The sequence below is a fragment of the Malus domestica genome, chromosome 10, assembly GCF_042453785.1.
Source record: "Malus domestica chromosome 10, GDT2T_hap1".
Taxonomy (NCBI): Eukaryota; Viridiplantae; Streptophyta; class Magnoliopsida; order Rosales; family Rosaceae; genus Malus; species Malus domestica.
In genome coordinates, this window is record NC_091670.1 from 6,229,296 (window position 1) to 6,285,871 (window position 56,576).

The 56,576-nt window shown below is 38.6% G+C and overlaps 2 protein-coding genes across 2 annotated transcripts; both read right to left on the reverse strand.

Annotated features, from left to right (window-relative positions):
- Positions 1 to 7,429: 7,429 nt before the first annotated feature.
- LOC139188516 (uncharacterized) lies at positions 7,430 to 8,083 on the reverse strand. The gene is made up of 2 exons (XM_070806101.1): positions 7,844 to 8,083; positions 7,430 to 7,582 (listed from the first exon to the last, which is right to left on the reverse strand). The coding sequence occupies exons 1-2, from the start codon at positions 8,081 to 8,083 to the stop codon at positions 7,430 to 7,432; spliced, it is 393 nt and encodes a 130-aa protein (XP_070662202.1).
- Positions 8,084 to 38,720: 30,637 nt separating this feature from the next.
- Positions 38,721 to 47,065, reverse strand: LOC103444859 (ABC transporter G family member 25-like). Its single transcript, XM_008383804.4, has 3 exons — positions 46,841 to 47,065; positions 45,846 to 46,662; positions 38,721 to 40,036 (listed from the first exon to the last, which is right to left on the reverse strand). The coding sequence occupies exons 1-3, from the start codon at positions 46,952 to 46,954 to the stop codon at positions 39,003 to 39,005; spliced, it is 1,965 nt and encodes a 654-aa protein (XP_008382026.2). The 5' UTR covers positions 46,955 to 47,065; the 3' UTR covers positions 38,721 to 39,002.
- Between the last annotated feature and the right edge of the window lie 9,511 nt (positions 47,066 to 56,576).

The following is a 56,576-nucleotide window of genomic DNA, read 5'->3' on the forward strand; positions in this document are numbered from 1 at the left end:
AGAGTAAATTTTTTGGTAGAATGATAGTATTAGTGAGTTCGATAATTAGTTGTTAGTAGGTGCGTGACAAAATACTCATTGCTAATTACGGTGATCAACAAAGTATAAAACTGTCTATAGTAGTTTACATGGAGAGATATTCTTTGAATAGTGATGACTCTATAATTTAAATTATGCCCAAGATGTTATAAATAGATAAAAGTTAGAGAGATAACCTTTATTATTGACAGGAGCAGCATGTGTAAAATATCTCAATGTAACTATAACACAATGGGATGACAAATAAAAGAGGGAGGGATAGATAATGATGTTATTGATCTTTCTTTGTTCTTTTTGTATATCTTGATGGTAGTTGGAGCGCTCTATTTATAGAGCAACTCCAAACAAACATATGATTACATTTTAAAATTTACAGCACACACCTTTTGAAAATACGATCTCCTTCATTTCCAAAGTCCACATTATTGTGTGGGTATTGAAAATATGTGTGGGCATTCATTAATCTACCAAATATGTTTTCAACACTCCCCCTTGGATGCCCACATATCAACATCAGTTGTCTCGTTAAAACCTTGCTTGGAAAAACCCAGTGGGAAAAAAACCATAGCGAAGGAAAAAGAGCACAACTTTACCTGGATTGTTGATATAGTGTTAAGTATGCTTATGTTGTCTCGTTAAAACCTTGATAGGAAAAATTCAGTGGGAAAAATCCTAATCGAAGGAAAAAGAGTACAACATGCATGTATCATGGATGCTCCCCCTGATATATATCTCCCCCTGATTCCCAATTCTCCAAATTTATCTGATTGGTAAGTCGACGTAATCCGATACTTTGCACTATCTTCTGAAACGTGCATTTTGGTAGAGATTTGGTGAACAAGTTTGCCAAATTTTCATTGAAACGGATTTGTTTAACTTTGTTTGTACCATACTTGACCAATCCTGAAACTACTGAGCACCGGTCAACGTTATACTGTCAAGGACCCAGAAGAGTTTCCCTCCAACCAGGAGGCCAATTACAGACGACACGTGTCGACATCAGAAGTCAATCATAGCGCAACACGTGTCAACATCAGAAGCCAATCACAACACGACACGTGTCAATGTCAGAATGAAACTAGAAACTCTCTTCTATAAATAGAGATCATTCTCTCATAATATTTCTTAATGTCATTTGTACTAAATCATTCACTAGTACTCACTAAAGAAGAGCTTGAACCTATGTACTTGTGTAAACCTTTCACAATTAATGAGAACTCCTCGACTCCGTGGACGTAGCCAATTTGAGTGAACCACGTACATCTTGTGTTTGCTTCTCTGTCCTTATCCATTTACATACTTATCCACACTAGTGACCGGAGCAATCTAGCGAAAGTCACAAATTTAACACTTTCTGTTGTACCAAAGTCCTCACTGATTTTGTGCATCAACAGACTTCAATAACTTTAGCCTTCTGAAGCTCATATGCACTGAAAAACTTTAGAGATATGTGTTTAGTCTTATCGCCCTTGATGAATCATTCTTTCATTTGGGCAATATAGGCTGCATTATCTTCATAGATGATAGTTGGAGTGTCTGTCTTTGAAGGTAGACCACATGAATTCCGAATATGATGGATCATTGATCTTAACCAAGAACATTCATGACTTGCTTCATGTAAAGCAAGTATTTCTGAATGATTTGAAGATGTAGCAACTAATGTTTACTTTGTTGAGCTCCAAGAGATTGTTGTATCTCCATTCTTGAACACATATCCATTTTGTGAGTGAGCTTTATGCGGATCAGAGAGAAAACCAGCATTTGCATATCCAACAAAAACCTGGTCATTTGTGGATTTCTTTGAGTAGAAGAGACTTATGTCTGTTGTCCCACGAAGGTATTGCAATACATTTTTGACTCCCTTCCAATGATGAATTGTTGCAGTAGAGATATACCTTGCTAACAAGTTTATTGAAAAAGCTATATTTGGTCTAGTACATTGTGCTAAATACAATAAAGCACATATTTCACTCAAATATGGTACTTCTGGACCAAGGACCAATTCATTATCTTCTTTTGGATGGAATGGATCTTTTTTAACATCCAAAGAATGAACGACCATTGATGTGCTTAGTGGATAAGCCTTTTCTATGCCAAATCGCTTCTGGATTTTTTCAATGTAAACTGATTGGTGGACCAAAATTCCACTAGCACAATGCTCGATCTGCAGGTTAAGACAATATTTTGTTTTTCCAAGGTCTTTCATTTCAAATTTGCTTTTCAGATATTCAGTAGTTTTATTGAGTTCTTCAGGGGTTCCAACTAGGTTCATATCATCACATATATTGCCACTATAGCAAATATAGAGTTGGATTTCTTAATGAACACACAAGGGCAAATGACACTGTTGGTATACCATTCTTTGATCAAATACTGACTGAGATGATTATACCACATTCGTTCAGATTGTTTCAGCCCGTACAATGATCGCCTTAAGTTGATTGAGAGCCTACCCCGTGGTTTGTTAGTTGTTTCAAGGAACTTAAGTCCTTCTGGGACTTTCATATATATGTCAGTATCTAATTCTCCATATAGATACGCGGTGATGACATCCATAAGTTGCATGTCAAGTTTTTTCTGAAACCACTAAACTTATTAAGTAACGGAATGTAATTGTGTCCATTACATGAGAGTATGTCTCATCTTAATTAATTCCAGTTCTTGGCGAAAAGCCTTGTGCAACGAGTCGTGCTTTATATCTTGCAATCTCATTTTTCTCATTGCGTTTCCTTATAAATACCCATTTGTACCCCACGGGCTTTACACCTGGGGGGGGGGGGGGTTTGGACTACTGGTCCAAAAACATTTTGCCTTTCTAAGGAATTTAATTATGCCTGGATTGCATCTTTCCACTTAGGCCAATCTTGTCTCTGTTTGCATTCATCAACAGAGCGGGGCTCAAGATCATCACTTAATATGATTTCAGTGGCTACTGCGAATGCGAATGCGAACATGTCGTCGATGATTATTTCATTCTAATCCCACAATTCATTAGTACAAGCATAATTTATGGAGATTTCTTTGCTTTCATATACCTTTGTTTCTTCAGGTACATGTGTCTCATCAAGGACATTTTCTTTTTCTGAAAGTACAGAATCATGAATTGTGGATTTGTCATTCATTTTCTCTTCTTGAATGATTTCATTTAGATTCAGTTGTGCCCTCGTCTTTCTCTTTTGAGGGGCTAAATTTTTTGAACCTGAGGGTCTACCACGCTTCAGGCGTGCACCAGATGAATCATTTGCTGCCACTTTATTTAGTCCAACAGGGACATCAATTCTTGCAGGTGCATTTGCAGCTGGTATATGTGATTTTGTCATTTTCATAGCATCATTAAATGTATCTGGCATTTGATTGGCAATACTTTGAAGATGAAAGATCATTTTTACTTCATTTTCACATTGAATGCTTCGAGGATCAAAATGAGATAAGGTGGGAACAACTCATGTCAGCTCTTGCCGTTCTTCTGGAACGGTCTTTTCTTCCCCTAATAATGGGAAGACTGTCTCATCAAAGTGACAATTAGCAAAATGAGCTATAAACATATCACCTGTCAAGGGTTCCAAATATCTAATGATAGATGGTGAATAAAAACCCACATAAATTCCCAGTCTGCGCTGAGGTCCCATTTTAGTGTGTTGTAGTGGTGCAATAGGCCCATAAACAGTACAACCAAAAACTCGTAAATGTGAAATGTTTGGATGATGCCCAAACACGAGTTGCATCGAGGAGTATTGGTGGTTGGCTATAGGTCTCAATCGAACCAATGATGCAGCATGTAAAATGGCATGTCCTCATGCAAAAACTGGCAATTTTGTTTTCACGAGCAGAGTGCGAGCTATTAACTGAAGTCGTTTGATCAATGCTTCTGCTAAACCATTTTGAGTATGGACATGAGGAACAAGGTGTTCAACATCAATGCCCAATGTTATGAAGTAATCATCAAAGGTTTGGGATGTAAATTCACCAGCGTTATCAAGTCGGATTGACTTAATGGGGTAATCTGGGAACTGTGCTTGCAACTTAATTATTTAAGCAAGAAGTCTTGCAAAAGCTATATTCCGAGTAGATAAGAGATAAGCATGTGACCATCGGGTAGATGCATCAACCAAAACTATAAAATATCGGAATGGTCCACATGATGGTTGAATAGGCCCACAAATATCCCTTTGAATTCTTTGTAGAAATGATGAGGATTCAGCATCAACCTTTAGTTGTGATGGTCTAATTACCAACTTTCCTTGAGAACAAGCCTTGCAAGGGTTATCATTTGAGATAGCAATGTGTCTGCTTAATAATGGATGTCCATTAAAGTTGGTAATGATTCTACGCATCATGGTGATCCTGGATGACCTAGACGGTCATGCCAAAGCATGTAAACTTTTGAATCAATGAACTTCTGGTTCATGATAGTATGTGATTCAACTGTATTTATGTATGTATAATACAATCCACTCGTAAAAAAATGCAACTTCTCTAAGATACGCTTCTGGTATCATTGGAGGTAATGCATAGATACTCCACATTTTCTGCACTTTTTGTTTCAATGTGGTATCCATTTAAACGTATGTCTTTAAAACTCAACAAATTTCGAGTAGATCGAGTAACATACAACGCATTCTGTATGGACAATATTGTTCCATTTGGTAACATGATCTGGATTTTCCCTGAGCCTTCAATTACATCTGATTAGCCTGATATTGTTGTTACTCTTACTTTTGTACGCATCAATCTTGATAAATATTTTCAATCTCGAAGTATTGTATGCGTGGTTGCACTGTCTGCAAGACAAATATCTCCGCCATTTCTCATTTTTTGAGAATGACCATAGTTTTTATCCATGCTCTCTGAGTAAAGGGAATCATGGTTCAAAGCAATTTATAATAGGAAATTTAAATGCCACTTTTATTGAATTTGAAATGCTAGTTTTAAACTACAAGTTCAGTACATCAAACATAAATGATTCAGTTGGACCGGTATACTTCATTCCCCCTTTCCATAATGAAGTCTGAGACATCTAGGCGGGTTATGTTCAACTGCCCTAATAAGTCGCACACTAGATAAGGTATATCCATTGGTTTAGCTTGGTCGAGAAAATTGGTCTCGACACCCTTTTCCTTGATAAAGGCTTGATATAGATCTACTAGATGTTTTGGGGTACGACAAGTACGCGCCCAGTGCCCATTGACACCACACCTATGGCAGGCTCCTTTAGAGTTTTTGGGAGCATTGTTCATATGAGCTTTGCCTTTGTGGCGATTCACATTTTTGAAGCTCGAGCCTGAATTATGCCTTGGAACCTGGTTATGAAACTGGACACCATGATTCTTGCCTTTTGATGTGAAGATTAACTAGCACTCAAATTAAACCCTCTTTTTATCAATTGTAGCAATGTATGTAAGTAGGGATCGTTCTAGACCGGGGATTAGGAGGGATTGCAAAATCACTTGGAATTGACTCAAAAACGTAAAAACAAGTTTAAAACACTAAAATAGACTCAAAGAATGCAAAACTAAACTTTAAAACACCAAAACAAACCAAAAGACTCAAAACAAACAAGTTTTGACTCTAAAAACAAGATTTAAAAGCAAGGGGTTTGGTTTTGACGAATTTAACTTTTAAAACAGAAACTTTGAAAACAAACTTGACAAAAACGATTTGATGGAAATTAAGATGGTGAAAGGCTAGTTAGAGGGTTCCTTCTCCACATATGAAACATATGCATGCGACTCGATTCCCAGTTACTCTTTCAACAAACCATGAATGACAATGCCCCAAATTAACTAGATTGCACCAATTAATTCTCAGATTTCCCTAGATTCATTGAATTGAATGGAATACGCATTACAACCAAATTATTCTTATCAAGGACCCTAACTATGGAATACGCATGATAGAGACACATATCAAAGATCATTAAGTTCAATGGAAATCATAAGCATTGACGAGGCATTCATAACTATGGAATACGCATGTTACTCTTGCCAAGGATTTACTTAACACAATCGTGACTAGCGACTTTTACTACTTATGAATATAAGTTAATAACGATTAGGTGAAATTCCCTTATACTCTAGCATCAAATTCATGCATGCAAACTAAGTGTCGACCCTCAATCAACATACATAAACATGTTATCAATCAAATAGATAAGTAAACCACATTCACGATTTATGAAATCATAACTGGAGAAAATCAAGTCATATAAAACATATGATCATGGCTTTGAATTCCCCTCTAACTATAAAGAAATTAGTTCCTCATGTTCGCAAATAAACAAAGATAATTAAATTTAAACATTGACATAAAGATAGAAAACACCTAGAAACGCTCCAACAATCCAAGCTCCTTGAATGGCATGCACGGCTCCAAGAATCTCCTTCCTTTTCCTTTGCAAACTCACGGCACAAGAGGGATGTTTGGGTGAATGGTGTAGTGAAAATGTGGTAGAGGGTGGTGAATGATCTGTGCAGCAAGGGATGGTATTTATAGGCTGAAATTCGCAGCCCCTATGTAGCAAAGGAAAAGGATTTAAAGGCCTAATTTGTATAGGATAATAACACACAATCCTTGAAGGAAAAGGCTAAGGCTTTTAGAAACCAAGGGGGAAAGGAATAATCAGGTTTCTAGAAGTTCTAGAAAGGTTTGGGGCGTCACTTTTGTAGGACAAGGGATAAGGCCTTCTAGAAAGGTTGTTTTGTGGCTAATTTCTAGAAAAAACAAGGGATAAGGTGTGGCACCTTTGTAGGAAGGGATAAGGCTTCTAGAAATCAGGTTTTAAGTCTCCAAATAGGAAAAGAAATCCCTTTTGTAGCTGAAATATAGGTAGATTATGATTAGGATAAGATAGGATAGGATAAGGTTATGGATAATGTTTTGGATAAGGTGTCTTCACTTGAGCTGATTCTTTGGCTTTAACTTCCCTTCTTCAAGTAGGAAACCTTGTTTGAGTAGGAAACTTCAATCTTCTAGGAATCCAACTTCACTTAGGAATCATTCTTCAACTAGGAATCCTTCTTCAACTAGGAATCCATGCTTGACTAGGATTTCATCTTCAATTAAGCACTTTCCCACTTCAATTAGGAAACTTTGCATCTTCAAGTCTTCAACTTTGAAACACATTCCTAGCTTCTTCAATCCTTCAAATTCGTCCATTCTTTGTGCTCCACATGCATGAGCTCCATTCTAGCTCAATTTTGCTCCAAAATGCTCCAAATTGCATCTTTTTGCTTACTTTGTCCTTAAAAACCTGAAAACACATAAAACTTGCTTAAAAGACGACTTTAACTAAGAAAATACCATAAAAGTGCATAAGAACTAGCTAACTAAGGCGCATAAATATGCTCCTATCACCTTTCCCGTTCCACCATCCTTACCTGTGGCCACGTCCTCATTTATGAATATTGCCACCAGAAGATGTGGCGTTCACTTCGAGGGAAGCAGCATTCACTTCTGGGAATGGTGCAGATCCAGTAGGTTGAGACTGATGATTTTTCAGCAGGAGCTCATTGTTTTGTTTAGCAACCAAGAGCACAGATATCAGCTGGTTGTATTCAGTGAAACCTCACTCTCTATACTACTATTGTAGGAGCACGTTTGAGGCATGAAAGGTGCTGAAAGTATTTTCCAGCATATCTTCCTCAGTGATGGTTTCCCCACAGAGTTTCATCTGGGAGCTAATTTTGAACATTGCAGAATTCTACTTAGCCATTAACTTGAAATCCTGTATCCTTAGGTGAGTCCACTCATAACGAGCTCTTTGAAGAATAACTGTTTTCTAGTGATTATATTTGTTTCTCAATGCCTTCCAGAGAGCTAACAGATCTTCAACTGTTAGGTACTCGCTCTTTAGTCCTTCATCAAGGTGGTGACGGATAAAGATAATGGCCTTCGCCCGATCTTGAGAAGATGCACTTTTCTCATCATTGATTGTTTCTCCAAGATTCCCTGCCTCCAAATGGATCTTGACATCCACTACCCAGGTAAGGTAGTTTTTCCCAGTAATGTCCAAGGCAACAAAATCAAGCTTTGCCAAGTTTGCCATTTTATTTTCTAAAAGAAAACTGAGATGTATAAGAACTTGCAGTAATATGTATTCTGAAGGTATGTAGTGTTAGAACTTCTGGTTCTTACAAATTTTTCATTTTGATCTTTAGGCCAAAATGATAAGCACTTGAAACTTTAGGCTCGAGATTTTTAAGATGAATGAGGAGGGCAATTATACCACACCATTCTCATAACATAGGATGGGTGATTATTCTGCACCATTCAAGTAGTAGGAAAATTTAAATACGCAGAGCAGAATGGGCGATTGTACCGCATCATCTTGGATTGCAGTAAAATTAACATAAATAAACACTGGGTTGGTAGTTAGGAGCTACACCAAACAAGAAATCAAAGTTACACCAAACAAGAAATCAAACATATAAGTAACTGTTAGGTTGAGAACTAGAAGCATGCATGATGCAAACAGTTCTTCGCGAGGGTATATCCAGCAGTTGAGGCAGAGGAAGAAGAAGAACAGTAAAATCCTTAGAGGAAACATTTTTTTCTTTTTTCTTTCGGTGAAGAGAAATGAGAGAATGATTAGAGAGTCGTTATGATAATGTGTTATAAATAGGTAAAAGTTATAAAGATAACCTTTAATAGTGGTAGGAGCGAAGCAGGTGTAAAATATCATACTGTAACTATAATACAAGGGGATGACATATAAAAGAGGGAGTGATAGATAATGATATTATTGATCTTTCCTTGTTCTTTCTGTATATCTTGATAGTAGTTGGAGCGCTCTATTTATAGAGCAACTCCAAACAAACGTATTATTACATTTTGAAATTTACAGCACACACCTATTGAAAATACGATCTCCTTCATTTCCAAAGTCCACATTACTGTGTGCGTATTGAAAATTTATGTGGGCATTCATTAATCTGCCAATATATTTTCAACACTGCCAATGTTTTTAAATATTGCGATTGTTTTTTTTACTGATACATGCCTTGCTATTTGCAAGTTACCATTTCTTTCAAGATTGACGAAGTTTTGAAAACACATATATGCTTGTGAACTCGAAGTTATTCAATACACTCAACTTTAGTTCCATTATATAACCAATTATATATTGTGGATGCAAGTTTCATCACATGATAGTTTGATGAAAATCACATATGCAATAGCATCGTTAGCCTAATTGACCAACATCCTTGAAAATTTAAAAAAGGAAGAAGGGTGTCCACTAAAGGGCCTCAGATGCCTAAGTCAGAAATAGTTTAAGAGAAACTGAACATAAAGAGAATTATTAATAGTAAAATTGTGATTGTTGATTTCCCAGTTTGACTTGGTTATGTATAGGCTAGATTCCTCACATGTAGCTTGGAAGCAAGTTTGCAGGCTATGCTAGGCAGGCCGTTATGTTATGCTAGTGTGGTGTAGACCACACTCTACAAAATACTGGAGAAATCTCTGGTGGTCAGCGTAGTCTTTGGCAAGTTAATCTGCAGAAGCAGATAGTGGACCCCTACAACCTCCTTGAGCCAGAGAAGGCGCGATGACTTGAGTGGGGATATCATAGGCGTGAAGGACACCTTGATATGTGTATGACACAAAGGCTCATGACCTATAAGGCATGCAAATGCTTAGCCCATTAAGGTCTAGTGTGATATATGCTTAATACATCAAGAATAAATATGTCATTTTGAGCTAATAGTCCACATATTGTTCTTCTATTAAATGTAGTTAATTTATGTATTTCCACATATTGTCATTTATTTTCAGCTCGCTCTGTTAATGATTCAATACTACGAAACAAAATCAAGCCACTATTTGGTTACAAGTTACAACCGCAATGATGGTGCCCAAATAATTTTCATCGTTTTCCTCATGTTAGTGGAAATCTGCATTTAAAAAAAAATATGTGAAAACTAAATACATTTTTTTGTTTAAATTTTATTTTGATATATATTAATCAGTGTGATAATAAACTTACATAAGTTTAGTTAGATACCTGCATAGCTACATTGAAGCTATGAGTTCCACCTCATGTTAAATACAAGATGACTCACTAATTAATATTTTCAATCCCTACCAAATTTCTCATCAATATAGATTTCTTACAAATCATTCCAACATCAGCAAAATCATCCATCTGTACCATAGACTCTCCACCTGCCCCTATATCACCACCTCTTTCTCAGAACTTTTACGCCTCAAGTTTACAAACCTTGCATTGTCATCACTCGAGTGGTTACGGAACACATATAATGAAGATACTTTGGAGGAAATAAGAATGAAAAGAAGTTGGTATATGAACATTGGAGATGAACAAGATTCTTAGGTTTAAATAGTGCCAAACTTCTCATCTATTTGGGTTGGCCATATAAAAGAAGGGCCTAAAAATTTGCTGGGCTTTCATTCAAAACTAAAGACAAATTGGCCTCAAACTTTATTGGAGCGATCCAAAACTTAAACAAATAGCCCCAATAGTAGTAAATAATAGGGAACTTTAACGAAAATCTTTAACAAAACTTTAATTAGTTTTCCTTAAATAATAATATGATATTCAAATATACTAAAACTCAAAATGCACTGGAATATTGTTCATCCTATTTTGTATCTGCTAAGTTTGTGTTAATACTTCTATGCCATTTTTGTTCAAAAAAAAAACCCTCTTTGCCATTGACAAAAATGCCCTGCACTCATCACTTTCCTACCACTCCTGGTTGACTTATATTCGGTTAAAAAACCTTTGACTTGCCCTCACCAAATTTCATCTCCAAATAATTCCAATTGAATTTCTTTTCCTTCACCTTTGACATGTTGAAGTTCACATCAACATCAACATCATCTTCCTGTAACCTATGAGCTTAGTTCGGGTTTGAGTTTTTCGACAGTAATCCGACAATTCCGGTGACCCCTATCATCGATCGGTTGGTTTAAACGATTCCTCATCCACTCCCTCTTTTTTCCCTCCCATCACACACATCTTACTGACCTTGCCCCACCCCTAACCTTGCTTCCCTTTTCTCTTCCCATAACAGCATATCCAAATTCTATATCTAGTTTGGCTCAGTCAGGCCATGATCCATCCTAATGATTGTGGCCTTAATTTTGTTGGTCCTGAACTATTTAGTGTGTTAGTCATGTTTCACAACGGCAATTGTTAGAGTGTCTGCGGCGATTCAATGTGTAAATCTAAAGGAAAACTAATGAAAATGGCTTGAAAACTTTAAGTTTTAACGATAAGGACAAAATAAAGGGTAAAGTGAATAGTACCAAGATTGACTTTTTAGTGTAAAGATGTGATTTTTCGTTAAAGTGAACAGTACCGGGAGCTTTTCGTTAAAGTTCCCTAAATCTAAAGCTATTACGACTCCCTCTTAGGTAGCTTGGTCTTTCTTGGCCTTGCCATTGAAGGCTATTGCTTGGTTCATTGGTTTTTGGTTTTGTGGTGATGGCGAGTAGTGTTTTAGAAAACAAGCTTTAAGACATGCCTAGGCGGCTTTAGAAGTGGGGCAACCAAGAAAACAACTCTGCCAGTGGGAATAGGCTTAAACTCGCCTAAACATGGTCAAGAGGCCTTGAATTGTTTGACAAAGTGTCCCTTTTATTAAAAAATTGTTGAAATTTCAAAAAAAATTTAGTTGAAATATGAAAGTTTTTTAGTTACAGAGTTGGTTGCACTTCGAAAAAAAATCACACCCTCTTCTATCAGAAGGTCACACCCTCTCATGCTGCTTACCTGAGCACCATTAGTAACCATTGCGAGCCTCAAAACTTTCAAGAGGCTAATTGTCATGTTGTTTGGAAAGAAGCCATGAGAGGAGCTTTAAGCTCTAACCAAACACCATACATAGAGTGTAGTCAAACTCTGAGGGCAAAAAGGCAGCTGGTGGCAAATAGATCTACAAGGTTAAGTTTCACTCTGATGGATCCATTGAGAGGCATAAAACAAGGTTGGTTGCTCGAGGATTCACCCAAACATATGCAGTGAATTACAAAAAAAAAAAAAAAACTTTGCACAGTGGCAAAAATGAACATTGTTAGGGTGCTTTTGTTAGTGGCTATCAACAGTGGATGGTCTATGTATCACATGGATATGAAAAATGCATTTTTGCATGGTGATCTCCAAGTGAAAGTGTATATGAAGCTGCCACCAATTCCTATTGGTTTGTAAGTTACACAAATCAATCTATGCACTAAAGCAATCACCAAGGGCTTGGTATGCTAAGGTAAGTTTTGTCCTTAAAGAGTCTGGATTCAAAAGGAGCAATATTAATTCATCCATGTTTGTTCGCAGTGGGATAGTTGGCAATATTGTGGTAATTATTTATGTTGATGATCTCATCATCGCAAGTGACAATGCTGATAAGATCTCCACTCTCAAACATTCACTCCAACATAAATTTACAATTAAGGATCTTGGGGTCCGTTTGTTGTACCAGATTATCTCGGACGAGACTAGCTTCAGGGACTAAATTGGACTGGTTTAGAATAGACTAAGGTAGACTGATTTAGTGAAGTGTTTGGTGCATTGTCAGATAAAGACTAGAATAAAAAATAATAAAAATTTATTCTCTCTTTTTCTTTTATTTTCGTTTTCGTTTTCTTTTTCTAGAATTCTCTTGTTAGCTTCCCTAAATCTTTCCTCTTACTTTCCCGTCCATCTCTGTCTCAATCTCTCTCTATCTATTTTCTCCCTCATCAGCAAATTCCATTATTTTCATTCATTCTCAGAAAAAGCCTTGGCATTTTTCACAATCTTCAACATCCATTTTTCTAGAATCTTCTGGATCACTCCAAATTATTTAAAATTCTCTTTTGGTTATTGTTTTGTCATCTAGGTTTTCTTAGAGCTTATTGTCATTTGGGTTTTGCAATTTGAGCATTTTGGATGCTGAAATTACAGACCAAAAGTATGTTTGATTTTCCTCCCATTCCTATCTGATTCTATTATACATCCTTCATCTTCCATTTTTGCTAAATTATGATCGGAAAATCCAAACATATCCATTTCCGACAAACCCATTTCTTAGAATCCAAATCGTATCATTTCTAATTAACATCACCATCAAAAAGTTTGTTTTTTGTTTTAGACTTTGTCATCTGGGTTTTGTCATATGGGTTGTCATCTGGGTTCTGGCAGATCTTGTATCAAACAGCAAACCACTGTCTCTTCCAAGGCCCCAGGTCCGGTCGACTTAGACTCTTTTCTAGGTTGGAGCCCAGCGATTTGAGACATGTTAGAAGAGTTTGTGAGCAAAGCAGATGAATGAAAAAGACAAGCAAAGCAGACGAATGAAGTTGGTCTTAGCAGTCCTGTTGTTTTCCTAAGGGGGTTCTCGCTAAGACCGCCTAAGGAGGTTGCTAGTCAAGGCAAGTTCCTCATAGTACCATTAAAAGTAGTCTCTACTCTAAACAAATACTGGACTACACTAAGTGTTAGTCCAATCTAGTCCAGTGAGACTTAGAGAAGCCAAACAAAAGGGCCCTTGGAGTGTTAAAATATTTTCTCATAATAGAAATGGCAACATCCAACAAAGAGTTATTTTTTAACCAAAGGAAGTATGTCAGGGGTTTTCTCAAGGAATCCAACATGGGTGATGGTAAACCAGTCTATACCCTTCTTGACAGCAAGCATAAACTTAACTTGGAAGGCAAGCCTCTACCAAATATTGGTCATTATTAGTTGGTAAGTTAATCTTACCACCATAAGACCCGATATTACCTTTGCTATTACACTACTAGAAATTTGGTTAAAAGACACCCTTTTTATTGGTGTCTATTGACAATTGTGGACACTCACATTGGTGGTAAAGCTCAATTGCCACCAAGCAGCCACTAAATTAGAGAACATGTCCTATGTAGAGGACTCTATTGTTACAAACACCACCAATATTGCATTGGTGTGTATATGAATAATACAACATTTTTATATTTTATAATTATTTCTAAAATTCGAAGTATCTCATTGTCCCTCTTATTAGTGGCTAGATTTGAAACTAACATTGGTGCCATTCATACTTATACAGACACCAATCCTATGTGTCTATATTAAGATTAGTTGCTTTGAAGATATAGGCACCAAAGTTGGTGTCAATATACAGCTATCCAAATGGTCATATTTTGAATTGTATTACATGAATTTTAGTAATAGCTCTGTACTTTATTAAAACACATGTTCTTAATATAAAATTCACATGAAATTTAGATTTGCAAAAGGATTTACATTTCCAACCAACCACACTTTATATACAATAGATTTATAAGGTTTGTGCTACATAAGAAAGCATATTACATTCAACGATATTGTCCAACACAACCAAGTACCCAAGGGTGATGATGTTACATTTTATCCCACCTATGTACCTATGCACATCAATCTCATAACTAACAAAATCCACCCAACCGGTTCTATGCCTTCCCTATGGCATAAATACTATATACATCAAGTACAATTCACAAAAAGGATCATAGTTAACTTTTCAATTACTGATGCCAATGACATTCAACATGCATAGACGATACCCAATCTCATCATCTGTGCCAATATTCTGCACCATAACAAAACCTTCAGCTTTAACGTCTCCACTTTCTTGGATCTCCAAACCAGTCCGTAGTTTAATTCTATTAAGACAAACTTGAGTCATATATACTCCAATTGGTTGTACCATGTCTCCATCAACAGTATTCTTCAGCGCAGACATAATTTCAGCCCTAATTTCACGCTTTATGGTCTCCACTTCCAAGTCCACCCTTCTCTTATGTGCCACCATTGAATCGGTATGCTCTTTCCTTAATTATGCAAGAACATTTGCTGACTCAATCCTTTGCCTTTCATCTCTCTCACTTGCCTCCATCCTAAGTCTCTCAATTTCAATATTAGTAGCTTTTATTTGCTCCTCATATAATGCTCTAATTGTTTCAACCTTTCTAGAAATTCTCCTTTTCTTAGTTATAGCACGTCAGACCACACAACCCCTGTCCCAAACCCTCTGATACAGTTGTTTCTCTCAAGCCTCAATACATTAGCGTACACAATATGGTGAGCCTTATCAGTTACGATCTCATTCCTATCCTCGTATAGTTTCAGCTTTCTATTGAAATCATCCTACAATTGCGTGACAAGATTAATTACTAATGTATATGCGCTCTATATACATTTGAAATTCTACTAAATCAAAGATATTCCAACCATGTTTCACAATAATACTAGTACTACAAGTGCATGTTCTGTTCTTCGGTCTATAGTGCATACCAAAAAACTCATATGCATGGGAATCTCTTTCATTACTCCACTGTATTAACTAATGCAAGCTTCTGTTGGCATATGCTCTTTGTTTGACTAACATTAAATACCAATTAATCTAAACCACTATCATTCAGAATCCACAAACCTTTTCTATATCTCGCCTACATATAAATAGTAGTAGCTGGTAATTGATGGCGTACTTACAATTATTTCAGCTAACCGAGCATCCATTGGTTCCCCACTCTTCCGAGTATGTGTCAGCGTAAAGAATGTAATGCAGTACGGTTTGCTTCCATCAACTTGTTCCTGTAAACATAAACTGTCAAACAACTAATTTGCACCTTGTTTCATATCTTAACATCAACATTCACCTTCATTCCATTTGCACTAACATGTATTTAAGTTAACATAACACAAAACACCTGGAAGAGCCTTACATGTTCGTGTCTGATTTGCGCAAAAGTCTTGGTTCCATTCGTGTGACCTATTTGTAGCACCTTCCTATTGTTTCTACATGATGTAGCACACTTCTGCATATGTCAAGTTTATCATTCATTAGCTAGGCTACGTTCAAGGAAATTCATCCTAATCTCCAATACATACAATCTAGACATTTATAAACTTCATTATGTCATAACTAAATCATGAATATATGGTGTATAAAAAGGGAAGAACATTTGTTGATTGTGTGTGGTACCTAAGTATCTACGGTATCCCATAGTTGCACTAACAATTTCCATTGGCCTTGGTTGACACGCATATCATGACAATGGAACTTTTCTGCTAATGGTGAGTGCAGAAATGGAGTTTAGTATGCCATCTTCAGACTTGCCTTGTAATGCTTCCATCTATCATTCAACTTCATCTCACAAACCTACCGAATTTTTGGCTATAATTCTAGTGTTATACCATATGTCCAATCAGGAATCCCCTGCCCATTTACATATATATGATGTTGTTAATTATGCACCATCATTTAATATATGAAATATGAATCTGTTCCAATACTTTGTAATACCCCTCCAGTACGTTTCAAATATTTTTCTACTAAAACAAAGAAAAATAAAAGGAGACAAAGTTAAAAGAAGCCATCTTGCACATCACTAATCTACATGGAGGCTGCATCTTAGTGGTGCATAATGTGATGTGGACCCTATTCTAATTGTCTATGGAGCCTCTTACTAAGTATTTGGTGCTTCTTCTTTCAAATTTATCACAATGAACCAGGATTTATTCTAGCGCTACTTTCTGAGTGACCAACTGCAAGATAATTGACATAACAAATGAAGAGTTAAACTTGTGTATGGATAACAGCATTTGAGATCAAAGTAGGATTGGAATAAATTAATCATTATAGCAAACATAAGGTTTTAACTTGCTTATTGGCAAAGGAAATAAAAGTTGATGTGATGGCATTTTGTGGGGTTTTTTTATTCAAGGGTTAAAACTAAAAGACAATGAAATAACTAGCTATATATATAGGAAAGCCATCAACCATTAATGCCTCTTCTGTTTATTTATCTTAATCCTCTGCCAAGCACGATCTATGTTTGAAGCCTTGTAGAAATTCCTCCAATCGACTATGTTAATTGGAAAATATGATGGTTCTTAAGATAGCATTCCTAAGAACCTAGAAAATCTAGCAACAGTCTGAGGAGGCTCTACTAGCTGCCCTTTGTCATTAATTTCATCAGCTTCTTTGTACCATTGGGTGCCCATCATGGCCTATTTATTCCCCGATGACCATGTGCTCTACAGGTCATACGATGACGTTCATCCACGACCCCTTCGACATTATTTGGAACCATTAAATGATCTATGTGGTCATGTTCCATCAGGTTGAATGCCGATGGTTGAGTTTTAATGCCATCGTCAAACGACATTGATGCAAGTGAGTTATTGTTCCTGAACCACATTATATTTGTCAACTACCTTTCATGTAAACAAAAGACAAGTGTGTTAAATTAACATCTGTAAACAAAAGCATTTCTATTTGTTGATGCAGAAAATCGGTGAAGACTTTAGTACAACAGAAAGTGTTAAGTTTGTGACCTTCGCTAGATTGCTCTGGTCACTAGTGTGGATATGTATGTAAATAGATAGGGACAGGGAAGCAAACACAAGATGTACGTGGTTCACCCAGATTGGCTACGTCTACGGAGTAGAGGAGTTCTCATTAATTGTGAAGGGTTTACACTAGTATATAGGTTCAAGCTCTCATTTAGTAAGTACTACTGAATGATTTAGTACAAATGACATTAGGAAATATTGTGAGAGAATGATCTCTATTTATAGAAGAGAGTTTCTAGTTTCATTCTGACATTGACACGTGTCGTGTTGTGATTGGCTTCTGACGTTGACACGTGTCACGCTGTGATTGGCTTCTGATGTTGACACGTGTCACGCTATGATTGGCCTTCTGGTTGGAGGGAAGGTCTTCCGGGTCCTTGACGGTATAACGTTGACCGGTGCTCAGTAGTTTCAGGATTGGTCAAGTATGGTACAAACAGTGCTCTTCTAAGTTCTCGAGTGAGGAAAGCTCATCGGTTAGGGACTTATAAGATCCAAGCCATTGAGTAATCACGAAACTTCTAAGTACCGAAGTGTGGTATCATTTTCACTTGCCTTATTTGTCTCATACGTAGATGTGGCATCTTCTCTGGAAGTACTTTTCCTCCATCTAAGGGTGGTATCTTTAACTGATGAAGATGTACAAGGTAATGTATCAGTTTCACTTGAAGCTTACTTGTAGTTTCAGGCTTGGTCAAGTGCGATACAAAACCCTATAGTAGGAGTCCCCCAAGTCGCCGAGCTAGGAGATTTGCCGAAAGAGGTAACAGACAAGGTAAGTAATCAGACTTTCAAGCAAGCAATCTGGATCGAAGGTTTGACTTCGGCTTTCGGTTGATTATTCTCCTTCTCCTTGTGTCGTAAACAACAACAAGGTTAAGGAGAAGCAAATGGAGAAAAGATGATATGAGATACTTTTGCTTTTGAAGAAGTAACTTTCCACAGGTTTATTCTTGAACTGGGTTGAATGGTTTTCTAGTTTCCTCCAGAGTATAAGGCCGACTCAAGAATTTGAGGGTCAAAACAAGTCCATCAAATCAATAGTGCGTTCGACCTTGATGAATTTGCACGTGTTCTGTTGCGCTTGTCTCCACATGCTTCCTTGTATCCTTCTCACTTACCCTATCTGTTCCTCAGGCAGATGTGGTATCTTTTCTGGAAGCCTAAGATGTTGAAGATGAGTATTCGAGAGCAATGCTAGGTAAGTAATCAGGTAAGGGGTTCTAGGCAGTCAGTTCCTGACTGGAAGTTTGATTCCAAGTGCTGACTGGTTGCTTTCTTTCTCCTTGTTTTGCATGTAAGAACAAAGGCAAAGGAAAAGACAGGGAAAAAGCATGATATGGGATACTCTTGCTTTTGACCCATATGATATGAGATACTCTTGCTCTGGTGTGGCTGATTTGCATAGGTATTATTGGGGGGGGGGGGGAAGAAAGCTGAGTATTTCGAGAGGCTTTGTTGGGAGTGCCTTCTCAGATATGAGGAAGGGTTGAGCATTTTTGCAGGTCTGCCTGTCCGTGGAGGATGGAGGTCGGCATATATAGGAGTCTCCCTAACAACAAGTAGTAATGCTATTCATTTACCCTTCTTGGTCGTAGCAATGTAGTGGGAGCTGCAAGATTCACATGTTTTAACTTTGTCAAAGCACTTTGAAAAAGTGGTATGTGGTATCTGGAAAGCTGATGTTGCATGTGAAGATTGCAGACAAGCTTTATCTAAGGAAATTTGGCTCTCGAAGCTCAGAGAGCGATGCCTCTTCGGTTTTTAAACAAGCAATCCTGTCGGGGATCTGGCTCTCGAGATTCAGTGAACGGTGCCTCTTCGATTTTTGAGAAAGCAATCCTGTTAGGAGTCTGACTCTTGAGATTTGGAGAGCAGTGTCTCTTCGATTTTTGAGAAAGTAATCCTATTGGGAGTCTGGCTCTCGAGATTCGGAGAGTGGTTCCTCTTCAATTTTTGAGCAAGAAATCTTGTTGGGAGTGTTTTCTCGAATGTGAGTAAAGGTTGAGCATTTTTGCCAGTCTGCCTTGCCATGGAGCACGGAGGTTGACAATTGGGACTTTCTAGTTATCAAGCAGTGCTGTTCCTTTACCTTTGTGGGTAATAGTAGGGTAGCTGGACCTTCAAAATTTATGTGTTTAAACTTTGTCAGAGATCTTTGGGAAAGTTATCTGTGGTACCCGAGGAGCTGATGTTGCGTGTGGAAAGTGGTGCCTCTTCGAAATCCGAAGAGTGGTGCCTCTTCGGAATCCGGAGAGTGGTGCCTCTTCGATTTTTGAATCAATGGCCCTATTGCCCTTTCATTTATAAGGGCACCAATTGTGTACAAGGAGTACATTCAGAGAGTTATTGCTTGTAGGAATTTTCCCCTTACTTCAGAGATTTATTACACCTCATTTCTCTTTCATCATTTCTGAGAATGTCTGGGCCATCCGACCGTCGTTTTGACTTGAACTTTGGTGAAGAGGCAGCCATGCCTTCTCAAGACAACATATGGCGCCCATCCTTCTTATCCCCTACTGGTCCTCTTACTGTTGGGGACTCTGTGATGAAGAATGATATGACCGTTACGGTGGTGGCCAGGAACCTTCTCACTCCTAAAGATAACAGACTACTTTCCAAATGGTCTGATGAGTTGGCTATTAAGGATTCTCTGGCTCTCAGTGTTCAGTGTGCAGGTTCTATATTTAATATGGCCCAACGCCTATTTGCTCGAACCCGCCAAGTTGAATCATTGGCGGCTAAAGTGATAAGTCTCAAACAGGAGATCAAAGGGCTCAAGCATAAGAATAAACAGTTGCACAGGCTCGCACATGACTATGCTACAAACATGAAGAGGAAGCTCAACCAGCTGCAGGAATCTGATGGTCAGATTTTACTTAATCATCAGAGGTTTGTGGGTTTGTTCCAAAGGCATTTATTGCCTTCATCTTCTAGGGCTGTACCGCGTAATGAAGCTCCAAATGAACAACCTTTGGTGCCTTCTCCTTCTGGGGTTCTGCCTAGTACTGAGGCTCCGAATAATCACCCTTTGGTGCTTCTTCTTTCAGGGGCTCTACAGATTGCTGAGACTTCTCCTGAGCAACCTTTGTGAAGGCTCCCTCTTGTTTGTTTATTTTGATTCATGTATATGTACATATTTGTAACTTATCGGAGATATCAATAAACAAGCTTTGCTTCATTTCAACGTATTGTGTTAAATAAACCAAGGCCTTCTTCATTAAGTTCTTTGAATTTTTCCTTTTGTTGAAGCTTGTATGTTGAAGCTTTGAGAGTGAAGCATGTATGTTGAGGTAGTGCTCCCTCAATTTCCCGAGTGAGGAAAACTTTTCGTTGGAGACTTGAGAAATCCAAGTCACTGAGTGGTTGTGAGACTTCTGAGTATCAAGGTGCAGTAGCATATGGTAGGAGTCCCCCAAGTCTCCGGTCGAGGGAGTTGACAAATGAGGCATTTCCTTTCTAAGTGGTAGCCCAAAACTCCTCCTTCATATATATTTATTATGAAAGTTGTTAGGCCTAAAGAAGAGGAGGCCAAGGCAATTTTTTTTTTTCGAATTTTTTTTTTGAAATTTTGAATTTTCGAATTTTTTTTTTCGATTTTTCGAATTTTCGAATTTTCGAATTTTTGGATTTCTGAGATGGAAGCTTTGTTGGGCACCATGAATTGATTTTGCTTCACACTATCTTGATCAAGATAGTGTGAATCTTTTGTAGGTGAAGCTTTTGTGTTGAAGTTTTGTAGGTGAAGCTTTTGTGGGTCAAACTTTTGTGGGTCAAGCTTTTGTGGGTGAATCTTTTGTAAGTCAAGCTTTTGTGGGTCAAGCTTTTGTAGGTGAAGCTTTTGTGGGTCAAGTTTTTGTGGGTCAAGCTTTTGTGGGTGAAGCTTTTATAGGTCAAGGTTTTGTGGGTCAAGGTTTTGTGGGTGAAGCTTTTGTGGGTCAAGCTTTTGTGGGTCGAGCTTTTGTGAGTCAAGCTTTTGTAGGTGAAGCTTTGGGGTTGAAGCTTTGTAGGTAAAGCTTTGGAGTTGAAGCTTTTGTTGGGTACCATGAATTGATTTTGCTTCACACTATCTTGATCAAGATAGTGTGAAGCTTTTGAGAATTTGTAGTTATCCTCCATTGATGAAGCTTTTGTGGGTGAAGCTTTTGTGATGAAGCTTTTGTAGGTGAAGCTTTGGAGTTGAAGCTTTGTTGGGCACCATGAATTGATCTTGCTTCACACTATCTTGATCCAGATAGTGTGAAGCTTTTGAGAGTTGTGGTTGAACTCCTTTGATGAAGCTCTTGTTGGCACCATAAATTGGTTTTGCTTCACACTGTCTTGATCAAGAGTGTGTGAAGCTTTCGAGAATTATGGTTGCCCTCTATTGATGAAGCTCTTGTTGGCACCATAAATTGGTTTTGCTTCACACTATCTTGATCAAGAGTGTGTGAAGCTTTCGAGAATTGTGGTTGCCCTCCATTGATGAAGCTCTTGTTGGCACCATAAATTGGTTTTACTTCACACTGTCTTGATCAAGAGTGTGTGAAGCTTTCGAGAATTGTGGTTGCCCTTCATTGATGAAGCTCTTGTTGGCACCATAAATGGTTTTGCTTCACACTGTATTGATCAAGAGTGTGTGAAGCTTTTAAGAATTATGGTTGAACTCCTTTGATGAAGCTCTTGTTGGCACCATAAATTGATGAAGCTAATGTGTTCACCTCCTCCTTTTTTTTTGAGGGAGAGAGAGGGTGCTGTAAGTTTGAAATTTGAAAACTCCCTAGCTTGTGTGGAAGTTTGAAGACTTTCCATGTGGGGTTTTCTCATGGTTTGAATTTTGAATTTCAAATTTCTTTGGCCATGTTGAACCCTATAAGAATGAGAAGTTTCCACTCTTTTCATTGTCTTCATTTGCTCATTTTGTAGTGATTTTTGGAGATAGAGTGCTCTTATAGTTGAGAAGGATTCCGGCGTTGCTTTGCACCATCTTCAGGTTGGTAATCTTCTCCACTAGATCACATACTTTCATTCTTGTTGAATTGTTTGAGTGTTCATGTATTTGGTTGAAAACATAATTAACTGATTGAGCTTTTCTCCACGCCCTAGGAACTTCCTTATGTTTTGATCTTTCATGTGGTGATAGAGTTTGTTTCTATTTGTTGTAGATGTCAGAGTTTGGAAGTCCTAATGATGGGGGCTCCCCTAACTCTAACTCTAGGTTTGAGCTTGCAATGTTGGAGTCTTCAGGACCTTTGTTGGAGTCTTGTACAAAAAATTCGAGATTGGGTGATCCTCGCAATTGCCAAGCCTTAGCCAATATTGGTTCCTCCTTCTTAATGTCAGTGGGTGAGGGGGTTGTTTGTGACGCCATACGCATATTTCGCTCTGAGTTCACAGCAGACCATTTAGTGTAAAACTTGTTAGATAGCGAAAAGCAGCTTGAGGCCCTGAGGTAGTCATGGAATGCGTTTGGTGCATCATGAAGAATTGTCCTATGAACCACCCAAGGGTCATGTTATGTTCTATACCCAGATATTATTGACTTTAGGGGTGAAGTTGCCTTTGCACCCGTGGTTGCAACGGATGCTGTCTTTCATTGGATATGCGCTTGGGCAACTCTACCCTGGTTTTTGGGATACCTTGATCGGGTTTTATATTATTTGGATGGAATGTAGGTTAGGTGAGCCTTCCTTTCATCAATGACGCTACTGCTATAAGATGCGCCCAGTGAAAGCGTACACTGGGTATGCCAAGTGTGTATGTCGGAGTGAGAGAGAGCGTATTGTCTTTGGTAAGAAAAAGGTGTACTGCACTTGGAAAAACCGTTGGTGCTTTCTTTATAATGATTGGGAGTATGCTAAAGGTGTCACGCCTGAGCAACATGTTCTTACTCATTTCCAGACTGTAGGTTGTAATGTATCCATTGTTTGCATTATTTGCTATTTGTTGCGATTTTCTTTTGCTTCTACCATTTTTTCTTCGTGCAGTGACGCGAGGGACCATCAAGCTGTCTGGACGGGAGCTAGCTGACATAGAGAAGGTGTTAAGGGTGCCCAAAGAGGATAGATATTTGGGCAAGCTACGACCCTTATTTCGAAAGTACGGTTTCCAATCCTTAGTGTCAGAGTGCTAGAGACGAGCAAGTAAGTTGTGTCTTTCATTTCGCCCCCTCTTTCTTTTACAAAGTTGCATTCCTTACTTTGATTTTTCTTGTTCAGTGGAGAAAGTGGGCAAGAAAGGGGAAACTAACGCCAAGAAAGGGAAAACACCCATGTTAGTTCCCGTAGACGACATTTTGTTTCACAAAGGAGCTCGTAAGCATTGGGTGAGGCTAACCTCTAAACCTAAGTCGCAAGAGGAGGTCCTCAAGATTGCTGCCTCAAAGAAGGCTGAAGTTGAGGCCATCGGGTGTGCTGTTACCATAGTTACAAGGGAGGAGAAACGACTGTTGCCTCCTCTTCCTACCATTAATCCCATATTTCCTCCAACCATAGAGTCTACTGACCAAGAAGGTGGCCCTAGTTGTAGCCGTAAGAGAAAGTACAAGGAAGAGGTTGGCAACATGCACTGGAAGGACTTGAAGGTTGCCATGCAGCCAAGTAGTTTTAGGTATGTCAATAATTGCCTTGCAGGACGTCGATCCACTGTTGATGAGCTTGGCGAGCCGCTAGATGAGAACGAATCAGATCGTGACCAGATGATGAGGCTATCTTCTTATGTAAGTGTTACTTTGTCATTTCTTTGCTTTCTCCCCTCTTTTTCCTGGTAGTGACAATTATCTTGTCATGTAGGTCATGACCGAGTATGATGACAGATTACGAGAAGTCGAGCGGTACAAGGCAAAGTTTAATGAGAATAAGCAGCTTGTGAATGACACCAGAAAAATGAGCAAAGCTTTGGCTGATGCCATCCGCCTTAAGGATGAAAACTTTGAGAGTTTGAAGAGGCAGAATGGTGAGAACGTGAGGCTCAAGAAACAATTGGAAGCGACTATGGAACAGTTGGAGACAACCATCCTTGAGGTTTCCAAGGTTAAAAGGGAGTTGGATAGTGCCTTGGTTGAGGTTTCTAGGCTGAAGATAAGTATCCCAACTGAGAGGGATGCTGCTGTGCAGGAGTTCTTAGGTTTCCAGGCCTTTCACGATGCTTTTAGACCTCACTACATCCGAGCAGCTAATTTTGAGAAAAGGAAATGGAGGCCATCATTGATCGTTACGACAATGGAAGCATTATCCGAAAGTACCGTGATGAGATGGATGAGTACCGATAAAAGGGTGAAGCCTTTGTCCTCGCAGTTGATCCTAATTGTGATGATGACTCTGATAATAAGGCTAGTATCAGTGAGCAGTCTCAGGAGAGTGAGGATGGTCCTGGAGATGCTGAGGAATGTGGTGATGACAATGGGGTTGAAACACAAAGTGATATTGTTAGGGGTTCAGCCTCAGATGAAGATGACTCGTAGTGCCCTCTTTTTCTGCATGTATTCTGGATGTACGAGTTTGTTGTTTGTGTGGCATGTGCCATGTACTCTGGATGTACTAGTTTGTTGTTTGTGTGGCATGTGCCATGTACTCTGGATGTACAAGTTTGTTATTTGTGTGGCTTGTGCCATGTACTCTGGATGTACTAGTTTTTTGTTTGTATGGCATGTGCCATGTACTCTGGATGTACTAGTTTGTTGTTTGTATGGCATGTGCCATGTACTCTGGATGTACTAGTTTGTTGTTTGTGTGACTTGTGCCATGTACTCTGGATGTACTAGTTTGTTGTTAATTACCAAGTATTTGCACTATCATTGATGAATGCCTGGCTATGTTTGAGCAAATCCTTTGTTTAGATATAAGCCATAACTTGGATGTACTAGTTCTGTCTAGTACTGTTTGTTTATTTGTATAGTCTTGTTAACATATACTTAGGCTTGATTTCTTGTTGGAAGCATTCATGTCAAAACTTTGAACTCGAGTGTTTCATTGCTAGGAATGTAAGAGGATTAGGACCGAGTTGTCTAAGTCACATCTTTATTGAATTCATGCCAAATAGTCTTCGTTATATAGGATACCGAACGACTGAAGCTTAACACTTGTACAATGTGAATTTATTTGTAATAGTACTTCAAGTGATCAGCGTTCTATGGATGGCCAAGGGGTCTTGTCATCAGAGCTTCTAAGCTTGTAGGAGCCAGGGTGATTGATGCCAACAACTTCAAACGGTCCATCCTAATTTGGACTAAGTGTTCCTTCACTTGGGACTCTATCGCAGAGTAATCTTTTATTCAATACCCAGTCTCCCACTTTGAAAGAACGAGGTTTGACCCTGGTGTCATAGTAGTTGGAGATGTGCTGCTTGTAGGTGACATTCCTCAAGTGAGCCTGGTTTCTGTGTTCCCCGACTAGATCTAAGTTGAGGGTAAGTTGTTTGTCATTTTCACTTTGCACGTAGTTCTGGACTCGGAACGTTGCTTGCTCAAGCTCAACTGGGACAACTGCCTCTATACCAAAGGTAAGTGAGAATAGGGTTTCTCCTATTGATGTCCGATACGAAGTGCGGTATGACCAAAGAACTTGGGGTACAAATTTTGGCCAACAACCTTTAGCCTTGTCCAAACTGGTTTTCAAAGTTCGCTTGATTATTTTGTTGATGGCTTCAACTTGTCCATTATACTGGGGATGAGTTGGAGAGGCAAAACATAAGTTGATGTTGAACTTAGAGCAGAACATCCTGAACTTATTGTTGTCGAACTGTCGCCCGTTGTCAGTGACTATCGCATTGGGAATGCCGAATCTGCAAAGGATGTTCTTCCATACGAAGTCTTCTCTTTTTGCCTCAGTAGTGGTTGCCAAGGGTTCTACTTCGGCCCACTTTGTGAAGTAGTCAACTGCAACGATTGCATAGCGGACCTTGCCTTTCCCTGCAGGCATTGGGCCGATCAAATCAAGTCTCCATTAGGCGAAGGGCCAAAGGCTGATCATGGGAGTGAGCAGCTCGGGAGGGGAGTGAGGAATAGTTACGTAGCGTTGACATTTATCACATGAACGGGATATTCTGATGGCATCTTGGTGGAGTGTTGGCCAGTACTATCCTTGGTGATAAGCCTTGTGTGCTAGGGATCGAGATCCAGCATGATCTCCGCAGACTCTTTCATGTATTTCCCAAAGGACAGTTTCCGCCTCTGCAGGCGTAAGGCATCTTAGGTATGGTAGGTTAAAACCCTGTTTGTAGAGTTGGTCATTAATGATCAAGTAACGGGTAGCCTTGTATCAAATCTGTTTAGCTTGGACTTTGTCATTTGGAAGGGTGTCATGAGCAAGGAATCTATAAATCGGGATAATCCAACTATCCCCCTGTTGTAAGTTGCACACTTCCGCAACCATGGTGCTTGGTGCTGTTAACAATTCGACTTGAATTTTTCTCCCAATCTTGTCTTTCATCGCTGAGGCGAGGCGAGCCAAAACATCTGCATGACTGTTTTCCGCTCGAGGAATTTGGGTGATCTAGTAGTGGAAGTGCTGAGGCAACAATTGTGTTTGTGCTAGATATGTTGCCATAGAGCTATCCTTAGCATTAAAGTTGTTGGTGACCTGGTTAACCACCAATTGGGAGTCACTGAAGATATCAATTCGTTTAACCCCAAGGTGTTTGGCCAAATGTAAGCCTGCTAGGAGGGCTTCATATTCGGCCTCATTGTTCGACGCCTTGAATTTGAAACGAATAGCATACTCCATCACCACTTTGTCAGGGGTCGTAAGGATTAGTCTTGCTCCACAACCTTGTTGGTTGGACGAGCCATCAACATATAGACTCCATGCTGGGGTTGTTGGTTCTATTTTCTGAGCTTCCGAGGGTAATGAAACCACTTCTTTAGGCGTAGAAACAATGTCAACAGGATATGTGAAGTCGGCGATGAAGTCTGCCACTGCTTGGCCCTTCTCAGCTGGCTTTGGTTGGTAAGAGATGTCAGACTCACCCAATGCTATCGCCTATTTGATCATTCGCCCGAAAGTGTTAGGACTTTGGAGTATCTGTCGAAGATGATGATTGATAAGCACGATGATGGAGTGTGCTTGGAAGTAAGGGTGAAGTTTTCAAGCAGACATAACCAATGCTAAAGCAAATTTCTCAATGTTGGAGTATCGTGTCTTTGCATCTTGTAAGGCATTGCTAGCGTAGTAGACAGGTCGTTGGACATTACCATCATTTCGAATGAGAACGGAACTTACTGCTGAAGCCGATACCGACAGATAGATAATGAGAGTGTCACCAACCTTAGGTTTGGAGAGCAGATGGGCTTTACTTATGTAGTATTTGAGGTTCTTGAATAACTCAGCAAATTCATCAGTCCATGTAATGTGCTTCTTACTTCCCATAAGTGCTTTGAAGAAAGGAGCACATCTGTCTGTGGCCTTAAAGATGAACCTAGTTAAGGCTGCCACCTTGCCAGTAAGGCTCTGGATGTCTTTTGAAGTTACCGGTTCCTTCATGTCGAAGATTACTTTGATCTTCTCGGGATTAGACTCAATGCCTCGTTAGCTTATCATGAAGCCTAAGAATTTTCCAGAGCCTACGCCGAAGGCACATTTGTTGGGGTTCAACCTCATTCGATACCTCTTCAGAATGGTGAAAGTTTCAGATAGGTTGGTGATGTGTTGGTCAGTATGTTTGCTCTTGACTAGCATATCATCAACGTAAACTTCCATGCTCTTCCCAATCTGTTCGGCGAACATTGAATTGACCAGTCTCTGATAAGTTGCTCCTGCATTATTTAGGCCGAAAGTCATGACTTTATAGCAATATAGTCATCTATCAGTAGTGAAGGCTGTGTGTTCTTGGTCCGGAGGGTTCATGAGGATTTGGTTGTATCCTGAGTAAGCATCCATAAAGCTCAGAAGTTCACACCCTGCCGTAGAGTCTATAAGTGTGTCTATGAGAGGAAGAGGAAAACTATCCTTCGGGCATCCTTTGTTTAGGTCGGTGTAATCGACACACATTCTCCATAAGACCTTTTGGAGCAGGAGATTTTCTTTGGTTGGATTCTTTATAACAAAGACAACATTTGCTACCCACGTTGGATAATTGACTTCGCAGATGAAGCCTATGCCTTTAAGTTTTTCAACTTCTGCCTTCATTACCTCGTACCATTCAGTGTCATAAGATCTTCGCTTCTGTCTCACTGGCTTGGTCTTGGGGTCAATACTTAAGCGATGACAGATGATATCGGGAGAGATGACTGGCATGTCCTCATATGACCAGGCAAAGACCTCAGTGTTTTCTTGCAAAAAAGAGATCAATGCCAACCGAATGGGTGGTGACAAGGTGGTGCTAATCTTCACCATGCGATTTGGATAATCTTTTGAGATAGAGACATTCTTCAACTCTTCAGCGGGTTATGCTTGCTGGGTGAAAGAGTCATCTCGAGGATCGTCTGGTTGACTGTTGCCACCGTGAAGATTCAAGTTGGGTTTGTCTAGGCTGGTCTTTATGACTTGGTCATGTATAAAAAGGGTTTCCTTGGGCACAGACAGGTGCTGTTGCTTGACCGAAGTGTTGTAACATGATCGTGCACTAAGTTGATCTCATTTGATGTAACCATTGCCATAAGGGGTTGGAAATTTCATCAACAACATATGTGTGGATACTATGGCCTTGAGATTATTGATGCCTATGCGTCCGAAGATGACATTGTATACCGTTGGGCAATCAACCACCAGGAAGTTAGTGGTAATAGTAGCTGTGTAAGGGCCTGTACCAATGGTGAAAGGTAAGTGTATGCTCCCCAAAGGTTGCACGATATCACCGGAGAAGCTTATCAGAGGGGAAATTGAGCGATCGAGCAAGTGTTCAGCTACATTAAGTGCCCTGAAAGCTTCAGCAAACATGATATTGACCGAAGCCCCCGTGTCTACTAGGATTCGTTGTACTTCAAAGTTGGCTATGTGAGCTTCCATGATCAGTGGGTCGTTGTGAGGGTAGATGATACCTCTTTCTTCCTTAGGGTAGAAACATATTAGATCTTAGTTAGGCTTTTGATACTTACCTTCCCTGATGTCTTCCACGTGAAACACTTGGTGGCCAGACCTTAAAGCTTGTTCACTATTTTTCATGGCCCTGTTGGAAGATTTAGATATGGGTGTGCCACCACTTATGGAATATATCACATTTACCTGGCGTTGATTATGGTTACCCCTTAGAGGGTGAAGGAGGAATTGATCAATTTTTCCTTCACGTGCCAAAGCTTCAATATGATCACATAGGGTGATACAGTTCTCGTCGTCATGGTCGTTATGCTCGTGGTAGCAGCAAAACGTGCCCGTGTTCTTCGTGGGCTTGTAATCCGGGTGCCTCGGCTTTGGCTTCGATATCAAGTGTGTTATGCTGGGGTAAATGGCCACGCATGTGGCGTTCAAAGATGTGTATGCCTCATACCTCGGGGTAGAAGCTGTCCTGACACGTGCTTGACCCACTGTGTAGACTGCCTGGGGTCGGGGATTATTATGGCGATACCCTTGGTTATCGTGGTAGTGTCTCTTACTCCTTTTACTAAAATGAGACTGGTGAGGATGGAAATCTTTCCCTTTGCCCTGAGATTGATATGTCTGTTGACTTGGCAAAGTATTAAGTAAGGTAGGGGGAAGCACCGCTGCCGTTTGGAAAGTCGAGGTCTTCTCATTTGGTTGGATCTGGCTTCCACTCCCTACTTACTGATAAGGGGTGGTTGTGGGGGGTTTCCCTTGATATGTCATTGCCTCAGCGGAGGCATGGTTGTAAGCATGTGCCATCACCTCATAGTAAGTTTTCCAAGTGTTGGCATTGATCATGTACTTGAAGAAACAATCACGTAGGCTTGCCGTGAAGGCCTTGAGGGCGGTCTTGTCATCTGCCTTAACGCAGCGAGAATACTCATGGCTGAAACGACCAGCATACTCTCGTAGCGACTCATCCGGCTTCTGGTGAATAGTGTACAAGTCATCTGCAGAATGCAAGCGATCGATTTGGAAGATGTGTTGAGAGACAAACAGTTTCCTTAGTTCCTCAAATGAGTCTACTGTCTCAAGTGGAAGATGGCAATACCAGTTTAGAGCTCCGCCAGAGAGGGTGGAGGGGAAGAGAAGACATCGCTCTTTGTCGGTGTGCATCCGATATGCCATGGTATACTCAAAGAGGTTAAGGTGTTCAATTGGGTCATCCCTTCCAGTATAGAGTTGTAAACCAAGCTTTTGTTTTGTCTTTGCTTGAAGGGGGTGTCGAGGATCCTCCTTGTGAGAAGGCCAGGCCTGGGTTGGTTCCAGTCAGGTATCTCGGCCTAACATTCGGCCTTCAACTTGTTTACTTCCTCAAGGAGCTGTAGGACAAAGGGGTCTTGAGTGGAGTCATGTACCACTGGGATTTTCTTTCGTAAGTTTCCATCGCCTTTTGGAAGTAGGAAAGGTTGAGCATGGGCTTGTGATTTTTCCTTAGACTCGCCGTACTGACTTTTAGGGCGAGTCTGTCGGATACCTCAGAGTCCTCTGTACCTTCATATTCCTCTAGGACATGTCGTTCCTTCCCTAGATTGGCAACTGGCCTGGGTCGTGGGAGGGGACCGAGTCTTTCAAAAACCCTTGGGTCATTGATCTTCGAGCATATGTGGAAGGGATTCTCTCGACGTTGCTTTAGGAAGTCTCAGCAGTCACGATAAACGGCTTTCGATCATTCCAACCCTTCTGCAATGAGGTGTGTTTCTCTACTTCTCCTGCTTCGGGTTGAAGCAGTTGGGTTGAGAGAAGTCTCATGTTAATTAATGTTTTGATGATTAGCTCGTTCTTCATCAAGGATACCCATGTCGAAGGACGGTGACCCTCCGTGTTGGGGGGCACCCAGATGATGGTTAATGTCCACAAGGGCAATAAGCTCGCGTGTTTGAGTACGCATAGTTTCATAGAGCATCTCAAAGTGCTTCTCATATTGCTCCTAGATGACCTCATTCTTCGTTGCTATCTTGTTGTTTTGAGCTTCTAGCTCATCGACTTTAGCTTGAAGAGAAACCCTCTTTCCTTCATTCTTTCATTACTTTGCACTAGGTGCAAGATGGGTGTTATTCTGTCTGCTGTGGCTTCCTTCGCTCCCCATGTTGGAGAGGGATGCTTGGTCAAAAGAGAGTGTACGAATGGTGGAAACTAGCTTGACAAAGCTGAAGAGAGTGGGAATAAGTGTCGTTCCCACAGACGGCGCCAAATGTTGACGCACGAAATCAGCGACGACTTTGGTACAACAGAAAATGTTAAGTTTGTGACCTTCGCTAGATTGCTCTGGTCACTAGTGTGGATAAGTATGTAAATGGATAGAGACAGAGAAGCAAACACAAGATGTACGTGGTTCACTCAGATTGGCTACGTCCACAGAGTAGAGGAGTTCTTATTAATTATGAAGGGTTTACACAAGTACATAGGTTCAAGCTTTCCTTTAGTGAGTACTAGTGAATGATTTAGTACAAATGACATTATGAAATATTATGAGAGAATGATCTCTATTTATAGAAGAGAGTTTCTAGTTTCATTTTGACATTGACACGTGTCGTGTTGTGATTGGCTTCTGACGTTGACATGTGTCATGCTGTGATTGGTTTCTGATGTCGACACGTGTCACACTGTGATTGGCCTCCTGGTTGGAGGGAAACTCTTCTGGGTCCTTGACGGTATAACGTTGACCGGTGCTCAGTAGTTTCATGATTGGTCAAGTATGGTACAAACACTATTTAATTCTACAATTAATTTTCTGGTAAGAAGATAAGTGTAGTAGATACCTCCTAAAATTGCTTCAATGAAACCTCTCTGCCCTCAGATATTTTTCTTGTTTGAGTTGATAGTTTGATGCAATTAAACAAGACAAGTGTATAAATTGATATCTATAAAGACATACACGTTTCCTTTTTGAATATCCAATCTTCAAATTTTTGTATAGAGTTAAGGTGAGCAGGAAGTCATCCCGCCTAGTAATCCCCCTCAACCATTAATTAATGATATACCCTTATGGAGGTAAGCCCCTAACCACACAAAATGGTTAGGTGTCTCTATTACCAAATAAAAAAATTGGCTAGCTGTTAATAATTTGGTAGTCTATAATTTGGTAAATTTGGAATTCATGGTTGATGAGATTGGCATATACATTGTTTGGTCAAAGTTCAGTGATTTTGTAAGGATACTCCCAAGATTTTTAATTGTTGAAACCGGAATTAAATGTTTTTACACTAAGTGGGCGTGAACTTAAAAGTGCCATGCCCTCCATTATGAATTAATCAATTATAGATATCAAATGAAGAGTTTTTACGACTTTTCCAAAACTCTCTAAATCACACCCAATCACCAATGGCCCCTTTATTCCCAAACACTCGCAGATAGTTGTTTCGTAACACAAGTGAACCCCTTGTTCCTGCGGTTGATCATGAAGTTATTGGTCCCATGATATTTGCCCCAACCAATAACATTGCAACCCCGGTTGCCGCCTAGGAAAACGTTGTCTTTGTACTCATTGCCAATCATGAAGATGCTGATTTTTGGCGTTACCTAGAGGCTAACTTTCAGGTCGAAGTGGAGTATGAGGCAAACCTTACATTGCAGCCAGGTACCAATCAGCAGTTCGAATCCCCTGCAAAGACAAATGTTGCTTAAGGTGAATGGAAAAACTTTTCTCATGGCTAACTTGCCTATTTACCCTCCTCAATCACCCAATCGCTTGATCAATATTTATTGTCCTCATTATGATATGGCAGTGAAAAATGTGATCTTGAAATATGAGCATTTTCCATTTGATCTTCTAGGTTTTGGTGTGAACGTGCTGCTGCCCTGGTCCAACGAAATCGGTTACATGAAGCATGGTAGGAGTGGAAAGCAACCTTGCATCAGTGGTGATATTAAAAAATTAATGACCAGTGGAAAGCAACCTTCCATCAAAGGTGAAACAGTGAAAATAATATCATCTTTTTTTTCCGAGTGATTCATACCGCTTTGATCCTATTGGGATTTGCAATGTTGTATACTTCGTTTCTGATTCTGATTGTACTAGTACTGCAAGGACTCGTTATCCTTAAAAAAGTTACAAGGCTGTTAAGAAGTATGTTGTGTGCGAATATGTGGGTGGTCAAGAACATTGTGATTGGATGAATCGTGATACAGGTAAAGCAAAATAGGAAGCTAGCCTCATTCAAATTCAGAGTGCAAAATCTCCATATAATGGCTCATGGTAAGAATAGTTGAACCTAGATCAGAATGGATGTTATATTATGGTATTGCTCTATGTAAACATTCCTTCTCATTTTGTATGAGCACAGAAGATATGGATGTTTATATTTTGAACCTAGGCAGTTGGTAACTATATAGACTGCTCTGTTATTTTTATTTCTATATGGATGGTTTATGGAATGAAAATCATGTAAGACTACTATGTGTATTTTGCATTTATAAAAATTTGTACCAGTTTAATTTATATGTATTCAACTGCAGTTTCGCTAATTAAATATCGTGACAGTATAATTGGTTAATTCACAATTCATTTCATACCTCGATTATATTCTTACTGCAAAATGATCGAGTGCTAGATAAAAAAGAACAAGCATCAATACTATGTCTAGAAGGCTTCTACATATTGTATTGATTTAAAGTAGGACAAACCCATGCTCCACTGCACCTTCAGTCATCCTTCATACCTGAAGCTGCCACATAAAGACACCAGTTTAATATATTGCATATAATACCAAATCAAAAATCTAATAGTCAGGGCAATGCTTGGTTGAGGATTGAATGTCAATACATACAAATATTTCCATATCCTACAACACTTTCATCGAATCAATACTTTCTATAACTATTACCTTAATCAAAAGTGAGATGCTATAATAGGCATTCTTCGAAGTCTTGGGCGTCTACATCGCTTCTAACACGAACCTCATCATTATCACCAATTGCATGTTCCACATCCTGTCTATCGCCTGGATCATGATCATGTGTTGAGGACATATCAAAGAAATCACATGGTCTCATTTTAATTGCAACGTGCCATTCAATATCTGTTGGGTCTTGTACATAGAACACTTGTAGTGCTTGTGATACGAATATGAAGGGGTCACTCGCAGACGAAATCTTATTGAAGTTAACCAATGTAAAGCCATATTTGTTTGTTTTTACTCCCTGTCTAGTAATTCTGGAAGTGCCATCAAACTAGTTGCACTTGAATAATACCACTTTGTGCTCTATATGGTACTTGATTTCAAATACATCAGTCAGAACCCCATAGTAGTCTAGCAAACCAGTAACAGGGTTCCAGTCACGTGGGTTAGCATAACTTGGAACATCAAACTATAGGAAAACACCATAGTTTAGGTATTTCCTATTGGATTGTGTGCCTCTTACTTTAAACCTGAACCCATTACATACAAAAATCTTATATCTCTTACACCACTTATTAGGTCCATTAGCAAGCATCACCAAGTCATCAGTTGTCCTTGGATCACCTGATTGTTGCAATTGATTCACCTACACAATTTACACACAGGTTCATATGCACAATTAAGAATATGAAGATAAATAGGAAACCATTATATGCAAAATCAACTTGTTTCGTACTAACATGTTTTTCAAATCAATCTGGGAAGGACTTAATAGCTTCTTTATCTGCTTATAGCATGGTTACACGCCTCCCTCGAGTTCTTTGAGCATTCTCCACTTAACTTCTGTATATGAAAATAATGTTAATGTCACTCTGTATAACCACAAGTCGAGTTGAAGAATTTGGTGAAATTCAACTATAGTCTATAACAATTAAGTTTAATCACCTCTTATATGGCATTGACTTATCACAATTGGCTAAATCATACGAGCGTGCAATCTCCCAATCGTGGTTGTTAAGATGATAATCTTCAGCATACCAAGTGAATGCCCGGTGCCACAAAATATGTCAATGTCACCCTTATGGTCAGGACGTATTCTATCTGCATTTTGGCTTAGTTGGTTAAAACGTGCCTCCATGCCTTCTAAGTACATCGCACAAAAAGATAGCACTCCTCAACCATATATCCTTTAGTTATGCTTCCTTCAGGTCGATTTTTATTTAGAACATACTTCTTCAAGGTCAGCAGGAACCTAATTTAAATAGTACAAAATCAGTCTTCCTATTATAAATTGTATGATGCACAAATGAAATACCCATGGTAACATATTAAAAGTTAAGGAATACCTTTCTATTGGGTACATCCATCTGTAATGTACTGAACCTGCAAGTGCAGCTTCCTCGGCAAGATGTATTGTGAGGTGAAGATTGACAACAAAGAATGCAGGTGTAATATCCTTTCCAATTGGCATAGGATCATAACTATTTTGGGTGTAAGTTTGCGAAAGCCTTCTACTGACCATTTTTTAGTACATAAATGTCTGAATGATGCACTTAGTTCTAATAATATCTTTGCAGTCCTAGTTGGGAGGCTTTTGTGTATGGCAATTGGAAGGAATTGCTGTATTAAAACATGCCAATCATGACTTTTAAGTCCCCTTATAATCCTTTCCTTTACATGCACAAGCCGTGAAATATTTGATGAGTAATTGTCTGGCACTTTTATTAAGGCCAAAACCTTGCAAAACAATTCCTTCTCTACTAGTTTCATAGTATATGCACCGGGAGTCATCTTTGACTTTCCATTGACAAATTTTCTATGCAACTCTGGTTCTATGCCCATCAATTCTAGGTCCAACCTTGCATTCAAGTTATCCTTGCTTTTCCCAACAATACCCATCAGAGTTCCAACCAAACTTCTAGTGACATTTTTTTCAATATGCATGATATCAAGGCAGTGTTGAAGAAGAAGATGTTCCCAATACGACAATTTGAAGAAAATACTATGTTTTTTCCATGGCCTAACTATTGGTGTAGGTGTTGGTCTTTTTCCTCCAACCTCTTTCTATAGGGTCTTACCATATTTGAACCGTAAAATGGACAACTAACGAAGGCATTCCCATCCGGTCATGGGGGAAGGTGGTTGCTCTCTTTCGTCAGAAAGATTAAAGGCTTTCCTATGTCGACTCAGTGTTATAGTTGCAATGAGGACATGCTAATTTCCCATGTGTGCTCCAACCGGACAAGTTCCCATATGCAGGGAAGTCACTAATAGTCCACAAAACAGCTACTCGTAAGGTGAAGGTCTTTTGCCTCAACGTATCATAAGTGGCAACCCTTGAGGTTTACAATACCTTCAGCTCGTCTATTAATGGTTCAAGGTATACATCAATATCATTTCTTGGTATTAACAAAGCCATCAATATAAACGGTGATTTCATACACAATCAAGGTGGTAAATTGTATATGGTCAACAATACTGGCCATATGCTATAGTCAGTGCTGCATTTTCCAAAGGGGTTGAATCCGTCACTTGCCAACCCAAGACGTACATTGCACATTTCTCCACCAAATGTTGGAAATTTAATATATAATTGCTTCCATGCAAAGGAATCAGCTGGATGTCTTAAAAATCCATCCTCGGGGTGAGAAAGACCATGCCAACACATGTCTTCACTAGTGTGTTGAGACATGTAAAGCCTTTGCAAGCGAGGTGTAATAGGAAAATATGTTAGCACCTTTCGAAGTATTCTCTTTTTACTGCTTAACGATGTGTCTTTTACGTCAGTTGTATATCTGGACACACCACATGTATGAAAAACATCTAAACCACTGTTTTGTTTCCAATACAGCATGCAGTCATTTTCACATGCATGGATCTTTTGGTGAGGCAACATGAAATTTTTCAAGAATGCCTTTGTACTCATCAACTTCTTTGGTAACGAATGACCATTTGGGAGTATATGTTTGAAAAGTTGAAGATTAGCTTGCTTGCACTTTCGCTGCATCCATATAAGCACTTGTTTTGAAATACGTATGAGGAAATCCATTTTCTTCATACCACAACTCGGATATAATTCTGTGTTGGCATCTTGCATCATGGCTTGAAATATATGTGCATATGCAGGTATTGGAGCTTCCTAACCAATGTGATTATTAATAGGCATGTCACCCATTCCACTGGGCCCCGAGAAAATATCTTCAAGCAAGGGGCCTAGTTCACAATGAAGAGTATTCACACCAACAATTTGTTGTGCAGCTTGGCTATTTGGAAGAGGGTCACCAAATGTCTTTCCATGCCATACCCATGGGCCTTCCAAGTATGAATGGTCCATACCTTTAACAATTAGATGAGCTTCGACTTCATTGTTACTCAACCATAACCTATTTAAGCATTTAGCACATGGACATTTGATGTTGCCATCATGAGAAGATACTTCCAATAAGTTTGAGATAAATTTTGCTAGCCCTGTTTTGTAATCCTCTATAAACGGATTCAAAGTGGCCCAACTTTTGTCCATCTTGCTTGAATATAATCAATATTTTCTAGAATTGGAACAATAAGGTGCCTAATGATTAAGAAGTCAAGTAAAATATGTAACTAAAACAAATTAAGTAAATATAGTATGCGAATAAAGAGATAAAAATTTACAAATGCAACTACAAGGGAGAGTATATATTGTATGAAAGAATCATTTGTAACAGGAAAACAAAAATTCAATCGATTTTATGAGTGACATTGTATGTATAAGACTTGCAATAGATTTTAGGGTGCAGGGGATAATAAGAAGTTCATATAATTCACCAAAAGAAGGAAGAAAATAGAGCATATACTTAATATTGTCGGTCAGGTAGTCATTAATATAACGGAGCTTACAAATGGGGAACAAAAGGGGCAAGAAACTAGGAAGCCGATAAATCAATTCTTTAGTTGAAACCTAAAACGTGAGTAATTAGAGATTTCTGCATAGCTAGTCAATTCATGCACTTCCCTACACTGGAGCACTCCCATATTATCAAAAGAATTCTGCATCAGTTTCAACGACTGCTTCCCAACCTTGGTTCCATCAATCTTCTGGATCCTGAGGGGGAGTATTGGAAGATCACTAGGTAATTAGGGTTTCTGGTTATTTAGAGTTTGGTCAACTATCGGTTATCCTTCCACTGGATATTGAGTGTGCACCGCTTGGTTTGTAGGTAGCTGCTAATCAGTTGTCAATCCTCCTTGTATTTAGCAATCTCGATTACTTGCCAACCCTCCTTTTATATATCTGCTTTATTTATAGTCTTCCAATATAAAGTTTCTCTCATGAATGAATATACAAATATACACTTGAAAATCAACAAGAAGCATCAGCTCTCACAGTGCCAATGGGCAAATTAGAGATCGATCTTGTATTTTCCGTCATAATATCCATTAGGTTCTTGTGCAATATGTAATGACCAAAAAATTAATACAACAACATATATGAATTGATTCATATCTGCATCCAATTATCATCATTAGGATATGACATTTTAATTAACGTAATATATAAAGATTGCTTTATTATTGCATTTCATCAAAATCATTGAACGATTTAATGTTTTCATTATTTACATTTACTCAACAAAATCGCTCTTGATATCTCAATAGTCACAGTTGGTGTGAATTGAACTGCAATACAACAGAGTGTTGTTGCCGACATACGCTATATCAACTTGTCGAAACAAACACAGAGATAAATAAATTTATCCACTCCAGACAAATACAACTAAAGAGGTCTTTTGAAGAACAAGGAATCCAAATGCATGTAATTATTGTAGAAGTATGTCAAACTTTGCTGCGCCTCAATGCTAGGTAAGCCAGTAACCTATATGCAAAAAACATAAACAACATGACACAAATGCTTGTCGCAGGGCTAATCTGCCCTTCGACATCTTGCTCAACAAAATTGCAGCTTGCTTTGTGATCACCTGCATGATCATGATGATGAGATGAGCAGCCCAAGAGAGATGATATTTTACTACCTTCCCCATATTGGACATTAATTAGCAGCCTATAACTATAAAAGGTAGTAGAAATATATTTGACCCAAGCCAAACAAGACGGAACCTTATGCACGTAATATCCTCCGGTCAGCAGAAAAGCTAGCATTGTCACTGTTGCAATCGTGGAGGCCCGTTTGGCATCCATGATTGCCGCGCCTAAAGCAAGGCCAAGCCCTTGAGACACTAGCACGTAGCCGAGTAGTACCAACAATGTTATTAGAAAAGCGCCCATGTCGGGTTTTAATCCAGCCATCCAGTAAACCATGATGAGAAAGATTGTAGGAAGAATAAGCTCCATCGGTAGGTCTCCAACCATTCGAGCCATGAAATATGAAGAGAGAGTGTACATACCCGAGGCCTGCTCCTTGATGAAGATGGCACGTTCTTGGGGAAATGCAAACACCGAGTTGAAAGAAGGTAAGACTCCCCAAAAAATAGAGATGAAGAAGAGAAGGCCCAAATGATCCTGGATATCTAAATAATCTGATTTCCACCACATTAAACCAGCTAACAATGCAGCGGCCACTACCTGGAAAATTCGCAGCGAGTTGAAAGACTCATGCTTTCGTTCCTTAAGGCTTCTTTGCAGCAGAATGCTGAATTGGTTGAACCAAGTGGAAACAACATCACCGATACTTGTTCTCCGCTCTCTCGAACAATGGCTCTGGACGTAAGTCATTTCTTTTGTTGTTGCACTGGTAGTTTCCAAGCATTCAGCTTTGACCTTGGGAGATAACAAGGTATTGTATGAGGAAATAAGGATTTCTTTCATCTTGGGCTTATCCCTTTCGCTTAGACCATTAAGTTGGCACACTCCTGCATTTATTCAATGAATGATGAGTTACTATCTAATTTGGATCACTTCTTTTGGAAGCTCTAGTTCTCCCACCAAAGTAAACATGCATAAATTCTAGACAATAAAATTTCAATCTTCCCAAGAATTGAAGACCATGTTTTGCAGCTGAAGAAATTGCACAAATTTATGGCAGAACATCACAAAGCTTAACAAAGTGTGCATAAATTGTATCTAATGACATTTTTTATTTTTTATTTTTATGAATCTATGTAGTCATACATTTATTTGTGGTCACTATGATTCATCAACCATTATCTAATTAACTCAAAACATTAGTCTTTTACAATCAATATTGATCTAAACATTCATTATCTAGAAAATTAACCTCATCGAAACCATTAATTAAGGGGTCTATCTATCAAAAGATAGATACCCGAACGTAATATTCTCATGGTAATAGTAAAAGCAATGAATAATGCTCAAGTCCTAGCTATATAGTCCAATAATATCAATGAAAGGAAGACGATGTTTCGATCTAAAATCATTTGACAATAAAATAAATAGTTCAACACCTTATTAGTCCTTGGAATATTCCAAACTTTCCGATGTGAGATATTTATTTGCGTAAGGATGAGAATTTCCTTACTTGTTAGTTTCCAAGTGTTGTTTACATAATCTAATTAAAGAAGATATAGCTATCTGCATAGATTCAATATTTCGTTTAAAAACATTGAAAAGAATATGCCACTACCGAGTATGATGCGGATGACCACATTGGTCCATTTATTTATTTATTTTATTTTAGGTCATCAGTCATCACACTGGTCCGTTTAATCGAATAGCACATTTTGGTGGTACTCATATACACAAACAAAGATTTTTTCTTATAAGAAAAGAAATGAATAGGAAATGCACAATAACGAAAGAAATATTATTTGATTACTATACTACGTACGTATAATCTAACGGTTGAAAACATAGTGTATATAATCTAAAGGTTGAAAAACATAGCCTGTATGCGTCATCATGTGTAAGCAAATAATAAATAAATTGCAGACGGAATTTAGCACAAGTGAGAACATCCACTAATGTTGGTGCTGCCACTAAAGGGGTGGCCACCACTTACTCAAATTGTATTTCGTGGAAAGGTTTATACTAATTTTACCCTTTGAACTTTTTAATTTACCAACAAAAAATGGTAAGACTAGCGACCAATTAACACGCGTTAATTCTCAGTATAATCCTGAGCCGGCCATAATCCTGTGTCCTAAGATTCGAGAAAAAGTTGATGATAAATGAAGGACGCAAAAAGGCAGACACGGTGACCAAGAAGAATGAGGATCCTCTTGTGAGGATTCTGGAATTCTCAAATCATGTTTGTTTATTGTACATTGTGCAGTCATTTTTTTATTAAATACTACTTATATTTAATTTCAAATAAAATTATTTAACATAATTTATAACCGTACGATATACAATGAACGAACACAATTTAAGAATCTCCAAGATCCTCACAAAAAGGATTCGGAGAGGATCCTCATTCGACCAAGAAAACCCACTTAAATTATTCAAAGTGGCCAAACGAAATGAATACTCACGTGAAGCTTTGGTGAAATTGTTGTAATCATGTTACAGTATTGGACTATTTATCCGGGGATGAGGATCCTCGCCGGATCCTTATATGTGAGGATCTCAGAAATCTTCTAATCACATTTATTCATTGTACGGTCATTTTTTGTCATATATAGTTTATATTCAATTTTAAATAAAAGAATTTATAATAATTTCTGACCGCACGATGTACGATGAACGGATCTGATTTGAGGATCTCCTAAATCCTCACAAAGAGGATCCCACGAGGATCCTCACTCTTTATACAGTCCACTATCCAAATTCCAACTCAATAATTTCAAGTTAAAAATATCCTGGTCAAACATACATATACTATATTGACAGAAACGGTGATTTACAAAAACAGTAAAACAGATTGTTGTTTAATCAAATGATCAAATAATTTTCGGTTTGTGTGATTTTGCATCGTTAAGGACACACTCCAAAATTGTTAAAAAACACAATTAGCCCTAAAAGTTGCACCTCAAATAAGATTATTTCAGAAATCGTTCCAAAGAAACTCCTTGTAAAAAGGTTCAGTTTGCATCATATGTATAGGAAAAAACTATTAAATGAGAACAAAGGGGTTTCACCGGAAGTGGGGCGCAAGTATTATTCCCTATAAAAAAAATAAAAAACATACAGGTATATATATTTTCCCAGTCTTATGCTACTAAATACTAATAGCATGGAACGACCTTAAAAGTAATTAAGATGAAACTATAGGATAATCTAACTATTAAGATTATGAGGCAATCGAGAAAATGTTTTATATACAAGTTTAAAGAGTCTAATATATATGAAGGGCTCATAAAGAGACAATGATGCCGAATGTTTATGCTCCCTTAACTAATTGATGGTTCTCACGCCACTAATTCCGTCATCAATTTCTCCACCTCAAACATGTATATTTCATTATATTGTCTATGAATAGATTAAGGGCAATGGTTAAATGAGGGACATGAAGCCCTCTAAGTTTGTTTAATGGTCTAATTAACATATTATGTCTGTTCATCTCATTTGTAAGTGAGAGTTTTTAAATTAAATTATCGCCAAATGTGAATTTAAATCACATTATTATAGTTAGCCAGTGTTAGGTTTTAACCCACTCCCTTATCTCCTTAGTGTGGATAATTTCGTTTATTCAAAAAAGAAAAAAAATGATAAAATTCCCTAGCTAGCTGGTCAAAGAGCACTTGTTCTACACTTGGTTGTAGTGTATTATTTAATTGTAGCTTTTGTAAAGGTGAGTGACAAACCCCACCCATATTCTCTTCGAGCAATAATAATAGCAACTTCAATAATGAACCGAAGATAATCCTAAAATAAGTTCTAAAGACGTTGAAATTAGAGGTTTCAGATCACAATCATCAAATATCGTAATTGTTACTTTGACATCATATTTGACAACTACTGAATTTCAAAAGTTTAAAATGATATGAAGACAATAAAACTCTTCCCATTTCAATATTGTCGAGAAGAGAGAAATTTTTTCAAGTTCCCGAAAGACCAGCTTAAGAAAAAACTTTAAAGTTGGTGCAAGCTAGGGTAGTCTTCCTCACATGTAACGAACTTGCATGTTAATGAGCAACATAACATGCATGATCCAGTGGACGGTCCAAATTAAGAGTTATACAATTGCCCATAAAATAGATCATTGAAACCCCTGTTGAAATAACACTATCCCATACCACATCTCTCTCTCATTAATCTACTTCCTACTAAATTAGGAATACTTCGGCTCTTGGAAGTCAAAATCAACTAATGAAAACCATTTTCGGATGGTTCTGTACTGCATAAAGCATTTTCAATCCCCACCTGCTAATCATTTGTTTTTTGCTTTAATTTTTTTAACAATAGTTAGTAGCAGTAGGAGGAGGACATGAAACAAATTCACAATTATCGTGCCGTCGCTAATAATATCTTCATTTAGAGGAGCCGATTACTTCTTATTATAACCACTAAATCGTAATACTAGTGACATTGATGATTAATTATATTGAAATCATCTAGCTAGCTGGTCTTTATATAATTCCCACAATATTTTTTTTAAAAGGATTCCCACTCCTTGCACGAATTGTCATCAGCTAGCTTATAAAGTGGATTATCAATTATTTAGACCAACCTAAATACAATTACTTCGTAGTAACATGTTAAATTATCTAACCAAATAACATTTAACTTCCTACAAGGCTACAGATATTTGGCTATTGACTCAACCCAATATTCTTAAGTTATTATTGTATATCAAACTGAAGCTGTAGCACAAGTTACAACTAGCTGGTACTGTGCATGTCAGTTATTAATTCCAATCCGAGCAGTGAGGCCTTGGATAAACAAGGAGTATTTTTCAGGCACTACTCCAAGGTCAAAGCATTAGCAAAACATCAGAGACCCGTGGAGAGCACTAAACGTTTTTAATTTGACCACCATTAATTAATATCTAGGATAATGCTAAAATCTATTTTATGAAGAAAAAAAATGTAATGGTAGATTAATTAGTGATATCTATAGGATATTTACTGATACCTCTGTAATATGTCAATAAATATGATAAATAGGAGCAATAATTTTTGACACTTGATAATCAGGGTTAAGAATCAAAGTAATGGTAGATAAGTGGTATCTATATAATGTTTTCGACCTAATAATTGTTTGGGAAATTTTATTTGAACCATGTAACCTCTTTCCACAACCAACCTATTCTCTTCACCCATATTGTTTTTTATTAAAGAATTAATCTCTCTTTAAACCCAAATTTATTACCTAAACTACCCTCTCAAACCCAATCAAAATGTTAAGTTATCTTTAAACTCATTCCCTTTATAAAATAACATACCTAATTGATTTTTTTTTTTTTTAAAAAGGTATCCTTGCCCCACCACCTTCCATGGCTACTTTTTTTTTTTTTTTTCTTTCTGCTACTAAACCCAGACATTTTCCTTTTTTCTTTCTATTGATGTGCATAAGCAACAAATCAAACAATTCATCCCCTTATATTTATCAACAAGCAAGGGGGTTTATAATCTAAGAACATTGGTAAGAAGTTTTTCCTTAGAATTTTCCAATTCTAGAAAGTTTAACAAACCATTCGGGATTGATAAAAAAAAATTGAAACCCAAATACTCATCTTCTAAACTTTTAAAAAATTGAAATCAAACGAACAAAATATTTATAAATTGAGTCATACCTTAGTTAGAGAATTCAAAAACTTCAAAATCACCATCCATCAATAAAAAAAAAAAACTTGTTTTTCTCTACAAGACCTATTAGGGTTTTAGCCAGAATGAATGTAGGATAAACAAGAAGTGATGGTAGGGTTTAATGGGTTTATTGATAAATTTGAGTTTTATTATTAATTTTATTTTGTACTTAATAGTAATTATGCAATAAGGTAAAATAGACAATTAACAATTTAAATTTAAGTTAGATGTAGAAAAAGATTACATGAGTTCAAATAAAATTTCCCTAATTGTTTTGAACTTGTGCCAGTTATAATGATCAGTGCACCGTTACACCCTCGATAAGTAGGACACAACCATGAGAATGGAGTCACCCATCACCCATCAACCATCAGCCATACCATATAACATATAACCATGATCAAGTCCATCACCATATATGATCAGTTTATCGATCCACAGCAGTAACTCACATCCTATGTATGGAGAAATAATTGCCCCACATACATATGTATGGTCTCCCTCTCTCTACTACTGACTGAGACTGACTTTGGATATATATATATATCACCTCCATTACTTGACCGTGTGCTTTGGACCATTACTTGACCGTATGCTTTGGACAATTAAGTCAGGATATGAAGAATGTCTCACATGTAAAGTTCATTAAATTTTGCATGTGCATATAAAATTTGACTATTTTTCGTATAACCAATTGTTTTAATGTTGGAATATCTCAACTTTGTTTATAGTATTAGTGCCAAATTGATCTACATGTGAAGTATAATGGCCACATGTGCTCTACTTATACAATTTGTGTTATCGTTATTAACTTTGGCTCATTTATATTTTGGTGTCGGTTTTGTTAGAGGACGTTAAAGTCTCGATGCACCAACATTTGGTTGAGTGAAAAAATCAAGAACAAAAGAACTAATTTTGGCAGAACTAAGACCAGCAAGTAGATGTATAAGCTAGTGATATCTAATGGAGCAAAGTAATTAAATTAAAAATAAATCAGTAGGAAAAGATGACATACCATTAGCGAGATCAAGGAGGAAGTCGGCAGGGTTCATGGGGAAAGCCGGCACGAAGCCAATAGATCCAAAGTAGCTGATGGCTTCACTCCCCTGCCCAAAATACAAGCACTTTCCGTCACACATCACCAACACCGAGTCGAACATCTGATACACTCGGCTTGACGGCTGGTGCATCGATGTCACGATCGTCTTCCCCTTGTGCGCCAGCGACCCCAGCGTGCTTAGCAGCCGGTGTGCCGCCGTCGAGTCTAGACCCGATGTCGGCTCGTCCAGAATCAGTAAGCTTGGATTCATCAACATCTCGCGCGCTATGCTCACCCTCTTCCTCTCCCCTCCCGACACGCCACGTACGAAGGTGTTGCCGATTATGGTGTTCTCGCACTTGTGCAATCCGAGCTCGGAAATGACGGACTCCGCGGCGGAGATTTTATCCTTCTTGGAGAGGGTGCGAGGGAGGCGGAGGAGGGAGCAGAAGACGAGGGTTTCACGGACGGTGAGGTGAGGGTAGAAAACGTCGTCCTGAGGGACGAAGCCGGTCCTACGGAGGATGGCTTTGGTGAGGGCTTGATCGTTGGCAAGGACGGTGCCCTGATGTTTGTGGGTGAGCCTGTCGGCCAGGGCGTTGAGGAGCGTTGATTTGCCGCTTCCTGATGGGCCGAGAATGGCTAGGATTTCTCCGGGGAACACCATTCCTGTGATTCCATGCAGGATTGTCCGTTCTTGTTCTTCTTGTCCGGGTTTGTCCTTGTGACCAAACAAACACCCTCTGTACTTTGATTTGTTATCTATCTTCACTTTGTAACACACGTCCACAAACTGCATCATCATGAGCAGCATACATATATATTTGTATGTGAATCAAGAACGTGTATATATATACATATCATAGAATATGATATAATTTGATTTTAACTAGCTAGCTAGATAGAGTCAAGTAAATTTCAAGTTTTGGTCAACTGAGAGACATGCAGTTCCGAATACGGTTGATTGTTACCTTGAGAGTGATAGGAAAGCAATTAGTGGAAGAGATTAAGGAGGGCAAATGATTCGGTGATTGATCTGAACCGTTGGGAGTTTGATTTCCACCGTTACTATCCATCCCTGCCATAGTACATATAGTTTGTTCTTTTAATAAATATTTATTTAAAGCAATAATATTGGAATATATAGAACTTAGAACATAGAGAGAGAGAAATATACGAGAGAGCGAGAAAGACCGAGTGAAGGGGATCACAAGAGAGGGTATTTATTTAGTTGGGTAAGGTGAGGTCTGATGGGGGAGGGTTGGGCTGCACTGCCACGTCAAAGTGAAATGCCCACAACATATTGTGCTACGTGGCGGCTCCATGCAACACTGGGCCGCTTTTCGGTAAGGATTCATGGAAAAAAGTATAAAATATGATGAATATGATGCCCCCATTCCCCCCACTTCAAATGTCTTTTTCTTTGATTCTTTTCTCTCTATCTTTTCGTTTTTCTTTTGTTTTCTTTTCAATTGAGTACGTAAGACATAGAGAAATGGATAGCCAGCTACAAAAAAAAAAAAAAAAAAAAAAAAAAAATTGGAAAACTAACCAAAACACCTTCAAAACTTTACTTTTAATCATCATGACATATTTTTTTTTAAATACCGATCCTACCTTTCACACATATGTACAAGATTGGGTCAATTTTCTGCAAAGTTCATGTGGATACATCCAAAAGAAGAAAAATGAGATTGACATTTTCAGAAAGCATTTGCGTGCAAAAGAATAAATGGCAAACATTGCAACAACTAAGACAATATAGATTCACATGCAAAAGAAAATGTGGCAAACACTGCAGCAATCAAGACAACATAAATTCACATGACATTCAAGCAAAGACAAGACAACCAGCTTTCAGAAACAGTGCTGACAGTTTTCAGAAACAGTGTGCTATCACTATTCAAAAAACTGTAAATAGATGAAATGTTATTTTGTCTTTGAAGAATTAGATTTTGTATATAAGGAAGCATTTCCTCCCATACAGAACACATATCTTACACACACCTATCTCAACATCTGAAAACACCATACTCACTTCATACACTCAAGCATTCGTAGCCTTCATAGCATCCTTGTAAACACTTTCTTGTAAACAATTATCTTTCTAAATATTTCATATATCAATAAAAGTTCAAGTGTACATATTCAAGCAATCTCTAAGTATTAAGTAAGTTTTCTTTTTCTTCTTTAGTGTGTTTGTTTAATTAGACTTCTAGTCCAAAACAGGGAAACACTATTGTAGTTATATTATTAACCTACTAAACTGACAATCATACTTTATTCGAGCACTATGTTATAGTTGAATGTTTGCCATACAAATAACTGGACATTAACCAGGGTACCTCTGAGTTCTTCGTACCTCTGAGTTCAGTCTTTAAGGCCTTATACTTGTACTGTGAGTGGTCGTCATGCTGAAACATGTCAAGTTCCATGTGCAAGGTTATATGTCTAGTTGTTATAATGGTCATCCGACTATTTAACCGAGCATGCGTTGTGAATTTGGTATCAGAGCCTTGTTTAGCATTTTAATAGTATAATTATAATAGTAAAGTACCTCGAGGACGGAAGTCATTGATACACCTGATATCACACTTGTTTATTTTGTATGAATAACAGATATTATTGTCCATGTAGACCCCTATCAACCACAATTACCAGGTATTTATTGTCCTAGGCATCCAACTATAACTAGCATAAAGAGAAGATTAGCATATATATCCAAAAGAATTATCAGTACTTTGAAGAAGCAAAAGTTTTATCTTAGCTATCTTGAACATCCTTCATTTATTTGTAAATATAAAAACACAGAAGTGCAACATAAAGTTTTAGAAGCAAAAAGAGCAACAAATCAAGTTTTAGAGACCTTGAGAGAAGAAAGAGGGTTTCTAAGAAACCAGTTAGTCGTAACTCTAGAGAAATGTAGACTATAGTTTATGATAGATTATCTTAATTTAGAAATTAGTGAACCTCAAAAAAGAAAAATAACTTTAGACCAAAATAGTTTATTTTGTTATTTTCCATTGAGAAAGCATAATCATATTTTGTATAGTGAAGAAAATCCACAAGCCAATAGTATTGTAGATCTTATTATTAGTCAAGCAGAAAATATAAAATTAGAAAATAATAAGCATAATCATTTGTTAAACCAATTGTTAGAGCATTTTCAGAAAAAATCCATAAAAATAATTAGACAAAATTTAGATTATATTACATCTTAGTTAGAAGATAATAATAAAAATATTCTCATGTTAATCCTAGCCACAGCTATGCTAACCTCTGGTTTACAAATACAATTTTCTGTACTATCACAAAGACATGGTGGATACATCTTTGTAATAATATCAATCCCTGGTTTTGGATCAAAGATGGACTCATACAAAGAACATTGTAATTGTAATTGTAACTCCTTCATGGACTGTGATGCTCTGCTCAGGATCTCACGGTATGACATGGTACTAGTATCAGAAGAAGAAGAGATGTATATTTACAGCAAGACAAGAATCAATCATTAGCCTTATTGGAAGCCCCAAAATCTCAAAGAAGAAACAGCAGAAATATATTACAAGGTGAAAGAAGATAGAGAAAAAGATGCGGAGCTAGTAGAAGGCGATGAACAATGTTTATACCATATTTAGGGCCTCATATTTAGACCTCGTACAAATACTTGAGGGACTTAAATGTAATTATGTGATAAAGGAAGGGGCAAATATGTAATAAGTAAGGAGTCATTCTTCTATAAAAGGACCCATCACCCTCACAATTAGGAGAGACCATTTCTGGAGCCTTCTCACCCCTCTCACATCCCCTCTCATATTCAGAGGTTCTCTCCCTCACCTCTCAAATAAATATATAATCAGTGTGGACGTAGCCCAAATCTTGGGGTGAACCATGATACAGCTTGTGTATGACATGGTACTAGTATCAGAAGAAGAAGAGATGTATATTTACAGCAAGACAAGAATCAATCATTAGCCTTATTGGAAGCCCCAAAATCTCAAAGAAGAAACAACAGAAATATATTACAAGGTGAAAGAAGATAGAGAAAAAGATGCGGAGCTAGTAGAAGGCGATGAACAATGTTTATACCATATTTAGGGCCTCATATTTAGACCTCGTACAAATACTTGAGGGACTTAAATGTAATTATGTGATAAAGGAATGGGCAAATATGTAATAAGTAAGGAGTCCTTCTTCTATAAAAGGACCCATCACCCTCACAATTAGGAGAGGCCATTTCTGGAGCCTTCTCACCCCTCTCACATCCCCTCTCATATTCAGAGGTTCTCTCCCTCACCTCTCAAATAAATATATAATCAGTGTGGACGTAGCCCAAATCTTGGGGTGAACCATGATACATCTTGTGTATGACATGGTACTAGTATCAGAAGAAGAAGAGATGTATATTTACAGCAAGACAAGAATCAATCATTAGCCTTATTGGAAGCCCCAAAATCTCAAAGAAGAAACAACAGAAATATATTACAAGGTGAAAGAAGATAGAGAAAAAGATGCGGAGCTAGTAGAAGGCGATGAACAATGTTTATACCATATTTAGGGCCTCATATTTAGACCTCGTACAAATACTTGAGGGACTTAAATGTAATTATGTGATAAAGGAATGGGCAAATATGTAATAAGTAAGGAGTCCTTCTTCTATAAAAGGACCCATCACCCTCACAGTTAGGAGAGGCCATTTCTGGAGCCTTCTCACCCCTCTCACATCCCCTCTCATATTCAGAGGTTCTTTCCCTCACCTCTCAAATAAATATATAATCAGTGTGGACGTAACCCAAATCTTGGGGTGAACCATGATACATCTTGTGTCATTTACATTTCATGCAGATTTACGGTCGGATTTATGTTGTTCCAAGATCTTCGGTTTTGTGCATCAACATTTGACGCCGTCTGTGGGAAACGACACAAAAAGCTATGTCGGTTCTCTTTCATTTTTCATCTCACCACCGTGAGACCTCACCACACTCCACCTTGAATCTGCAGAAACACCAAAACAAGGCCTCAGGTGATCAGTTTGTTCAGTATTCATAACCAAACCACAAAATTCAATTCAACGCCATACCCGAGTCAATGAACTCAGCAGACTCAGTTTTCGTACCCAAACCCAGCTCCAAATTGTCATGGCTCTCAGCTCCAACTTCTTTGTTTCTAATCTTGATCATCCTCATTTTTGCTGCAATTCTAATCCACCAACTTGACTCGTTTGACCCAGCCCCCGTGCCGTTTAGTGAATTGACTCGGCACTTAATCAAGAAGGCCCCAGCTCAAAACCCTCGCATCTTTCGAGGAGCTGAGGGTGTGTTAAAGAGACGGCTTCTATTTCTGTACCTACAAGTACTTCTCATCACCACCTGTCTCCTTTTTTCACTTCGACGAAAAATGGAAGTTGTTGAAGAAAGGAGGATTGTCGAGGTCGAGCTGTTCATCATCTTTCATTCATCTGATGAAGAATTCATCGTAGTCGAACTGACGGTGCACGTTCTCCAGAAAGTGTGCGAGTTTGGTGAAGGAGCAGAAAGCTCGGTTTCCACTCGACGAAGATAAAGAATGAGCTGTTCTGGTCGGATCTAAATAAGCAGTATGGTGCCCGACCAGAAGATCCGAGTCTATGACGTCAGCATAAAGAAGAAGGGTGTCTATGTGTTCCCCTCTTGCATCCATCTCGTTTCATGGGAGAAGGAAAACGCCTCTAGTGAGGCTCTCGAGGCGGTGCGAACTGCATGCAACATGTACATGACCAAGTTCACCGGTAAAGATACCTTCCACCGCAGTAGCTTGTCTGCCCCGGACCCGGCTCCACGACCCATAGTTCACCCCAGAGCAGCTTCATCCTCGTCTCTACGGTCGCCATTGATGAAGCTCGTCCTCGATGAACGGGACACGCCGTCTTCGACCCACCATCCCAATGCGAAGAGACACGTGTTTGGAGAGAAACATGCATGAGATGTTCAGCGAAAATCAGTGTCATCTGCAAAGACCATAAGTTTCAGTGTAGTGCTATGTCAGTTCTTTGGAAAAGTTGATGCACAAAATTACCGCCTGGGGAGTACTGGAAAAAATGAAAACGCGCTATGTCGAGATCGGTTCTTTGGAAGCTTATTCCTTTCTCTTCAAATTACCGCCTCTCATCGCCGCTCACGAAGACCAGATGACACGTCGCGATGGTGTCATGGAAGCCTGCGAGTGACTCCCGACAAACATCTTCCCTCATTCTTACTCCAACATCAGCAAAAGTTAGGTGGGTCCGACGGAATGAGGAGACGGTGACACAGATGACCGTCCAGTGACTTAGGTATAGAGCTTAGTTCACTCTTGTTTGCTGGGACAATTCTATCAATTGCCAGAAGCGGTTGGAAGAGTCAAATCAACTACCATCTAGTCAAATCAACTTGCAAAAGATGCTAAGAAGGCGACAACAACATATGATATCACGTGTTTTATTGCTATATCCTATAAAGTTCACTATGGGTCCTGCAAAAAAACAGGAACTTGAATCATTTCCTAACACTAGTGGATCATGAGGTTCAGAGGTCTGCAACAGCCCTGGGGTATGTCGGTCATTGGTATTCAATGAAGCATGTGGAGTTCTCTCTCTTTTTAGAAGGCCAAGACACAACGAGAGCATATGTTGATGCCTACGATGAAACCTGCTTTCCAGAAAGTTCAGTGCTCTGCAGCACCAAGCCATCAGAAGAGGCCCATCAACATTTTGAAAAAAGATCACACTTTCATCATGCATGTTCCATTTTTTGAAAAAAGAGAAAGCAAAAGTAGAAAGCAAAAAAGAAAAGCAAAAGAGAAAGCAAAAGCAAGGAATAAACACTCCACCAGAATGATGTAATTTAATTTTCGTATCTTTCGGAGACATCTGTATAAACCCCATCAGAGGGTAATATGTATAAACCCCATCATAGGGTAATGAAAAAAAAAAGGGCAAAGCCCAAAATAAATGGGCTGGCATGTTGTGAAGGGCGAAGACCCATAAGCCCAAAATAGCACCAACCAGGTCATCAAAAGTACACCCAGTACTCCACAATTATTCGGCAACCTGCCACTATTATCACCAACCAGGTGACCAAAAGTACGCTCAGTACTCCAAAATTATTCGGCAACTTGCCGCTATTACCACCAACCAGGTGATGAAATGTACAACCTGTACTCTAATATCATTTGGCAACTAGCCATTCATGCCACCAACCAGGTGATGAAGTGTACAACCCGTACTCTCCTTCATGCCACCAACTAGGAGGTCAAAAGTACGCCCAGTACTTCATATTATACATGAGCATTACTCATGTCAATCATACACAAACATTCATGAGCATCACTCATATCAATCATGCATAAACATCCATGAGCATCACTCATGTCAACATCTATGAGCATCACTCATGTCAATCAAACATTCATGAGCATCACTCATGTCAAACAGCTTCAAAAGCTTCATTTACAAAAGCTCTAGCTTCAAAAGCTTCATTTACACAAAACTTCACTTGCAAAGCTTCACCTACAAAGTTTCAGTGCGAGGTATACAAATACCGCATCCGAACAACCGCCACTTCGGCCTATACATGGATTCAATTTGAAGTCTCCAGCCAATAGACTCTATTGACCGAAGACTTGAGGGACTACATTATGTACCATATATTGGGCCTCAACTGGGCCTCATGAAAAATACTTGGGGGACTTAGCCCATTACTTATGTATTGAGGAGCGAGCTGTTATTATATAAAAGGGACTCCCTCACTTTCATTAGAGAGCACCCATTGTTCATGTACTGAAGAGCGAGCCCTTATTTTATAAAAGGGACTCCCTCACCATCATTAGAACAACGCCGCCAGCTGAGCAATCGCCTCGCCGCGAGCATCACTCTTAACCCATCATTTATGTATTGAGGAGCGAACCCTTATTCTATAAAAGGGACTCCCTCACCACCATTAGAGAGCATCACCGCCTACTGAGCAACCGCCTCGCCGCAAGCATCAACTCTAGCCCATCATTTATGTATTGAGGAACGAGCCCTTATTTTATAAAAGGGACTCCCTCACCATCATTAGAGAGCATCAACTCTAGCCCATCATTCATGTATTGAGGAGTGAGCCCTTATTCTATAAAAGGGACTCATTTACCTTCAAACGCCACAAGCCAAGCCAACCAAGGCAACATAAGCCACGAGCCGAGCAGCCTCGCAACATGTGCTACTTCTAGTTACCTCGGCCTACACATGGACTGAATTTTAAGTCTCCAGCCAAAAGACTTTCTTAACTGAAGACTTGGGGGACTACTGTTTATACCATATTTAGGGCCTCATATTTAGACCTTGTACAAATACTTGAGAATGTAATTATGTGATAAAGGAAGGGGCAAATATGTAATAAGTGATGAGTCCTTATTCTATAAAAGGACCCCTCACCCTCACAATTAGGAGAGGCCATTTCTGGAGCCTTCTCACCCTTCTCACATCCCCTCTCATATTCAGAGGTTCTCTCCCTCACCTCTCAGATAAATATATAATCAGTGTGGACGTAGCCCAAACCTTGGGGTGAACCACGATACATCTTGTGTCATTTACATTTCATGCAGATTCACGGTCGGATTTACATTGTTCCAAGACCTCCGGTTTTGTGCATCAACAAACAGTATTGGAATAATTTGACAGAAGAAGAGCTGTATAGCATCGACAAAATGATGGAAGCCTGAAGAGCTAGCTGTAAATTAGCATAAGTTTAATAACATAATGTAAAATGATGTATTCCCAGACAGAAATGTCAACATCATTGTGGACCCCGATGTAATAGCATAAGAGTAAATAAAGAAAAGAGCCTGATCCATTATGGACTTTTCATACACAAAATGTCCTTTTGATTAAGAATGAATAGTACCAACCCCTTTTTGTTAAAACTCCCATAAAAAAGGTTTTGGAATGAACACACACGAGAGAGAGAGAGAGAGAGAGAGAGAGAGAGAGAGAGAGAGAGAGAGAAAGAGAGAGCAATTGCTGTTACTTTAAGTTGTGAAAGAAAAAGCGCATTTGGAAGGAGAAAGTAAGCTTTGAAATCTAGGATGAATACGAGAGAAAACATGATCAGATAATGATGAAAGATAAGAGAGGAGAGAGGAGAGATACCTAGCTAGCATTCATTTACTATTACTAAGCTCAGGAAGAGGATGAGGACTTCATGTCTGCCTTTCATTAATAACCAGATATATATGAGTCTTCATCATCAGATACAGATGCATAGATGCATGCATGGCAATTGGCAAGTAATTATATGTTACATATATATTAAGTAGTGGATGGTGTTGCTCCACGTCAAAGATATGAAACTTCGTAGGCTAAATAGATAAAATGATCCTTGAGATTTGTATAACTCATCACTTTGGTCCCTAACATTTCAAATCGATAAAAGTGGTCCCTGAGATTGTCCACCATCCATCATTTTACTCATTCCATTAAAAACTCTGTTAAGTGTCCCGAAGCTCTTGGCCGGAAGTTTGGACAATTTTCAAAGCTTCGTAACTCAATCGTTTTCTAACCAAATTCGACCTATAATATATCAAAATGAAGATAGTAAAGTGTAGAATGAGATTATACCATTTGGAAGCCCAATGGCTGCCGGAGATAGCCGGAACATAGCCTCAAAGTTGACTGATCCGAAGGAAAACTGGAAAACTCGCTGGAAACTGGGTAAACTTTAAACGTTCATAACTTCTTCAATACTTAACGAAATCAAGTGATTTAAAAACGAAAATCATACTTCTCGACGAGATGAAGAGAATCGTACCTTTTTTATGGCTAATTCACCATGGTTTGGCCGAAAAATGGCTCAAAAATGCCTGTCTTGGTCTTGAGTTAGCCACTTTCGAGCCGTTTTCCGACCAAACCACGATGAGACCAAGACAGGAACTTTGAAGCCATTTTTCGGCCAAACCATGGTGAATTAGTCATTGAAAAATGTACCATTCTCTTCATCTCGTCGAGAAGTATGATTTTTGTTTTTGAATCACTTGATTTCGTTGAGTATTGAAGAAGTTATGAACGTTTAAAGTTTACCCAGTTTCCAACGAGTTTTCCAGTTTTCCCTCGGACCAGTGAGGCTATTTTCCGGCCATCTTCGGCAGCCATTGAGCTTCCAAGTAGGTATAATCTTATTCTACACTTTCCTATTTTCATTTTGATATATTATGGGTCGAATTTGGTTAATAAACAATTGAGTTACGAAGCTTTGAAAATTGCTTAAACTTTCGGCCAAGAGCTCCGGGACACTTAACGGAGTTTTTAACGTAATGATCAAAATGATGGATGGTGGACAATCTCAGGGACCACTTTTATCGATTTGAAATGTTAGGGACCAAAGTGATGAGTTATGCAAATCTCAGGGACCATTTTGGCTATTTAGCCAACTTCATAGATGGCATGCCAAAGAGGGTAGTTTGTACGATCAAGCTTGATCGTTAAAAAGTTAGAGACGTTGGGAACAGCGGAAGTGCGTAGGGCAGAAGAAAATGAGTCGAAGGAGGAGGCCATTAGGAAAAAAAAAATTGATGCTTTGTCATGAGACTTGTTAGCTCTGATACCATGAAAGAGAGTTAAGCACACATAAGAGTATAGAGGACAAAAGAACTAATGATGCTCAACTCAGTTAAATCTGAGAGAGGTTGTGTGTTTGTATTTATAGGAATGAATTA

Coding starts and splice junctions, on each gene's coding strand:
- LOC139188516 (XM_070806101.1), bottom strand. CDS start 8,083: ATGGCAAACTTGGCAAAGCTTGATTTTGTTGCCTTGGACATTACTGGG. Junction 7,583..7,843: donor ATCTGTTAGCTCTCTGGAAG/GCATTGAGAAAC, acceptor GAATACAACCAG/CTGATATCTGTGCTCTTGGT.
- LOC103444859 (XM_008383804.4), bottom strand. CDS start 46,954: ATGGCAGGGATGGATAGTAACGGTGGAAATCAAACTCCCAACGGTTCA. Junction 46,663..46,840: donor GCTTTCCTATCACTCTCAAG/GTAACAATCAAC, acceptor ATGATGATGCAG/TTTGTGGACGTGTGTTACAA. Junction 40,037..45,845: donor CCTCCTTGATCTCGCTAATG/GTATGTCATCTT, acceptor GAATAAATGCAG/GAGTGTGCCAACTTAATGGT.